This window comes from Hevea brasiliensis, chromosome 16 (assembly GCF_030052815.1).
Source record: "Hevea brasiliensis isolate MT/VB/25A 57/8 chromosome 16, ASM3005281v1, whole genome shotgun sequence".
Taxonomy (NCBI): Eukaryota; Viridiplantae; Streptophyta; class Magnoliopsida; order Malpighiales; family Euphorbiaceae; genus Hevea; species Hevea brasiliensis.
The window spans coordinates 32207119-32279207 of record NC_079508.1 but is presented as its reverse complement, the minus strand read 5'-3'; the positions used below and the strand labels follow the sequence as shown (position 1 = coordinate 32279207).

The window sequence follows — 72089 nt, the reverse complement described above, 5'->3', positions numbered from 1 at the left end:
ATTTAACAAAAACTGAACAAGTAGAGATTCTAATAAAATGCATCCTAGTGGAGTTAGGGAATTCAAGGGAAAATTAGATCATTTTCTTTCTTGCCAATTGTTCAGTTTAGAAGTCAGACCGTTGCACATTTATTTCACATTAGGATCATACGAGTCCTTAGCATGCTCGCAGACTAGTTTACACATGAGGAAAGGATATACATGTTTTTGACACGCGTAAATTGCATAAAATCAAATTCATGGGGAGACAGATGCTATTGAATGTCAATCAACACCCAAAAACGTAGAAGGGAAAATTCATCATTCTAAAGTAGTGGCTGACCAAGAGGTACCATCACTTGTATGCATTGAATGGTTAACCATATTAAAGGCAAAGTTGTTTCCTTATCATCTTTTTATATTTTTTTTAGTAAATTATTATAGGATCCAACGGTTTGTCAAAATTAACTACTTAGTTCCTATTTTTTTTTAAAAATAAATTAAAATATCTTCATATTTTGCGAAATCAAACTCTTTAATCCTTATGTTAGAGTTTTGTCAAAGAAATCATTAGTTAAGTTATTTTAGCCTTGGTCAGAATGACTAAGTAATATGAATAGTTAAAATTAAAGGACTAAATAGTATAAATATTTAAGGCTAAAACAAAGTTTTCTTTGATAAAAGGACTAAAGAGTTTGATTTTATTAAATATAGAGATGTTTTAACTGGGTTTTAAAAAAATAGGAACTAAGTAATTAATTTTAATAAAACACTGGAGCTTGACAATAATTTACAAAAAATACCCCACATTTCACGTTTTGACACATGAGGCATCGTGATTTATTTTTTGTCAATTTGACACCCTTTGTTTTACTTCATTAGCAAATGTGCTTCGAAATGCTAATTATCGTTAAATGACACTGACATGGCAAGCATGTGGCATTGATGTGGCAAACATGGCAAACATGGTGCTTACACAACACCCACGTGGCACTTATGTGGCAAACACATGACGCTGATGTGTCACCCATGTGTCGTCATGTCGACAATGTGTTCGTCATGTCAACATTATTTAATAATAACTAATGATTTGAATCACATCTGCTAATGGGAAAAAAAATAAGATATCAAATTGAAAAAAATTAAATCACAGTCCCTCATGTGTCAGAGAGGGAAACCACATAGTATATTTTTTTTTTGGTGCTTTTCCCAATAATTTACCATATATTTTCTACTTTTGATTACAAGGAGTGCATATGAGGAGAGGATCGTTCGTACTGCATCACTTGAAGCATCTCTTTGTAAGGTTTTGTTCTAAATTATAAAATTTTTGAATGAGAACAAAGATGATGAAGTTGTGAAAATCACCACTAAAATTAAAACACAAAATTTTAAGACGACACAAAATATATATATATATATATATATATATATATATATATATATATATATATATATATATATATATATATATATATATATTTTCTCAACAACATATTCATTAACAAAAGAAAAATTTACAACCACTAATTATTTTTCTAACCCTCAAACACTCACAAATAAAATGCCCTAATGACACATAACTTAATGCATAGCCATACTACACACTTCTTTGCGAATTACTGAACACTATTCTCACATCACTTGGTGGCCTCAAAAATTGCTCTCTCAACTTGTGGCCCTCCACTCAACAGCTCCTTTTCATTTAAATTATGGTCATTTGTCTCTTTCTATAGCAATTGGATAACAGTCCAATTTCAATTCACTAATTCCTATTACAAGACAAATTTGGTGTTGATTGAATTAAAATCTTCTCTCCTCTTTTTTTTTTAATTTATTAAACTTCCTAAATAAATTCTACCTAAATCTTACTAATTACATTTATCTTCAAATTCTAAATCTTTTTGGACTTGAAATTCCAATAATCTCCACCTTCAAGTCAAATGAAATTAGTCTTCACAAATTCTGTTAATATTAATTTTCACTTAGGTATTTCTTGCACTCTTAATTGTTGATATTGCCTTATACCTTAACTCGTATTCTTTAATCAATGTGCTTCCTTTCAATTTGTAAAGATTATTTGCGCCAAGCTTCTGATCCTCCATGATATCAAGAGCACTTTGGCTAACTCTCTTGATTCCACCATAAATGGAATTCCCATAGCCAAAAGAATTCAGCTTACCAAAAAAAAAAAAAAAAATCCTTTTGAAGTTAGGAACATACCTCACTTCATCGAACAATTTTATACAATCACCATATAACAAAAATCTTCAATTTACCAACACCTTTGATTTCCATCGTTTTGTCATTGGCTAGCTTCGCTTGATCTCCTTTCTTCTCTTCACTTACATCAAATCACTCATTCTTTGAGCAGTTATATAATGGGCAAGCAAAATCTATTAACCACACATTTTGCAATAAAAGCATTTGAATTTTCCTCATCATCATCCACATTCAAGACATCGTAGTCAATGTCTTCTTCATCACATGCAATTGCATCAATCCCTTCTTTTTCACGACTCTTTGTGAATATTTGAACTCTATAAGTTCTTCCTTCATCTTCTTACAAATGTATTGAATGTGGCCCCTTCTCATAAAAATAGTAATGGTCTACTCATGGTCTTGAGCTCAATCTACAATTTATTCTCTAATTATGTGACACCCCTTACCCGTCTACAGTATATCCGAGTAAGATATGTCATACGGTGTACCGGAACACTCTATTTTATCTCAATCATTTTTATTCTTCCTTAATTTATTTTTATCATAGTTTTGAATATAATTTATGAAATATAATTCATTTAAGTTATTTATTGAAATTATAATTTATTTGAGGTTCCGAAAATTTTATAGAAAATCCGGCAGAGTACCAGCTAAAAATGGAGAAAACAGTTCTTCGGAACCTGTGAAAAACACTTCCAATAATCATATCCAATCATTCTCAAACTCCAATATCAAAATCTCAATATTTTTCAATAACATTTCCATTTCTCAATCATTCATTTCTCGTGGTACTCATATATAAGCAATAAATAAATACTCAAATTTTCCATTCATAACCACAATTTTCACTATTTACATTAACATCAAAATACATTACATAAGTCTCAATTACACAAGAGAAAATAATAGTTAGTTACAAAATACCAAAATGAAATCTAGTGTCCTACCAATGCACTGAAGATGGTGAGGTGACACGGATACTATGCAAAGCTGCAGTAGGTCTCACCCAGTCTGTGGTCTACTGGGCTCTCGGTCAATATCTCCAGAACCTACGCGTGGCAAAAGCAACGCGCTAAGCAATAATGCTTAGTGGTGCCAATAATAAAATAAAAAGAAATAATAGAAAATAAATATGTAGTGAATGTATTGATGTCTCATTGTAAATAAATTTTTGTTGAGTATTTGTAGATTTACTTATTTTGTACTTGTTACATTCATTATTTCATTAAATTTATCCACTTTCATTTTTGGTTGCCCAAGTAACCTATACTGGACTGGACTGGATAAACGAGTAAACTGACACTGGGTATTAAGTACCTTGGGCCGTCACACCATCGGTCACATATGTATCTCCCGGTGTGCAACAGAACAGCTAATAAACTGTAATAACATCAGGCATAAGGCCAAATCTCAACACAATGTCAGAATGGCTAAAAGCCATGAAATCACAGAATGGCATACTGCTAATTGAACCCTATTGGCATGCCAAACTATCCAAACTAATCTTGTTAGGTATACTAGGGCATTTGACACTTTTGAGTTTTACAATTTTTGAATTTCAAGTTTTGGTGTTACTATTCACTTCATTAGTCAACCAAAATGTTGACTTTTGCATAGAAAATAGGTACATTGGTTTTAATACTCCCAACATACCACATTTTGTATTCAAAATTTGTTGGTATTGATTGTCAATACCATTTCTAAGTTTTACGTTAATGGGGCAGAATTTTCAGTTTTGATACCTTATTTTTACTATTCCATTAGTTACTGTTGCAATGGGAATTTGAAAAAATGATAAACATGAAAGTTGTTCCTTATTTTGTCTAGTTGAATTTTTTTTTTTGAATCACTCTATTTGGAGTTTTGTAGCTCAAGTTATGGTCCAAAAACCACAACTGGCCGGATTGGAATTTTTCTGGACTGACCATATCTACAGTGCAATGAACAGTGACTGCAACTCCCTTGTTGGATAGGTTCTGGTCATAATTTGGGATGGGTTCCTTCATAAAAGTTGTTGGTCTATATCTTAGCTTATTTCTGGTGAAATTTCAGGTCAATTGGGCCATTCTACACTGAGTTATGGCCAAATGAACAATCACTGTTCATTTGGTCATTCTGCAGAGACAGATTGCAGGACACCCAGATTGGGGCAAGTTTTTGGTCCACTTGGTTTGGTCTTATGGGCATGGTTTCTTCACCAAAATTGTGCCATTATGTGTCTAGTTTCATGTCCAATTGGCCAAACACCAATTGAACCTCTACAATTTAAGTTATAGTAGTCCAAACAGGCTGGACTCAGATCCAAACCTGCAGGTCACCATGGGCAGGCCACCCATACACAAATCCCAAGCTACAACTCACTTCATTTCCTCCTCCCACATATTCAAATGGTCACTAATTGATCATTACAAGGTTAATAAACCATCACATGAGAAAACCCTAGAATTGTTCAAGTGTCCAATTTTTCTAGTTCCATATATACATTTCACTTGCACTTAAATGTTTAAACACTCATCTCATGTCAAGGCAGCTCACATACCATTTTGTTTCAAGGAAATTCATGAAATCCTTAACATCCCTAAGCTGCAGAAATTGTATAGATAAATACACATAAATTATATTATGTTTTTATGACAATTTCCACTTGACTCATGCCCTTAAACATGAATTAAGCAAGAAAAGGAGGAGATTGGACACTAACCTTGTGAGCAGAATTTTTCCACTCAAAATTCCTTCACTTTCTTTGGCTTTCTTGGCAGCCAAACACTTGCTCAAGATGTAGAGACAAATTTTATAGAAGTGGACTTAGGGTTTTAAGTGAGATTTGGGTGGGTTATAAAGCTTTGGTAAGCTTTCTATGGTGGAATGGGTATGGAGTTTGAGAGCTATGGGTGAGTTTTGTGAAGGTGATGGCTGCTGGATTTTTATGAGCTTTTGCTGTATTCTTATCCATATTTTATTAGTTAATTTAAGTGTTGATTAAATATGATTGGTGGGTAAGTGTTTAATGACATCATATGATGTCATAATTGGTATTTTCTTCCTTTTTTTTTTTCTTCTCTTCTCTACTCATTTTCAATTTAATTTTTAGCAATATTTATTCATATTTTATGTTATAATAATTATTTACTTAACTGGATAAGTCGACCAAAAATTATCTCTGAATACGAAATGGCCAAAATGCCCTCCGTTTGGCTTAACTGGCCAAAATTGTCTGTACCGATTGAAAAATTTTTTCTAAATATTTTCTTGACATTCTAATGCCATAGGAACCTCAATAACCCTTCTCTGGAGTTCCAAAAATTATTTTATGAATTTTTTCCCAGGTCTAGGGCTCCTAGTTGCGAGAACCGCAACTTCCTACTAGATTACCCATCGCTTGGGCACCGGCTCATTTAACTTGGTTGTATTTTATTTCTAAAATTTATTTCTAAATTTTTCTTATTAATATTTGAGTTAATTATGGTTCCTCACTTTAGTTTAAATATTTTTCCGGACGTTCTAGCTGTCCGGACCGACACTGGTCACCGGAACAGTAGAATGTACAGAGTTGCTACCAGGAGGGTGTTACAACTTACCTCCTATTAGTAGTATGCCCTAGAGCATAACTAGTAATTTGTATCTTGTAAATTTTAATTCCTCTTTAATGGCATATTTCTTTTCTTTTAATTTAAATTGTTTAAATTTAATTGAAAATATCTTTTAACAGCTTGTTAGATGTTCCATTCTTAAGGTGTTTAAAATATGAGTGACGGAATAATCTAGTACAAGTGTTATAAATTTTAGTTCACAGTAAAGGATATCTCATTGGGTATGATTTATCCGTATAGACTGTCACCTATGTTTGTTTCCATAGATTAGTATGAGATATTAATAAAATGAATTGGTGAGTTTCACAACATATAATAAATATGGTGAGCACTTATGAGATAGGTAGGCTGAACCAGTGACATTAAGATAATATGTATATGGAGTTTACTCTTGTCGATACATAATCATCTGGATCATAATAGTTCATATAATCTCTTGACCTAAGATAACATGGTTATCTTGTGTATAGGTGGTTTGAGTTTGATACCGTTTACATATTTGTACAAGGTATGAGTATACAGATGTGTGTTGACTGCAACTAGTTATACATAAAGATAGGTATTTAGTCAAAATGGAATCCGTTGCCCTAAGTAAATAGGGATAAAATCCTATGCTATTTTAATTATTCTTGATGAATAAAGTTTCTGACTAGGACAGATAGGCTTATTTAAAAGGGTATTTCTGATTATAAAGTCATATTAATCAATAATTTAAATTAATATGAGGACATATGATTCTAAGCAATTAGAGTTTAACATAAATCATGACCCTAGCTAGAATTAGGATTTTGTAATGAAGATATTTTAGTACATGGTATTTATGATCAAGGTTCATGAGTTAAGTATAAATTAATTCATCACTAGTTGAGTAGTCATGATACACTATGCTAGTTGCCAAAAATGATTTGTGAGAACTAGAAGTGGTAAGGGAATTTCACTCTAAGTGTGGAGCTCCAATGATATTAAAGAGTAAATATTATTCTCATTGTCAATTAGTAATGAACCTAAAAAGTTACACACAATAAAAATGACATGACCAAAGAATAATTAATTTGATTAATTAATTAAATAGTTTAATTAATTAATTTAATTAAATTTTTTTAGTTTGCAATTAGATTGCAAAGTCTCTAGCATGACTTAAAAACTAAATTCATTAATAGAAGTATTCAAGTGAATATTTAAAGTGTCTAAATACAAACTTGATTAATTAATTTATAAGGTAAGAGATTTTAATTTGGTTAAAATGTCTTAAGAAGTCATATATCTTTAAAAATTAATGGTTAATTAGTATTTTTCATAATACTAATTAATTAATGTTTTAATTCCCTTATTGATGCTAACTTGACAAGTAGCCAAATCAAAATTAGAAAACACATCTAATTAGTAAATTAGATATAGACACTTGTAAAATAGGTAATTATTAGTAGTCAACCACTAATTGACCTTAAGGGGAATTAAATATCTCTAATGGTTAGAGATTAGTAGATAACTTTTGAAGATTAAAAGTTAATCTCTTCTTCTTCTACTTTTCTCTTTCAAACCAAGCTTTCCCATCCTTTTCTTTATGTTTGATTTAAGAAGAATTTGAAGTTGTTACTCTTGAATTAAAGTTAGAGAAATTATTTCTCTATACTTCCATAAATATAAAACCAAGAAAAACCTTAAATTTCATCTTTGTGCAAGCTTGGTCAAGACAAAAAGAGGAAGCATAAAGGAGTTTTGGGTGAAAATTGATGCTTTGGTCATCTTATTCGTATGGACGGACTAGAAGATCAATTCTTAGTGATCTAAGCTTCCCATATTAGGTGTTGAATGTGATTCTACGTCTATACAGGCAAAATCCTTAATTTTATCTTAATAATTTTAAGGTTTAAGTTTTTCAATAGCAAATGGGTTTTTTAGCACTTGAGTTACAAGTGTTGCAACCTAAAATATGCATTTTTGCAATCGTATAAAGAATTTACATGTTGTATTAAACATTAGGGTTTAATATTTTAAAATTACTAGGTTTACACCCTTAGTGCTGTTTTTCTTTCACCTCCATGTGGATTGTTTCTACCATGACTAGTACTAGTAATAAAAGCTCCACCCTCATTGCTAATGCTTGGCTTTTTGAACTTCTCATCATCCAAGATTACTATAGTAAACTCGTTCACCCTTAATATCTCCTTCCTAACTATTAGGTTGTAACTAAACTTTTATAAAATTATGGGGGAGAGGTTAGAAGCAAAAGAGTTTTATCTTCCTCATTTACCTTCACAACAATAGTAGTCAATTAGGTAATTAATTTATTGAAGGTATTAAGGTGATCTCTCACATAAGTTCATTCCTCCATTTTGAGTTGGTACAACTCCTTCAAATACGGACAGTTTGTGAGTAACTTTGACATGCACAGGCTCTACAATTTTTTTCACAAAGCAATTAGCGAACTTTCTTTCAAAATATTGTACTTCACATGAAAGGTTAACATTAATTGAATCGTACTCATTGTCCTTTGTTGAATTTCCTCTCAATCATTATCCTTGATGGTCGCTAGTTGCTTCTTGTTCAAAGCCTTGAGTAATATTTATTGCACAAGAACATCCTTCACCATGCTTTGCCACAAAATGAAATTGTGTTTCCTATCGAATGGTTCCCTCTCAAACTTTGTGCTTACTATTTTCGACATCTCAAGCAATGATTCTAATACCAATTATTGTGAAAATCACCTACACAAATTAAAGAAGATAAAATTTTAAGATAATTCAGCGTAACAATAAATCCACTAACAAGAAAAATAATACACAATCACTAATTATTTTTCTAACCCTTAAACACTCATAAATACGAGACCTCAACCACACACAGCTTAATACACGGCCACACTGCAAACGCCCATGTGATTTACTGAACATTACTCACGCCGCCTTTTTTTATGACCTAAAAAACTGTTGTTATTAACTTTTGGCCTTCCACTTAACAACTCCCTCTAATTTAAATTATTGCTATTTGTCTCTTTTTATGGCAATTGGACAAAAGCCCAACTTCAACTCACTAATTCCTATTCCAAGACAAATTTGGTCTTGACCGAATCAAAAACTTCCTCTCCTCTTTTTTTTTTTTATTTATTTAATTAAACTTCCTAAAATCTTCCCAACTAGATTTAACTTCAAATCCTAATTCTATTTGGACTCGGAATTCCAACAGATGCTTCCCTCATATCTAAGAATGTAATCTATTTTCCTTATGAAATTACTGTCCCATGGTCAGTTCTTCATTTTCTCCTCTCCTTGTGATGCGCACTGGTCTTGGTTATATGACATTACTTAGCATGTATGTTGTGTTGTTGAAATCCATTTTTCGATCTTCTTTCTAAAAGTATGTAAACTTCATGTCCTTTTACCCATTTTAATTTTATTGATATTCCATAAAGTAAAAGTGTTTGGTTATGATACATTGTGTTAGTATGTGGGCAATGTTGTGCTCATACAGTTGCTAATAAGTTTGGGAAATTTTGATATTATGATTTTACCATTTCGTTGGTTTGTAAAATCTTTGAACATGTGAAACTACATATAGCTTGAATTGTATTTTTAGGAAAGTGAAACATATTTATAGCCATCAAAGTTTTTCATAGTTGACAATAAGAAATTGTTGTGTAAGGAAAAGTAATCAATGCTTGGTTTGAGAAAAAAATTAATTTCTATCAAATGAGGTTGGCGATTGCTGATGCAATGCTACCAAGTTTTTTTTTTCTTTGCTAATAAACCCATATCAAACCATCTAGTATAATATGTATCTTTGCTTATTCATTGGAACTTTAACATATTTATTATTATAGCCTGTCAGGGCCATATCTATACTAAAACATTAGAACTAGTGGCTTTTGGCATTATTTTTAGCATAATGCTTTGTGCTCAATGTTTTCATAGATTTGCCCTTAGCATGCAAATTTGTCAGATTTGCTGCACGACTTTATTCATAGTTTTTTTTTTTTTTACCCTTTGCATGCGCTAGGAAAAATGTATCATTCATAAATATATATATATATATATATATATACATATATATTGCATGCTTTATAACAAATCTAGAAGTGAAAGTGCAATATAACATTTGAGCATTAAGTCAATAATTTGAACAAAACTATCAACATTCAGACTATTAGTGACACGGACGGTGAAAATGATCACCGTCATCTCTCATCAGCATCATCCCTACCCCATCCCCTGTATTTCTCTACATACAACTCCTTCCTCGTATTAGATATTTTTAGAAGGCCCTTCCACCAATTTCAACACCATTCACCAGACTGCCACTCCCTCTCCCTAATTATTTTAATGCATGTCTCATGGCTATTTTTTTTTATAGAAATTGCCCAAAAACACCAATTTGATATGTTAGGAAACTTTTTAACTATCAAAATGGCTAAATATACCCAAAAAAATTATAGGTTGACATCTTTACAATCCATTTCTTTAAATTCTTCATGTTAAAAAAATAAATTTACAATGATAATAGACATATACTTTTAAAAATTATAGGGGGCACACTCTTACGAATCAGCTATAAGTTTTTTTTAGAAAATATGTTACCATTTAGAAAATTTTTTTCCACAAAATGCATTGCCTCACCAACTCACCTTATTTGCCATCCAATGAAAATGATCTTTTAAAAAAATTACCAATGATATGGTTTAAAAAAAAAAAAAAAGCAGCGTAATTTTAAAATAACTAAGAAATCTGACTTGAGATACTGGCGTAATTTTAGAAAAGAAATTTTTTTTTTTTTTTTTTTTTTTGCATTTTGGCAATCTAATCCCACTGTTTAAATCTGGGCAAAAATAGCTAAATTCTTAAAAGCTATTTAAAATTTATTCAATTTTCATTAATCAAATTTTGAACTCCATTTTTCAATTTGTTTACAGCTACCACTGAAAATCCAATATTAGCACATTCATCAAGTCTTCCAAAATTTTATTTTTAATAACCACTGAGCATCAAATAATAATGATATTTGGTGGTGATAAAGAGAAAGGGTGTGCAACTAAAACCATATAATTTGATCAAATGACTAACAATTTTGATACACCATGAATATCAAAATGAAATTTGGAAGTAGTTGGCGGTATTAATAAGGTTGAATTAGTCATAAAATAAAGTGGATATGTCAAAAAAATTAGATAAAATTACAAGTTCTCAAAATTTCAAAAAACTTGATAAAATTTCGCGCATTTTGTAATTTTGACCGACTCTGCCAAAATTATAATGATTGGATAAAATTGCCAAAATGTTATAAGGTTTGGCTTTTTGGGTCAATAGCCCTGGGAGATCTTACCCAACGGTCAATCTCAATAAACATGAGGATTACAACATTTAATTCTCCTAAGATAAGAATAATGTCATCATAGTTATTAAGGTGTAATGGGCACTAAAGCATCAAAGGTCTTGGAACTTAGGTGTAAGGTGCAAGATACAAGCCTAAGTGAGGTGAGACATAAAAATACAAAATGCAAACCTGAGTGAGGTAAGACATAAAAATACAAAATGCAAGCCTGAGTGAGGTGAAACATAAAAATACCAAAATTCATCAAAAATAAATTATATAATAAAGGCCAATTAGATGAAAAATGTCAAACATTTACATTAATTCACGTTTATATTCGTAACTTGTAATTTTTGACAAAATATCCAAACCTTTGACATTTACCACAATTCTATCTAATGACTCAAATTAATTTTGGTCAAAAGTGAAATATACCACATAAGCTAAATCAAACCATGGGTTCATTTGATTCCAACCCAACCTAACCTAAACTTAATTACTTTGAAACCCTAAACCTAGAACTAACTTCTTTAAAGCAATTGATGGGTTTTCCACTAGAGGTTCAACTTCCCTTCTTCTCTATAGTCTAGATGATTGGGTTGTGGGTGATTATGCCCTTTTCTTCATGGTAGCACAAAATTTGTTTGGTCTAGTGTGATTGCTGGGCATTTTTGCCCTCACCATGGCTAGGGTTTTGATGAATGCAGGTAAAATTGGAGGCAGAAAACAAAATGTAGTGGAAATATAGGAGAAATTTTTGCTATGAATTTGATGGTGAGAGGGCAAATGGCAAGAAAAGGAAAAACTTGATTCTTTGATGGTGAGAGGTTGGAAAGGGAAGTCGTGCGAGGGTTAATGGAAAGTGAAAATGAAAACTAAAAGAAAACACGTGTTGGATATAAGGGAAATTCAAAATTCTTCAAGTAATGTCATTACACAATGGTGTAAACTAAAACAGATATTTACATGATTGTACAAAAACATATTACAACACAAAAGCAGATGCAATTCACGACTAATGTAAATTAAAAGCAACACTTACACAAGTCATGCAATGGCATTTTTCACCATAACACCTAAAACAGCTTGACAAAATTTTAAGCATGGAATTACGCAGCTTGTGTAAAATTAACACGGCTTGCGTAAAGACAATGTATCCAGAAAACATATACCAGCAAGCACATAAGCAGTGTAAAGAACAATGAAGCACAAAAATGGAACAGTGGTCATTACACTACCATAAACACCACCGTGTAACTTCTTGTGTAATGACACCAAGAGAAATTTTGTCATATGAACAGTAGTTCCTACAGAATTTGAAAGTCTCAATTGTACACACTTCAATAACAGTTAAAACACATCACATTACATTCTAAACAGTACCAACACATGTCCCATTCAATTTCACCAGCATTCAAAGTTTTGATGAGCAAAAAGCGTCCAATTAGCTGAAGAAGATGATGGAATGGCTTTAGAGAAGGTGGTTATGGGTTTAGGGATTTGCATCTCACGTTCCAATGGTTTTAAAATTGATGTTGGGTTTAGGGTTTCAAAGTAATTGAGTTTAGGTTAGGTGTGTTGGGATCAAATGAATCCATGATTTGATTTAACTTATGTGATGTTTTTAATTAAGGGTTTGTTTAGCAATATTAGCTATTTTAGTAGCCATTAATTGTTCTAGTAGTTATCAACTATTTTACTAGCTATTAGCTGTTAGTGGTTAGTTGTTTATATAGTGATTTAAAAGAAAAGTATTCGATAAAAATAGTTGTTAGATTAGCTATTAAATGTAGAAACAGTAATATCATTTTTTTAACCCTAATCAAAACACTCCATCAACCTCTAAAAACTAGAAAAGGTAACGTTTCATGAATCATTCTCTCAACCTCTAAACACTAGTATAAACAGTATGTCAACGAATAGTATAAATAAGAGAAGTAGTGTTTTGACTTGAGTCGAAACACTAAAAGTTACCTTAAAGCTATTGCCAAACAAGGCAAGAAAAAATGGAGAGAAATGCCACATATTAGCTAATGTGGCAGATTTCATTTTTAGTCAAAATTAATTTGAGCCATTAGATAGAATTGTGATAAATGTTAAAGGTTTAGATATTTCATCCAAAATTAAAAGTTATGGATATAAATACAAGTTAACGTAAATTTTTAGCATTTTTCGTCCAATTGGCCTATAATAAATCCATAAAAAATAAGCACCATAAATTAACTACATATAAATATATATATATATATATATATATAATATGTTATTTATTTCATTACTTATTTTTACTTTATTGCATTACCACGTTTGTCAATTAAACTACACGAGTAAAATTTATCATTGAAATATATTATATTAATTTTATTTTTAATCAAATATAATATTAAAATAGTATTTGAATTTTCTATTGTATTATGAGTTTAATTGAACTCCGCCTAAGTAGTTTGCGCTTAGCCAGTCTCAAGCCCGGATAAAGGAGGAGGGTTGCGGTAGGTGACAATCAGCGTAAAAATTTCGTCACACCCTATAATATGGATTCAAATTATATAAACGTTGAGGCGTCCTCTACTAACGACGCGCTACATCGGAGCCCGGATGTAGTGAGAAATATACAAGGGTGTAGGACGTTCACCGAAAGCGACGCGCCATGCCGACGCCCGAGTGTGGTGTTAAGTGAGCAAGGGTTCCCACATCATGGACGGGTGTGGGTAAAGAAGTTAGTCCATAGGATAGATAGTAGAATAAATAATGGAACAGAACACAAGATATACATAAAAAACAATAGAAGATATCACAGAAGGAGACCAATTAGGAAGGAGCAGGATAGGAGGAGGATCAGGGTTGGTACTTGGAATGTTGGATCACTTACAGGAAAATTAATGGAGCTTGTGGATAACTTGAAAAGGAGAAGGGTGAATATTGCTTGCATTCAGGAGACTAAATGGGTAGGAGAGAAAAGTAAGGAAGTGGGTAATTCAGGGTACAAACTGTGATTTACCGGAAAGGAGAGAAACAAGAACGGAGTGGGCATAATCATAGACAGGACATTGAAAGACGCAGTAATAGCTGTGAAAAGAGTAAGAGATAGAATTATACCAGTAAAGCTAGTACTAGAAGGAGAAACAATAAATATAGTTAGTGCTTATGTCCCACAAATAGGACTAGACAGTGAGAGTAAACAAAGGTTTTGGGAAGATATGGATGATTTAATGCAAAAGCATACCGAATGAAGAGAATGTTTTCATTGGTGGAGATTTGAAGAGGCATGTAGGAAGTGATAGACAAGATTATGAGAATGTTCATGGCGGTTTTGATTTTGGCAGTCGAAATGAGGAGGGAAAAAGCATCCCGGATTTTGCTATGGCATACGACCTAATACTAGCAAATATCTACTTTATAAAAAGAGTCACATTTAGTGACTTTCAAAAGTAGGCAACATAGAAGCCAAATCGACTTCCTCTCAACTAGGAAGATAAATAGAGCTCTATGCAAGGATTGCAAGGTCATTCTAGGGGAGGCTTTAACAAGTTAACATCGGTTGGTGGTCTTGAATGTCAAGTTTAAGAACAATTCAAGTAAGGTCAGAAGAAATAGTGTAGCTCGAACAAAGTGGTAGGAGTTCAAAGTGGTAGGAGTTCAAAGGAGTAAAGCAAGTGAAGTTCAAAAATGAGTTTCTCAAGTCCGAAGTATGGAAGCTAGATATGGAGGCCAATGATATGTGGATACAGATGGCATCAAAGATTAGACAAGTAGCTAGACAAGTACTTGAAGAGTCTAAAGGACAGGGACCACTCTCAAAAAAGAGATGATGGTGGAATGAGGAAGTACAAAAGACAGTGAAGAGAAAAAGGGAATGGTATAAGAAATTACCTAAATGAGATAATAATAAGGCATATGAACAGTACAAGATAGCAAAGAAAGAGGCAAAAAAGGCAGTTAGTCAAGCAAGAGCACAGGCCTTTGAAAAGTTATATGAAAAACTTGGAACTAAAGAAGGGGAGAAAGATATTTATAGATTAGTAAGGAGGAGAGAAAGGAAATGTCAAGATCTCAATCGACTCTCAAAAAAGAGATGATGGTGGAATGAGGAAGTACAAAAGACAGTGAAGAGAAAAAGGGAATGGTATAAGAAATTACCTAAATGAGATAATAATAAGGCATATGAACAGTACAAGATAGCAAAGAAAGAGGCAAAAAAGGCAGTTAATCAAGCAAGAGCACAGGCCTTTGAAAAGTTATATGAAAAACTTGGAACTAAAGAAGGGGAGAAAGATATTTATAGATTAGTAAGGAGGAGAGAAAGGAAATGTCAAGATCTCAATCAAGTTAGGTGCATTAAGGATAAAGAAGAAAAAGTGTTGGTGAAAGATGAGGACATTAAAGAAAGATGGAGAAATTATTTTAATGATCTCTTTAATAATAGTCAAAATGGTAATAGCGTGAGTATAGATTATAGAACAATAGAAAAGAATATGAATTATACTAGAAGGATTAGATCTTTAGAAGTAAAGGAAACACTTAAGAGAATGAAAGTGGGTAAAGCCTTTGGACCCGATGAAATACCAATTGAAGTGTGGAAGTATTTGGGAGATATGGAAGTGCCATGGTTAACTAAATTATTTAATAAGATTCTAAACTCAAAGAAAATGCCTGATGAATGAAGGAAGAGTATTTTAGTACCTATTTTTAAAAATAAGGGAGATATACAGAGTTGCTCAAACTACAGGGGAATTAAACTCATGAGCCATACTATGAAGTTGTGGGAGAGAGTTGTGGAGCATCGAATACGTCATGATACTTCTATCTCTCTTAATCAATTTGGTTTCATGCCCGGTCGTTCAACTATGGAAGCGATCTTTCTCATTAGAAGCTTGATGGAGAAATATAGAGATGTGAAGAAAGATCTACACATAGTTTTTATTGATTTGGAAAAGGCTTATGATAGTGTTCCAAGAGATGTCTTATGGAATGTATTAGAACAAAAGAGGGTATCTATTAAGTACATACAAGTATTGAAAGATATGTATGAAGGAGCAAATACTATTGTGCGCACAGTGGGAGGGGACACAAGAGATTTTCCGATCTCAATTGGATTACACCAAGGATCAGCCATAAGCCCTTACCTTTTTACATTAGTTTTAGATGAACTGACGAAACATATACAAGAGAGTATTCCTTGGTGCATGATGTTTGCGGATGATATTGTTCTGATAGATGAGACACGAGAAGGAGTCAATAGAAAGCTGAAACTTTGGAGAAGTACTCTAGAGTCAAAGGGTTTTAAGTTAAGTAGAACGAAGACAGAATACATGTACTGCAAGTTCAGTGAAGGCCAAACTAGTGATAGGGAATGAGTTAGTTTGAATGGAGTGATACTGCCCCAAAGTAATCACTTTAAATATCTAGGCTCAGTCCTTCAAGTAGATGGGGGATGTGAGGAGGATATTAGTCATAGGATTAAAGCCGGATGATTGAAGTGGAGACGTGCCACGGGAGTTTTATGTGATCGTAAGATTCCCAATAAATTGAAAGGAAAATTTTACCATACAGCCATACGACTGGCTATGTTATATGGTAGTAAGTGTTAGGCACTGAAAGAGTCATATGCATCTAAGATAAGAGTTGCAGAGATGAGAATGTTAAGGTGGATGAGTGGCCATACTAGACTAGATAAAGTCCGTAATGAGAGTATTAGAAAAAAGGTAAGAGTGGTGCCAATTGAAGATAAGTTGAGAGAAGGGAAATTGAGGTGGTTTGGTCATCTGAAGCATAGACATACGGAGGCTCCAGTTAGACAAGTAGAGCACATTAGAGAATAGAAAGGAAAAAAGGGATAGACCTAAATTGACTTGGAGGAGAGTAATACAACATGACCTAGAAGCATTACACATTTCTGAGGATTTAACCCAAAATCGTTCATAGTGGAGAAAGCGTATCCATATAGCCGACCCCAAATTTTTGGGATAAAGGCTTAGTTGAATTGAGTTAAGTATTATGACTTTAATTGATATTACATAATTAATTTAATAACACCTTACTAAACATAACTTAAAACAATTTAAATTGAATTCTATAAATTTATCACAAATAACTATGAATTCAATATAAAGATAATTTATTTTAACTTAGAACCTGTTTGGTTTAACCGTTGGATGCAACTGATAGCTGTTAACTGGTAGCTATTACAGTTAGCCGATAGCTAGTAGCTGATAATATCTAATTTATGTTTAGTTGTTACTGTTAATATGTAAAATATCATATAATTTATTTTATTATTGAAATAAATATAAAATTATAAATTTATGATATTATATTATTTATTTTATTATTAAAATAAATATATAATTATTAATTTAATATATTATATTATTTATTATATTATTAAAATAAAAATATAATTATTGATTTATTTTATCATATTATTTATTTTATTATTGAAATAAGAAAATAAGAAAATTCTTTAAAAAAAAGAAAAAATTAAATAATTTTAAAAAGGTAAAGTAATTTTATTGTTGATAAAAGAAATAAAATCTTATAATTTTAAGTTTTTAGAAAAAAAAAAATATATATATATATATATATTTTTTTTTCATAATAAATAAGTATTTTATATTTTATGTTATTAATAAAAAAATATATTAACAAAACTGCAATACGCTAATTAAGGTGTTAAGTTTATAAATGAAAAAAATAAAGACATAATATATATGATATTAATTTTCAAGTTACATGAAAAATAATAATATGGTCTAAATAAAAAATCAAATCAAATCAGCTATCTGCTGATAGGAAACAACTCTATTTTTAGAGTTGATACAAACTGCAACTGATGGATATCATATCAGTTACCTATCAGCTCAATTGTTTTTAAGATTGCCAAATTCTTCGGTTAACCTATTTAAATCTCTATCAATTATCAGTTGTACTCAAAAGGTGAACCAAACACCCCATCAGCCCATTTTAATAATATTAGTACACAGCAGTGCCACACCAATAAAAGACATCCACCTTAATTAGCACTTAATAGCCTACACTTCATCGAGTAGGAGGCCACCAGGTACCTTTTCAATTTCTTCTTCTTTCTATTTAGTGGTTGTCTATGATAGGTGGGACTGACCTTGCTACTCACTAGGGTGGGACTGGCACCGCCTTTATGAGGTCGCCAACCTTAACAGGTTTAAGGCAAGGTCTTCCTTACACGATGTGCCTCTCACCTCAAGTGCCCCTTTCATAACTATGTGTAACACCACAACTGAACTGATCCAAATAATTTTCACGTCCTAAATCACCTAGTGCAAAATGATTAACCCAAATTATTTAACAATAGCAACTTAGGTTATATATATTCTTTTATCTTTTCATCCCACAACAATGTGGCATTGCTGCTCCAAAGCCAAGCGATGGCTTCCCACATGCTAATCCCAAGCCAAGCGATGACTTGGGACATCACACTATGTCTAGCATAAGCCAAACAGGACGGAGTCCATAAGGTTCACCTACTCCTGACATGGAAAAATCCACGAAATCTCCAACATTATAATTGCTAAATTTGTCACTTCAAAATATAAAAAGAATGAGAAGTATTCAAATCTCCTGATAAAAAATGATAATAAGATATCAATCAGGATTTCAAATGTACATGATCACAAAAAGAAAGCTCCACCTATCCCAGGCATAAACAGGTACAAATGTGAACGTAAAAATCAATGAGAGAGGACTGGAAGCCAAAAAAAAAAAAAAAAACTACTATTCTAATTCTATACTTCAATTCACTGGCAAAATGTGATTATTTGTGCTTTTAATATTCAATATTCAAATATTCATCAAGTCATATACTGACTTAACCATTGGAGGCTCCATGCTAGAGCCCTCCGACAACAACCTTCTAATTGTCTTAAAGGAATTTCAACATCATCATGCTTCCTAGGAGCCTCCATCTTTAAACATTTTCCAAAAGGAAACTGAGCTTATTTTTCAAATGACATGTGCAATCTCCACATGGCAAGATCAAGGGACCCAAAAAATTGAGACATATCAACCAATAAGAAAAATTCTCAGACCTCATCTGTCTATATAATGAGAATGATCATTAGAGTTTCAAATCAAGTAGTATTTATCATAATTTTAGATAAAATTTACCTGTTTTTATTTCAGGTGTTATCATTGTATTGGGTCAGTGTATACCATTTAGGAGAGGGCTTTTGCCACTGATAATGTAGGATACATGGTCAACTGATTTCAATAATATCTGGGCAGAAAATAAGAAAAGCATACGCTTCATCTATCAGTGTAAAATTCCATAATTAATGGTTCTCTTGCTATTGCTGGTGAAGCAAAATTCAGGATGAATGATGAGCTGTGAATGGTTCCACTCATCATTGAGTGAAGATGGGTTATCATTTTCAGTAGGCATCGAGTTTTGTCCCTTTTACTTCAATCACTTGTTTGTGGTAGTTGGATTAATGGATTTGCATTTGTTGCAGGTTCTCTTGATTTGTTTCTTGAATGATAAAACAAAAAATTGTATAAGTAAAAGTTTACCATTTTCACTAGCATTCCACCATCACTTGTTCACCAAGAAATAAATCTAATTAAAAAGTAAATTCCCATGGTTCAGGGGTATTTGACAATGTTTAAGAAGGAAATGTATCTCCATAGTTGTTGAGTCAACTGTTCTCCCTCCACTTCCTGGTTAGACTTAAAGCCTAACCATTGGGCAAGATGGGCAGGTTCAGGTTGTCTCTGGTGCATACGCCAGACTAAGGTATATAAATAATGGTGAATTAGCATTCTTGTTGTTTCTGTTGGGTGGATCACAATGAGTAAAATGTAGCAAGGTAATGCATCAAATGCAAAGGGAAGTGGACGTGGATGAAGGCTATAAGATGACACACCATTGGCAGCACAAAGCAGTCCTGGAGAGTGAAATTTTAAATTTACCTTGGATTCAATCTTCTGCATAAATTCATTTAAAATTTCGATTCAACTGTTCCATTAATTAGCATTCATTTACTATTTTGCTGGCTCACTCCTTTTCCACAAATCTTGTTTGCTTTCTCTACCACAGGATTTAAGACAATTATATCAATTCTAAACCAAAATTATTGCAATTACAAGCAGCAACCAAGTCAAAAAGTGTCCAATTAATAAGAAATCCAACAAAATATTTTTGGTTGATTGGGCTATTCGAAAGAGCTGATGCATTTGGAAGAAAAAAAAAAGTAATTATGTGGCCACAACAAACAAATAGTTGTAACAGGACGGATGTAATTCAGCATTGATAAACTCAGTTCTAATCAAGAACAGTGTAAAAAAAAATCCGCTTTACCAAGAACAACATATGTTACCTTGTTAAGCTAATAGGTAACAATCTTGAACTCCCCACTGACCCCACTATGGACCAAGCACATTTCACTGCAAACATTAGAATCAATAAGTTGAGTTAGAATCAATAAGTTGAATGATGCTCACCCTCACCACAAAGGTATGAACGATACACCAGATTCACTGCAAGAGAAGATAAGCCATGCTGAAATACATTCCCCCCAGACACCTTGATGTGCCAACCAGTTTGTCATGAAGTTTTCTCAAGAATGATGCACCAGTTCGATTTATCAAAAAATCGATCAATTACTACTGCATTTTTCATGCCAGTTACTAACCTGCAAAAATTATATAAAACAAGCATACAAGAGAATTAATTCATCACATAAATCCAAAAAGGGGATAACAAGTACTGTTGCAGGCCTAAAACATGGCAATTTCTTACTATATTAATCTTCTTCCCCCCTCTTTAACAATCAAGTAGTAATACTTTTAAAATAGCTTATCATTAGTCCTATTTGATAATCAACACCATACTATCAGTCAATGCTAAAAACGCTCCATTTTCTTTTTGATCTAAAACTTTTTAAAAATTACAAGCTTTTCGTTTCTTTTCTTTTACTTTGCAATTTTCAACTGTTCTTTAAAATTTTAAGTTGCATAACTTGAAATATTTAATATATTACTTAAATTTGCTAGGTTAAATTTATCATATTTTAAAATAATCCAACAAAGAACAATCTGAAATATATCATACAATGAATTTTTCTTAAAATTATCTAAGTTTATTCTATCTTAAATATTGTAAGTTGAAACTTAAATAACAATTGGATCCCAAAGATAATTTACAAAAAAAAGCTATTATAACATTTTGATTTCTTGGTTGAGGAGAAAAAAATTAAAAGAAATTCTATTGTTGCTTGTTGAAATGAAATTTATCTTTTATAAGATTTTGGTTGAATTTATTTATTTATTTATTTGAAGAGGGGAAAAAGAGAGAGAGAAAAATATAATTTTTTAAAATTTTCAGGACTGAAATGAAAAAAAAAAAAAATGAAGTATCTTCAGCACATGCCATTGACTAGCAGAATCAGTGGTTAACTTATTGAACAGGACTACGGTTAACAATTTAGGGCCTGTCTGGCATTGCTGTTAAAACTACTGTTGATAAAATCATTTTTTAAAATATATTAGTTAGAGAATGTTAAAAAATAATTAAAAATTAAATTTGATCAGTTTTAGTAATAAAAATACTAAAATAACAAACAGTTTTTTCCAAACTGCTTTTCTCAGCATTTAAAATGGTGCGTTTATTCAGAAAAGCGGTTTCAGACTCCGAAACTCAATGCCAAACAGGGCTTTAAAGATATTAGAACTTCATCGTAATTTGAGACTTGACTGTAAAAAAAGAAAAGTTTTAGTACTACGGACATAGTTATCCCAACCCCAAATACTAATAACTAAAGGAAGGATTTTAAACAAAAAGCATGACAGTTGCATAATCAACTTAAAGCAACAGGGGATAATAACACAGGATATTAATTCGAATGGCTTGAAAATTAGATGCAGCAATGAAGGAAGAACATCAACAATGAAGAAAATATGTTCAGAGCATCTACAAGAAGATATCACATAGCTGCTTATAATGGAACATGCATTACCTTTCAAGTTCACCTTCACTGAAAACATGGTAGTATCTGTTGTACACTACAGCACCCTTTATATCATCTTTTTTGGCCAGACCACTTGCAAGAGCACAAGCAGATGCACCACTAACTTCTGCACGATGATATGGCAAATGCCAAGGGACAAAATATTCCTGTTGATTTTTGTTAGTTCTCTCATCTTCAGAAACCAGGAATTCATTTTCAGTTGAAGAAGCTATATGCATAGTTTTCCTCAACTCCTCATCTGCATTATACCTGTTATCTTTTACATGCTCTTTAGAATTGTTGTTTTCCTCTGTTTCTGGGATGCTTTCCAAAGTGATGCAAGAAGGGCTTCGAACCCGAGGACTACCCGGTCCTATCCACTCTTCTACATACTTTTCCGTAAGAGGAGTCCACTTAGCAACCAATGATCCATCTTCCTGCTCTACAGCCCAAACAGTTATTAGTACCAAACCACCCTTTTTCACAACTCGGACTAATTCTTCAATTGCCTTCTTCCTCCTATTCTCTGTACTTAGGTGATGTAACACAGCTATGGAAATTGCAGCATCACCAAACCCAGTTCTGTAAGGAAGATTAATTGCATCCCCAACCAGAACTTCATGTCCTCTATCTGCACAAATTTTGATAAGGGGTGCACTAATATCACATCCTATATAAAAGCAATCAGGATTTAATCCCAAATACTTGCCATTTCCACATCCTGCATCCAATATTAAAGACCCAGAAGGCAAGGAATTCAAGAAGGTTGCAACTTTCGGCCATTTGGCATACCTGGTGGAACTAAAATGGGGTGCAATAGCATCATAAACACGATGAACATACTTCTTTTCAATTTCAGGGGTGGACTGCACAGTTGAGGAAGATGAACATGTCTTTTGTTCAGCCACTGAAACAGATTCTCCATTAAATGAAAGAGTACACAAGCCAGAAGATTCTGTCACCTTCACTTTGACTTCTCTCATAGTTTTGAAGATTCCAGAATGAAAGACACTACCACTCTCAAGAATAGGTAGAACTACGGACTCCCAGTTTGTTCTACTGGATCTACTCGCCCTTGTCACATTAATCATCAGCTTGAAGCATACATTCTAGCGAGTAATGATCCTGTGCTAGGCCAAAAATTTAACAAGGAGGATTCAATATAGGCGAAGCTTAGAGAACGCTTGTAACGGCACGTGAACAGCACTGACCAAATCAACGAGAGAGAGATAGAGAAAGAGAGAGAGAGAACCATACTAGTTATGAGGCCAACTACAGAGTCGATCGCTGATCGAGCGTGAGCGAATCAGAGAGAAATGGAGCCGGTCGAGGGAGAGCGCGCGGAGGAGGAGGCACTAGGGAGCGGCTGTGGCTGTTGCTGAAAGTGAGAAAGGAATGAGATAGGTTTGCTTCAACCCTAGGTGCAAAACGGCGCAGTTTGATTAAAACTACATCGTTTTCTTGACCCTTTATTTCAATTGAGATCTCGGAGAGCCTTAAAAAATGTTGTTTTAGTGTTTTTTTTTTCAAAGAAAAATTATTGTAAAGAATTTTTTTTTTTTAATTTGTAACAATAAAAAAAAAATGGGGATGGGGCTTGGCATATAACAGTGGATTTCCACTGTCACTGCCAATTTAAAAAAAAAAAAATTTTAAACAAAATCGAGAGGAGGAACCCCCCCCAAATTTCTCTCATCTCCTCTCCTCCCCTCTCTTCTTCTTCTTTTCTTCTTCGGTGAAAGGATGGCAACCTCCCAAGTGGCTCCCCACCTGGCCGGCAACCTCCCAAGCTGCGGCGGTAGCCCGGAATCCGGCCAATAGAGGAGAGAGAGAGAGAGAGTGAGAGAAAAAAAAAATGGTCCCAAACTTTGAATACTCGTATCCGGCGATCCCGACGTCCGATTGGAGTGATTTCAACGGTTATGGACTCCTAAGAGCGATCCCTTTCAGATGAGACTAGTCTCGCCGGATTTGGTGGCCGTTTCCAGCGTCGGCGAGGAGAGAGAAAATCGGCTTTCTTTAACTTTTCAACGAGATTTCTGACGATCTGACCGTTGGATTGACGATCCAAGACCACCTATGGACTGAGGGAGAGGAGAGGAACATGATAGTATGATTAGATCCGGCAAATGTCACTGGCGACCAGCGGCTGGCCACCGTGCGCAGTGGTTCCGACGGTGGCTCTGGTGGGCTTTGGAGATGACTCAACTTCTAGAGGCTTTCTCATAAATTTTTGGAATTTTTGAGATACAGATAAACTTCGGGTAAGATTATTTTCATTATTTCTCTGTTTGTGGAGCATAAACATAGTGTTTCTTAAACAGGAAAAATTAGAAAAAAATTCTAATAAAAATATATGATGAAAGTAAAATTATTTGGAGATACTTTATGGTGTTTATTGAATTTTTGAGTGATTGTTGAATATTTTTGAAAAATATAGATGTAATTTTAGTTAGATTTTTAGCATATGGGCATATAAGATTATTTAAAGTTATGATATTTAAATTTTATATGATTGGTTGAAGCTTGAGGATGGAGGTTTAAATATGTGAATATTAAATTGGCTTGAATTAAGAATATGTTAGCTGTTGAAAACTTATGGAATTGAGTAATATTCTTGAATAAAATATTCATGAATAAAATATTCATGGGTGATTAAAAAATTACAATTCATTTTGCAATAGTCTTATAATATTATTAAGGACCGCGGGGTGAAATTTTAGAATTTTTAGAGCTTGTTTGAGTGGATTTTTGCAAAATGTCAATTATAGGGACTAAAACGTAATTTTTAAGATTTTGAGTATTGCTTGGTTTGGAGGGCCCAGGAGGGGCCATATAATGATGATGAGATATTAGTTGAATTTAGAAGTGTTATTTGAGCCTTTTTGCAGGTTGGGTAGGTCCCAGGTATAAGGGAAACTCTGCCAGATTTCCGACATGAATTAGGCTGTCTGTTGCCTCTGTAGAGTTTTATCTTAACATAGTACTAATAAATTTATAATTTAATTATTAGGTGATCGAGATCAGCAATTTTTCTGCATCCAGTAGCCACAATAGTCATCGGTGTACTGTGAGTAAAATATTAATTTTAATTGTAATTTCGATATTATTATATGTTCAAGCATGCCCATGCATCACTTATATGTATATATCTATGTAGTTAAACTCTAGGCACGTTTTATGTTGCATTCACAACTATTAAAGTGTCATGGATGTTGTTGTGGTAATTTGGAGCAGTGTGCGTGCGTTGGCGTGCGTGTGATGTGGTGTTGGCTATGGATAGGACGGGTAGACACGGCTTGAGATCTTCGTTGGGACCCGGTCCTTCAGGGTAGACACGGCTTGAGTTCTTCGCTGGGACCCCGATTTGGTTTATTAAGCGAAAATCCGGCTTGAGTTTTTCGCTGGCACAGGTTGGATTAAAGAGAGCTGTATAGGGGATCAGCTCCCATATATATTATGATTTGACATTACTGGGTGTGTGAGTGCTCCAAATTACCTTTTTACTGTTATGACATGAAAATATTGATGATATTGCATTTCACTCTACAGGGTGCATTAGCTTTAGATAGTTATAGAGATTATGGTTAAAATTGATATTTTACTCTCTGAGTCAAACGCTCACTCCTGTTCACCTATTTTTCCAAGCTATAAGAGGAGTTATTTTACAGAGCAACCTATTTTCTTCCTTGCAGGTTTAACGTCGATTATTTAATTATTTTACTATCTTTTCTAAATTTAAAATCTAAAACTCCGCATGTGTTAATAATAGTGTGGACCTTGTTAGAAATCGTGTTAATTTAAATTTTTGAGATTAACAAATGAAGATTTGTATGATATTTAAACAGTTTATAAATGAGGTAACATGGTTGAGCTGGGCTCCCCTAATTTTAGTTTCTGAAAATTTCTGGGCTAAGTTGGCCCGAAATAAAATTATAACATTTTAATTTAAATTATTTTTCTATGCATATTGGGCCTAAATTGTGTGCTTGGTTATGGGTTGAGGAATAGTTAGGCTTACTACGGGCCTTGGGGGCTTTAAGCTGGCCCAGGTCCTAGTGCCGGTCCGGCCCATAGGTTGGGTCGTGACAAAATTAAATTCAATTCAACCAAAGATTATGAACCAGAGCTTCAACGATAAAAGGAGGTGTCACTCCACCCCACTCTCCCAAATCTAACACAGAACGAGTCGCTCTAGTAAAGAGGTAAGCAACCACATTCACAGATTAACGAACAAACTTAAAAGAAATATAACATATATCTGCGAATAAGCTTAAAAGAAACAAAACCTATCTTTGAAAAGAGATACAATAAAAACAATTACATCAAAATAAGAAATAGAATCAAAAGGATGATTGAAAGTGATAACAGAGAATAGTGCATCAAACTCTAGCATAATTGCAGGCTAACCATTTACCTTGACCCAACTCAAAGCTTCCCTTATGCCCATGATCTCTACTAGTTTAGGAGAAGATTGACCCAACAAATGCACAAACCTCGCAGTTAATAGAACACTATTATCATCTCTAGCAACCATACCAATCCCAAAATAATTAGACCCAACATTTGTGGCAGCATCCACATTTACTTTAATAAAGCTAGTAGCTAGCCTCTGCTATTTCTCTTGTGTTGTAGAGGAGGGAGTTGATGATTCCACAAATTGATACCTAGCTTCTACCTATTCACTATAAAATTTGGAGGCAAACTAAATCAATTGAGAGGGAGATTGTTGTTGCTCCTTCCATATCACATTATTCCTATTCGACCAGAAAGCCCAACAAATTACCAATAATAAATTTAATTTATCAGTAGGCAAACGAGACAAAACCATATCCAACCAGCAAAAAAAAAAACATAAATATAGAGCTAAGAAATAAACCAATAAAAGAAAGAACCCAACATTCCCTTACAAATGGACATAAAACCAATAAGTGAAAAATTGATTCATCAACACCCAAGCAAATAATACAGATGAGAGGGACATCTACCTATTTAAGCCAAAGAAAATCAGCAGTAGTAACTTTTGGAGGAACCTTCATGGCCCATAATTTTTTGTAAATCAGATGATATGGCATAGGTCTGAACTGAGCACCATAAACCCAAGCCTTGTATGCACTCTTGACAGAATATTAGCCTTTAGAATCATAACACCAAATGAATTCATCGGAGACATATTGAGAGCTCAATGGGATGCTAAGAATTAAGGTCTTATCTCAAACATTAAAATGAGCACTAACCAGACTATGGTTCCATTGTGGTATGGAAAGCTCAATTAAATCAGACACTAAATTAACTCCCCTCCTCTCTATTGATACTGTAGGCACATGAGGATGCATATTATCTGGCAACCAAGGGTCTAGCCAAAACATTTATATTGTCAGCCCTGACCAATCTCTCCACTTACAACCCTACTTAGTGAAACCATGAGTTGCCATAATGTTGTGCCAAGTGAAGCTTGGGTTATTCCCCAACTAAGCGTCCAAGAAAGAGCATCGTGGAAAATATCTATCTTTCAAAACACGAGCAACTAAAGGAGATGGGCACTTAATTAAATTCCAACACTATTTCCCTAGAATCGACAAGTTAAATTGATGAAGTTGTTTGAAACCCAACCCTCATTAAGTTTATGCTTATAAAAAGCACACCAAGATAACCAGTGGACACCACGACCCAAACTTGCTCCATTCTTCCACCAAAATGCATTCATTAAAGCCTCAATCTCAGAACACATAGTTATAGGCAATAAAAAAACACTTATTACATAGTTTGGCATAACCTGGATAATCGTCTTTAATAATATCTCATTACCAACTCTGGAATGTAATTTCTTTATGCTAAATTTGAAGCTTCTACCAAACATGATTTTTAATATACCTAAAAATTTTCTTCTTGTTCCTTCTTATATTGGATGGAAGGCCCAGATAAGTGCCTAAGTTATCAGATTCTTGTACATGTAAAGCATTACAAATAAATCTGTTGATATTTGAGGAAACATTAGAGCTTAAAAAAATACAAATTTTGATAAGTTTATGGACTAATCGGAGGCTTTAGCATACAAATCAAGAACATCCTAAAACACTGAGACCTCATCATCTGACACTTTAAAGAAAAGGAGGCTATCATAAGCAAAAAATAGGTGCAAGATGGTGGGAGCCCCACAAGTGACTATTCACCCATGTAATAACCCCAAACTTTCATTTTTTTTCTCAACAAGGGTAAAAATCCTTTAGTACAAAGGATAAAAAGGTATGGGGACAACAGGCAGCCATGAAGCAAACCCCTACTAGGGACAATTGGATCAAATTCTTCCCCATTATGATTGACAATATAATGCACAGTGGTAACACAAAGCATAACCAACTAAATCCATCGATGATCAAAACTAAATATGCATATCATATCCTCCAAAAAAACCACTTTATCCGATCATAAGCTTTCAAAATATCTATCTTTAATTTTACATAACCCAATTTTTCTTGCATCTTCTATCTTAAATAGTGTAAAGTTTTGAAAGCAATCAAAATATTGTTAATGATGGATCTTCTTGGTATATAAGCACTCTGTATCTGGGACACAATTTGAGGAAGAATAAGCTTCACCTAGTTTGCTAACACTTTGGATACAAATTTATAAAGGACATTACACAAGGAGAATGGCCTCAAATCACCTATCACTTTCGTATGCTTCTTTTTAGGAATAACACTATAGAGGTATCATTCAGCCCCTCAGGAAAGAAACAGCCACTTAAAAAAGAAAGACATGCTTGGGATACATAATTCCCCACTATATCTCATAATTTTTGGTAGAAGCCTGGATTCATGCCATCAGGTCCTGAGGATTTATACCGATGCATACTAAAAACTATTGATTTAATTTCTTTGACTGTGAATAGGGATAGCAGGGATTGATTCTACACCAGAGTAACCACCAACTCAACACAATCAAGGACAACTGAAGATTGGATAGCTTGAGCAGAAAATAAAGATAAAAAATAAGTCACCATGTGACCTCCACTCGAAGTATCATACCACACCCCTGCATCATCATGCAATCGAACCACTCTATTCCTTCGACATCTAACATTTACCATATTTTGAAAGTATCTGGTGTTGGAATCACCCTCACACAACCATAACTACTTTGATCATTGTTTCCAATATAATTCTCATTGGGCAAGATGTTATGATATTGGTGAGAAGCAGCCAAAAAAGCTTGAGCATCATTTGGGTTATTAGATTAACAAAGAGACCGGATTTTGCCCTTACAATCTGCTAACATATCTTTGAACCTTGACTTTAATTCCTTATCCCACTGAACTGTAATCAATGTTGTTAATGGTGTTCGAGGTGCCACGTGAGGTGAGGCACCACTCTACTGCCTCACCCAACACCGCCTGGCCAGTTTTCAATGAAACAATGCCCCACAGTTCAAAGGTGAAAGGCGAGGCACCAAAGAGGTAATGCCTTGGTGAAGAAATAGCTATTTTTTTTTAAATTGTATTTAAATTAAATGTAACCCTACTTGTGGCTCTTTCACTCAAAAAAAAAAGAAAAAGCTAGCTTCCAAAAGAAGTCAACGACTCCTCTCTCTCTCTCTCTGTGTGTCTCTCTCTCACAAGTATGACTCTCTTTTCTTCTTCTTCTTCTTCTTTCCTCTCCTTCTTCTTGTTCTTTCCTCTCCTTCTTATCTAAAACAGCAACGACAATTTGCCTTACACACCTTTTTTTTTTTTTTTTTTCTTTTTCTCTCCTCCTTCTTCTCTCTTTTTTGAATGGGTATTATGAATTTGTTGTTATTTAGTGGTTTAATTTAAATTGGTATTGTTTATTTGTTGTTAATTTGTTTAATTTTTTTTTATTCTTATTAATTGGTTAATATATTTTTGTTTAATTTATATGGGTATTGTTAATTAGTTGTTATTTAATTGTTAAATTTATATGGGTATTGTTAATTTATTGTTATTTAGTTGTATAATTTATATGGGTAATGTTAATTTGTTGTTAATTTGTTTAATTTAGTTTTTATTCTTGTTAATTGGTTAATATATTGTTGTTTAATTTGTATGGATATTATTAATTTATTGTTATTTAGTTGTTTAATTTATAATGGTAGTGTTAATTTGTTGTCTATTCTTGTTAATTAGTTAATTTATTATTGTTTAATTCATACGGGAATTGTTATTTAGTTGTTTAATTTATTTGGGTATTGTTAATTTATTTACTTATACTTTTTATTCTTGTTAATTTATCGTTACTTTTACTTTTTTTTTCTTCTTAATTAGTTGTTAATTCATACTTCCTTACCCATTTATAGTGTTTTATTGCTTATTTATTTATTTATTTATTTATTGTTAGATCATAGATGGGTGATAAGTGTAATACAATTAGATCTTCTACTGGCAGTAGAAGAACAGACCCAAGATAGGCACGTGGGATTCAAGTTAATGAAAATAATATCAATGATGTTCAATGCATTTACTGCATGAAAGTTTATAAAAGGGGAGTTAATATAATCAAGCAACACCTTACTGGAAGTTACAAAAATGTGGTTTGGTGTGCAAAATGTCCATAAGAAGTGAGGAGTCAAATTCTGGAATTCATTAGTAAAAAAAAAAAAAAAAAAAAAAGAGCAAAAATCAGTTATGAATATGGAAAGACCGCTTGAATTTGAGGATTTTGAAATACTAGGAACTGATGAAAATGAGGAAGAGGATGATGTGGTGCAAGAAATTGGTGGTGGAAAACGAAGGGAAATAATTCATGATCGTAGTACTAGTGCTTCAAAAAAACCAAAAGTTTCACAACCACAATGTAATACAGGGCCTATTGATACTTATTTTTCCCCTAAATAGACTGTTATGAGAAAAGGTATGAGGCAAACTACTATTAATGAAAATAATCCAGTAAGAAGGAGTTAAGGGAGCGTGCTTGTGTTGCTATAACACGATGGATGTATGATGTGAAAATAACTTTTAATGCTGTAAATTATGATAGTTTTAGGGAAGTGATTCGAGCAATCAGAAATTATGAAAGGAAAATAAAACCTCCAAGTTATCATGAGGTTAGAGTTCGATTACTGAATAAGGAAGTGTAGACCACAAATGATCTTTTTGAGTCTCATAAAAAAGAATGAGCAAATTATGCATGTTCACTGATGTGTGATGGATGGGCGGATAGAAAGGGGAGAACCTTGATTAATTTCTTTATTAATAGCCCAAAGGGAAGCATGTTTATTAAATCAAATTGATGCAAGTGATAAATCAAAGACAACTGCATTATTGATTAGTTTGATTGAGAATGAAGTGATCGCAATTGGTCCTGAAAAAGTGGCTCAAGTGGTTACAGATAATGCATTGAATAATATTGCAGTATGTAAAGTTTTTTCTAATATTTTATATTAATTAAATATAATTAAAAAGAAAAATTTATTTATTTATTTATTTTTATTATTAATGAAATGAATTATCTAATTGTTTATGCTAGAGAGAATGTTGGAAGCAAATTTTCCCCATATATACTAGACTTCATGTGCAACACATTATATAGATTTGATGTTAGAAGATATTTTTAAGATAAGGATTTTTAAAGAACATTTCGCAAAGCTGTTGAGCTTACTAGTTTCATATATGACTCTTCAGAAGTTCTGAATATCTGGAATCATGTTGTATATATGCTCTTAAGGTTTTTGGTCCTCTTGTTCGCATGCTTCGACTAGTTGATAATTAAAAAAAAAAACCATCCATGGGATATATTTATGAAGCCATGGATAGGGCTAAAGAAACCATTGCAAACTCACTTAATGCAATAGAAAGAAATACAAGAATATTTTTGAGATTATTGATGCAAGATGGTCAGTTAAATTGCATCATCCTTTGCATGCCATTGGATACTTCTTGAACCCTGAATTTTTTTATACAAACAAGATGAGAATTAAGAGTGATGAAGAAGTGAATTCTGACTTACTTTCATGCATTCATAGAATGTAACAAGATTCAGCAAAAGTGGACATGATTATTGATGAAATTAAGAAGTACAAGGTAGCTACAGGGACCTTTGGTTATCCTTCAGCTATTAGAGGAAGAACAACCAAATCTTCAGGTTATTAATGTAAATTCTTATTAATTTGAGTTTGGCAACCATTGGTTCAATATTTTAATAGTTTCTTGGTGGAAAACATATGGTTCTTCAACTCCAAACTTGTAAAACTTTACTGTAAAGGTTCTGAGTCTCACATGTAATGCAAGTGGCTATGAGAGAAATTGGAGTGTATTTAAGCATGTAAGTAAAAAAAAGAAATTTATTAAATACCATATTGTTACTTTGTTATATTATTTTGAACCTTTGATTTTCAAGTTTAACTTATTTGTTATTGTAAAATTAATGATAGCTTTATAGTAAGAAAAGAAATCAGCTATTTCAAGAATGCTTAGACAATTTGGTTTATGTGAAGTACAATAGAGCATTGTTATATCAACACAACTTTGGGGATATCACCATGCCAATTGATTTGGCCAATATTGATGAAAGTAATGAGTGGTTGCTTGGTGAATTAGAAAAAGGAGATGGGGATGATGATGATGAAACTCTTATTTTTATGGATGATGTGTTGACTTAGGAGATGTTGGTAAGGCAGCTGGAGTTTTTGAATCTCGTTATGAATTGAGATCGGTTACAAGATCAACACCAGTTGAAACTCCATCATTTTGAATGTCTCATTCAATGAGAGTTGCATTCTCTTCACAAGTTGATAATGATGAAGAGGAAGAAGAATTTGTGATGGAGGCTATTGAAAGTGAAGATGATTTTGGAAATTTTGATGATGAGTAGTTTTAGTTATAAGTATTTTTACACATATGTTGCATTTGGATTGTTATAACTTATGACTTATTTCTATTTATTAAAATTTGAACTTCTAGAATTTACATATTCTATTCAATGATTCAACAACTCTTATTATTATTAGTATTATTACTTATGCTGTGAACTTAAATTTTATAACCTCAACTTTTATCTTGATTACTTAAATTGGAAATGCAGGTATGCATTATTTCTTCTTTTTTTTTTTTATTACATCTCTTGTTATTATTTGTATTATTGCTTATGCTATGAATTTTAACCTTATAGCCTTACTTTTATCTTCTACTTAAGCTGGAAATGCACGTACGCATAATTTAATTTCACTTATCTCACATGTAGACGTAATGCAAAAAATATATTTTTTTTCTTTTTAATATGTTTTTGTTTGGCAAACTAGTTAAAAGTATGAATTTTTATGTTACACACACACACACACACACACACACACATATATAAAATTTAGGCAATTTAGACTATAGCGTCTTGTTTCAAAAGGCCCTCGCCTCTCGCCTAAGGCCATAGGGTTCCCTGTCGCCTTAGTGTCGCCTTTCACATTGATAACACTGATTATAATACCTGCCATTTTTCGATGTTAGAATATTTGTCCTTCATGGAATATTCTTGTGAAAATTAAAACTTCACTAATAAGGAAATAGTGGTAAGATATGATGATCTATGTATATGTATATGTGTTTAAGGTGGTGCATATGGTTGTGTATAGGTGCATATAGGTCTTAGAGGGGACCCAAGTTTGTGTTTGAGAGGAAGTGAGAACTCAAGTCTCTTTTTTGTATAGCAAGACTTTCGTTAGCTAAAAGCATGGCTTTCGACAGTCGAAAATCCCTCGCCAATGAAAGTATAAAAATAAAAAGGGACCAAGGTTTGTTTTCTCTCCTTTTTCTCTCAACTGCTAGAGCATTCAAGGAGGTTTTTGAAGAGATTTCCTTTACATTTTCAAAATTTTAAAGTGGATTCTTTCATTTAAAAGATTAGGGGAGCAGATTTAAGTTTTGGGTCTTTGGTTCTCTCACCTCTAAGCTCCAAGAAAAGAGGTAACTTTCTTTTCTTCTTGAACTAATAGAAAGATCCAAGCATGTTGAAGAGGAATTCAGTTTTCATAACTTTAATTTCATGTGAAGTTATGCTTAAGATGAGATTTGGGAAGTTTATGGATGTTAGGATTAGGGTTTTGTGATTTTATGTTGAAATTTCATGTTTTATTGTTAATTTAGTCATTTTGAAGTGTTATGGGCCTTAAATAGTTAGTTTACCTTAATGGATTTGAGGGAATCCTTATTTATGTTATGTTAGTTTTTAGGGAAAACCTAGGTTTTGTGTTTTTGGATGATGTATGCTGGAATTTAGTGCATTTTCAAGTTGTTTTAGGCCCTAGATACATGTTTATATGTTTGCTTTGAGTTTTGAAACCTTAAAGTGAGTTTAAGTGTTGATGGGAGAAGGATTCTGCAGGCTTTCAACTTGGGAATTTTATAAATTCTCTGGTTTGGTTGTCAAAAGCCATAGTTTCAATAGTCAAAGCATGGAGTTTCTTGGGAAATTTTGGAAAATTTCCAAGTTTGGTAGCCAAAGTTCAAGACTTCGGCAGCTGTAGTTGGTACTAAACTAAAAGGCCATTTGAAGCCTAAGACTTTGGCAGCTGAACCAGGCCTATTCTTCCTTTTCTTTCAAGGTTCCAAAATATGATTTTGTGGTTTTCAAGGGCCTAGAACAATATGTTTATTATGTTATAGAGTTTTAAAACCCTGTATAACTCGTTAGGGCCCGATGTTGTAGGATCAAACTTGAGAAACTCAAAAAGTTAAGGATTCAGAGATAGCTATAGTTCAAGTTAGGTGGTTTATAGGCTACAAGAGGTGAGTAACTCTAACATTAATTAATGTGAACTCTTGAAATCTAATTTATGATCATCCTCATGTATCATGTCATTATTAGTTGGGGTGTATGTATCTAGAACATGAATATTTTGCATTTTGGCATACTTATTGTTGGTGCATGATGGATATTGGATGACTTATTGGTTCCCCCTATGTTATGTACTATGATATGTTCATGTTATGATCATGCATGATCTGTGGTTGTAAGACCAGGTGAGACCTAACAAGCCCCTAGCACACTACTTTTAAGGGAAAATCTTAAGGAGCCTCTGTATGAGCCGGGCACATTAGATCTATTTAAGAAAAAGTTCTACAAAGCTTCTATATGAGCTAGGCACATTGGATCCGGGGAATCATTACTGATAAGTCCATCCTATGTGCATTGTTTATAATGTCAAAATCCATGTGAATGTTGCACTGCATATGGATGAAATGAATGTGATAGTTAAATAATATTGGTCAGTTTACTCACTAAGCTTTTAAAAGCTTACCCTTTTTTCCCTTGCCCCCAGATGTAGGTCTACTAGAATAGATGGATCTCTTAGAGAGAGAGCAACATGGGCAGCTGTAGATTTCCTTTAATGTATATTGTGTATTTAGATGCACATGTAAATTATAAACAGATAGTTACTGCTCTAATACTCAAGATTTTGATTAATGTTTTATCTTAAGGATGATGGATGTATAAAATCTAAGCTCACTCTTTTTTGAGTACGTATGTTGAACCAATTACACTTTAGTGATTTTTTATGTATATAAAGGTTCAAAATTTGAACCAAATTTATGTTATAAATGTTTAAGTATGAACCAAAAACTAAAGTTTAATGGTTTGGAGTATGCTTAGATCATGAGATACAAGAATATGTGTATGTTTAATAGGTTTTTAAGCTTGCTACAGGTTTGGTAGCCTTAAGCTAACCTGATCCTTAGTACTGGTAATAGCCCCGGGTTGGGTCATTACAAAGTTGGTATCAGAGTACTAGGTTAGATGAGTGGACCTAGATGCTAACTAGCACAATTAGGAAAATACATGTTTAGTAGGGTTGAGACACTGTATGCTACATGTTGTATGTATGCTACGCTTGATTATATGTTTTGTGATCATGTGACTCCACATGAACTTGATGTGGTCAACACATCTTGTTTTCTTTCCAAAAATATAAGGTTTAAGACGGTTCGCTAAATTGATCAGTGCCCCACTCGAGAATGAGGATATTAGAGCATTACCCATTAACCTTGTGGCCAGGGAGGGAGCAAGCAGAAGTGGAAGGGAAGAATCTTTGAGGGGTCCTAAAAGGTCTTTCGAGGTCAGTAGAGAAACCTCTAATGCACCCAGTGTTACTAGTATGCCCTAGAGCATATCATTTAGTATGTATCTTGTACATGTTTTTTTTTAATAAAAGGCATTTTCACTTTTTCATGTACATAATATATTTATGTGTAATAGAAAAGGTCCATTGATATTTTGTTAGAAATTCTATTCTTAAGTTGTTAAGAATACGAGTGACAGTATTTCTAGTACAAAGTATCATAAATAGATTCACAATTGAGGATACTTCATAATAAGGACATGACTTATCCAGAAAGATTGTATTCATTTTTGTTCCCAAGTTATTTATATGAGATATAAATAAGATGGAATGGTGAGTCTCATGCCATATAACAAACATGATAGGCACTTATACATGATAAGTAGGCCGAACCAGTGACATTTATGACAAGCACATGGAGTTTACTCTTGTCAATGTATTGTCATAAATCATATCAGTATATATAATCTTTAGACCTAAGATAGCATAGTTATCTTGTATATAGGTAGTTTGAGTTTGATACTGCTTTCATACTTGCACTGTGTATGGGTATATGGGCATGTGTTGTCTCCTACTAGTTATGTATGGAGGTAGGTGTTGATCAAGATGTAATATGTTCCTCTAAGTAAATAGGGATAAAATCCTATGTTCATTTAATTGTTTTTGATGTTTCAAGTTCCTGGCCAGGACAGATAGATTTAATCAGAAAAGAGTTTCTGATGAGAAAAATCTTTTAATCAAGAACTGGAATTAAAAGAGAACATAATATTCATAGTAAATGGGGTTTGACATAAACCATGATTCCAGCTCGAATTGGGATTTTATAACAGAGAGATTCTAATGCATGGTAACATATGATTATAGGTTCATTTAAGGTAAACCTTATTACTAATTGGGTGGCCATGGCATGCTATGCTAGCTGTTAACCATGGTCTATGAGGTGCATAAAATGATTTAGAGAAATCATTTATGGTAAGAAAGAGTTCTGATGATATTAGGAGTTGATATCATGTCTCATTGCCAATTAGTGATGAACCTAGTAAGTCACACACATACACAAGTAATCACCAAATTAAATATGATTTAATTAATTAATTAAAGAGTTTAATTGATTAATTAAATAGGTTTGGCTTACAATTAGATTGCAAAGTCCCTAGCATGGCTTGAAACCAAATCTAGGTTATTGGATGTATAGTATAAGTTAAATTTATATTTAAAGTGTTTAAATATGAATTTAATTAATGAGAAATTAATTAATAGAGATTAATTAATTAATTTATATTTGATATAAATTGATTAGAAGAAGAGAATAATTATTTTGGGTTAAGAACTCAAAATTAAGACATAGGGGTATTTTGGTCATTTCACAGGGTGACATGTGGCACCATGAGATGGTGACACATGGCACTACACATAAGCTTGCCAAATGTCTTTTAATCATATAAGATGATTAAAGTCAAGATTAAATATAGGTTTGACACTTGGCATAATGTGATTGGGTCAAGTAAACCTAGAACTAATCAAAAGGTGACATGTGGCAAGGGTTTTAAGTGGTGACCTAGCTATATAAGTATAAGGATGAAAGAACAAAAATAGAAGCAGCCACTTACTCCTTGGTTCCGCCACCTAAAGAACACTCTTTCTCTCTTCTTCTTCATCTCTCATCAATTCAAAGAGATTAGCAAACAATCTATTGAATTAAAAATACTAGAAATCATTTTTAGTGTCCTGTTTACATCTGTAATCTCTCAAAAGGCAAAACTTGATTTTCTAATTCATAGAAAAAGCTTTAGAAGCTGTTCAAGGACTGCCATAAGCAATCTTGGTGTGGATAAGCCAGAGGAATAACATCTGATGTCCTAAATACGCATCCGAAAGGTGTCAAACACACTGCAGTGCATCAAAAGGTTAGTGCACTTGTTCTTGATCTAATCTAGGGTTCTAATAATTAATCTGATTAATTCTAAAATCTTAAATGACAAATGTAGATCCAAAAATATATTAAAAGAGTTTTAATATACTATTTATCATTGAAATCAAATAGATAAAAATGAATCTTGTATGATGCATGTGACCCTAGATGAAAAATTTTGAATTTCAATAATCTAAACTTGTGATTTTCATGCTTCCGCTCCTTCACCCAAAATATCTATAGATGCTCGAAGGAGTTCTCATAGATTTTTCTAATAGCATGAGAATCCTGAGTCTGTAGGCATGGGAAGAGTGGGAGAAGATAGTTTTGTGGAGGGAAGAGATGAGTAAGAGTTTATGCCTCCTTCATAGCTAGGACTAGAGTATGGATTTAGGTATTAATATCCTCAACAAGGAAGTTTTGGAAACCTTGGGTTCATGGACTATCCCCAATATCCTCCTTTCATGCCCTACCCATCTTACTTCCCACTATTCAACCCATATCCTATGTATACTCCCCAACAATACCCCTATACATGGAGGGTGTCACAGGAGAGCATGCACCACCACCACCACCACCTTAGCCCCAATAGTTCCTACATAAGATACTGAGACAAGTGGTAGAGGTAAGGCAAATATGATGAACTACTTAAAGCTAGATGCACCTAAATACAAGGAAGGAGATGATCCTTTCAAATATGTTAAGATGGTCAAAATGATAGCCAATGAGTTAGGTGCCAGTAATAGTAGAGCCATTCAGATGGTTGGCTTTACCTTGAAATGTGAAAAAGTAAGGGATGGTACAAGGCCTATGATGCTGACAAGGTTTATAGTATGACCTAATCTCAGTTTGTGGTGAAATTTACCAATTAGGCTTTTCCAAAGAGTTATAAGGAGTTAAAGGTGGTAGAGTTTGAATAGTTGAGACAGACAACTAGTATGAGTGTGGATGAGTACACATATAAGTTTGTGGAACTTCTGCAGTATGTGGGGCAGAAGTATGATATTGATTAGAAAAAAGGCCAAAAGGTACACTTAGAGGCTACACTCTAGATATTCTTCATTGATTTTGGCGGCAGAAACCCATAGCTTCTACTCAATAATAGATGCTGTAAGAAAGATATAAGTGGGAATTATCATTAAAGGGAGTTTAGATTTAAAGAGTACAAAGGTGAAATAATTCGCAATTCCAAAGGCTACTGATGTAGGGAGGTTTAATCACTTGACCAAGACTATTTCCTTATCTAGGACTAAGAAGGAAAAAGGAAGGAAGTTTGGCAAAAAACAAAAGAAGAATAAGTTCTAGAGTAGAATCAAGCCAAGCCTCAGGATGGGAAACGAATCCAGTTTAGGTTCTAATACTTCTGGTTGTGTTAGATGTAGGAAGCTTCATCGAGGACCTTGAAGGTTTGGAAACCTCACAGTGTTACCGATGTAGTCAAGAGGGGCACATATCAAGGGAGTGTCCCAATATGGAAAGGTGGCTTCTCAATAAGCAGGGTCGGGCAGTGTGGCCCAACTATCAGTGAGATAGACTTCTGTGGGTTCTTTATTAGGAAGGGGACAAGGTAGAGGATGAGGTTCTTCATCCTCCACAGAAGGTTCACAAGGAAGGGGTATAACACCCCTATTGGCATAGCCTGGATATTTCACTGTTTCGGTGACCGATATTTTTCCGGACAATTAAGAGGATTAGAACCACATCTAAGACACCTAGATAAGCCCTGAACACAAATAATTAGTAATTGCCAAATCGTTAAGTATAAATAAGAAAAACATAATACAAAAAGTTAAATGAGCCGGGAGTCACAGCGATGGGTGACCTTCTCGAGAATGACTACGAGGTCAGTCTAAACTGAAATTTCGAATCGTAAAATGTGACGCCGTGGTCCTTAGGACCATTGTGAACACAGTGGAAAAGAGAAAATCATAAAAAGAATTGTTAAGCAGGTCAAATAATTAGGTCAGGGATCCGGAAGAAATATTGAATTACTTACAAACCGGATCGAACCGGCCAGGGGCAATTTGGTCAATTCACTCCTAGAGCTGACACTTGACCTAACTGTCCAATAAAATTTGAGAAAAGAAAATTTTGAGATCAAGAATTAAATTAAAGAACTAATGAAAAAAAGAAAAAAAAAGAAAAGAAAAAGTTTATTACATCACCTTCACCTCACAATTATGACATCATAAGTCAAAAATTTATTTTCCCACCATATTTGACTAACTCAATTACACAAAATTAACCATAAAAGACCTAAAAATTAAAAAAGAAAATAACACTTTCTCTTACCTCAAGTTTCGGCAGCCATCACTCCCATAGCTCTACTATTATTCTTCCTCCATGAAAGCTTGAGCTTGTAAACTCCCACTTAACCCTACCTTGCCCCAAATTCTTCTATATAAACTTATTAGATCAATTTGAGAAAGAGATTGAAGAAGGAAAGAAAGGGAATAAGGGAGTGAAGTTGAAGAATTGAAATTCAAGCGTAGGTAAGCAATTTACTTTGGAAATTTTGGTTTCTTATTTTTGTGTTTAGCTAAATTAACTTAGATTTTCACTTAAAGATCAAAGAAAAAAATTGTTGGGGGACTTTTAGTGAATTCAGCCAGCTAGGGTTAAAGTTTGATAGGAATGAAATTGATGGTTTTGAATGGTTATTTGAGGTGAATTAGGTGTGTAGAACATGAATACACACTTTAAATAGCATTGGATTGAACTTTGTGTGTAGCTAGGGTTTTGAACATGTGAAAAATTGAAGAAAAATTTGAGAATTGGCCAAATGATGTTATTGACCTTATTTGAGTTGAGAAATGGTCAATTGTGACCATTTGTGGTGTGTATAAATTGTTGGAAACAAGTTTAAATTCGGATTGGTGAGGGTCAATCTATAGGCAGCTTGACCTAGGTCCCTTTCAGGGACCAAAACTGAAAATTTACCAACCCAATTAGTGTGAGGTCAATTGGGAATGAAACTAGACATAAAATGACACATTTTTCATTTAGGTATCATGCCTAGAAAGTGACCATAACTTAGTGAACAATTAGGCCAAATCCGGAATTAGTAAACTAACCTGTACAAAAATGACCAAATAAATAGTAATTACGTAAATGACCATAACTTGGCCTAGAAAGGTCTAAATGACCTGAATTTTTACCAGTAGAAAGCTGAGATATAGCCCTACAACTTTCATGAAGAAAATAAACCCAAAATTTGACCATAAGGTATCCAAAAACTCACTTGCAGTCAACCCATAAAAACTATCATTAACCAGTAAATGCCCAGAATTATGGGTAACACCTAATCCGGCCAGCCATGTTCAAATGGCTATAAATTGGGCTACTAAACTCCAAATGGAATGATTCAAAAAGGAAAATAAATTTAAGACAATAAGAAACAACTTATGTGAAGAAAACTTATCAAATTATCGCAGCAACATGACCAATGAAACAGTGCAAAACTGAACACCAAAACTGAAAATTTGAAATTTGTGCCTAAGAGACTTGAAGTTTGAGGAAACAACCAAAACTAACAAATTAGGTAACCAAAATGTGATATGTGGGTGAAATTAAAATTCCCATACCTATTAAGCATTAAAAAGTCAACAAATTGACTTGAATAGTGTCACGAATGGTAACCCCGAAATATAAATTTTAATGAACATTAGGTTTAGCATATTAAAGTTAGATATAAATAGATTTAAAATTATTTTTGGACTTATGATAAATTATGATACTAAAACACTATGAAATTGTGTGTTTCAGTAAAAAAAATACCGGGAAGGAACCCGAAGCATCGAGTCAAGGCTAAGAGGCGACTCATATAAGGTTTGTGCATAATATAAACATTCTTTAAAATTCCTTTGCAAAGTGTATGAAATGATTTGTGGTTTATTTATATTGCAAAATAATGATTGAAATGTATACTATGCTTTTGATCTAAATTGTTAGAAATTTAATGATATGCGATTTAATTGTCGGTAAATGTTTGATATATTGATAAGATAGTTTTGAAACCACAGTGTCATGATCATATATTTGAATGTCTCACTAGCATGACTAGTGGGAGAAATTAGTTTCGAATTTTGATTCCTTCTCTGGCTGAAGTGTTGAGGTGTATGCCAGTAGAAGAAGAAATTTGAATGGATACCCATATATTTGAGCTAGCTAGCCTTGTGATTTCTCATAAGCCTCCAGCTATTGAGATGAATATGTTTCAAATGGCATGATATAATTGTGTGTTTTTATGAAATTCGTTTTGAGACTTCCAAAATGAAATTGTTTGGACTAAAAGTTATAAATCATGTTTTGCATATGTCTTTCATTTTCAGCAATGTGTTTGAATAAGTATGATTTGAATTATGTATAAATGTTATTTTAAATATGTTGTGCACCACTGAGTCATAGTACTCAGCGATGACTGTTATTGCTATCGTAAATATAGAGACTAGAGGAGCAGCAGAGTAAGCTGCTGTGGATATTGGAGCTACACCCCTGAAGTTCTGTCGGGTATATTTTATACCCTGATTGTAATATTTATTTTGAGTTATGTAAATGTATGTACATGTATAAACTGGTCATGAGCAGTTGTACAAAGTTTATATTAGTTTGGATTTTCTAATGTAAATTTTGGATTGATGAATGTAAATTGTTTTAACTTTAATGAAATATGAATGAAATTATTTAGTATTATTTTTGATAATATTTGAATTGGAAATTATTGATTTGAATTTTGGAGTTTGAGAAATGATGTTGAAGTTTGTTGTGGTAGTTGTTGAGTTGATGAAATAAATTATTGGAAGTGTTTTTATAGATTTGTGAAGAACTGTTTTCTTAAAATACAGACAGCACTCTGTCGAAATTTTTCCAAAATTTGTGTAAAAATAAAAATGGACAAAAATTTTAGCTAACTTTTAAACTTATATTAAATGTAAGAAAATGCTCACCACTTCCAAAAAGTAAGAAAAAAGTTTTTAAAATCCCTTGTAGGGTACTTAATGAGTTATCGGTAAGTAAAGTTTGGTAGTTCATTAGGTATTCTATGGGATCATATTATGCCTTACAGAGGAGTAAGGTGTGACAAGGGGTTTGATAGCACTGACTTGGATCTTTACTATAACACAATAGGAAGCCTATACCTCCAACACTGTGGTATCAAGTAGCCTTTATGTAGGAAGTTTTTATGTGCATGTTTTGATTGATCTGGGTGCACCACACTCTTTTGTTCACTCTAATATAGTCCTAAGAGTAGGATTAGTAATCTTAAGTTTAGAATGTTCATTGGTTATTAATGGACCAAAGTGTGACCCTTTGGTGATAGAGATGATCTGTTATTCTTGTCTAATAATGGTTAAAGACAGATGTTTTTCCAACTGACCTAGTAATCTAGAATTGATAGATTTTGATGTCATTCTAGGAATGGATTAGCTCTCAGCTAATTATGCTTCCTTAAATTGTAGGAATAAAGTAGTAAGGTTTAGAGGACAGGATAAGTCAGAGGTAGTCTTCCAAGGAGATCAGGTAGCACCTACAAAGGGTATGATCTTAGCCATGCAAGATAGAAAGATGCTTCAGAAGGGTTGTAAAGGGTTTTTAGCACATGTTAAGGAGGCTGTTGAGAACAAAGGTGGATCAAGAACAGCTCCTATGATAAGAAAATTTCCAAATGTTTTCTAAAGGGGCTACCTGGGTTACCGCTGGAGAGGGAGTTAGATTTTGAAATTGATCTAGTGCCTGGTACTAGCCTATTGTCGACACCATATTTTGGCCGATCCCCCGAAATTAATAAACTTTGAAGCCGATCCCCAACACAGTCCCCTTTACCAACCAACCACACTTCCGATCTCCCCTTAAAAAGAATTTAATTAATACCAAGTCTCCAGGTCATTTAAAGCCTCACTGATCCCTCAATCCAATTCTCGAGTCCCCTGATCATTTAATCATATTTCTGATATTTCTTGTCAAATAAGATTGAACCAACATAAGGCCTTCGTACCACCAGTCTTATTGCCGATCTCTCATTTAAAAAAAATTTGAGAATGATAAAGGTTTCGACTCGGTTTAAAGATGATCCCGATCTTAAGTGTTCAAAGCCAAATTTCTAATTTTAATTAAGTCCCGTTTCGTAACTGATCTCATGCATATTGTGTTTTCCGATCTCCTATACTTAGATTAATAATCACTTTCAGTTGTCATTCTAATATGTTCAAACAATCAAGTGCTTACGCAATTTAGAAATTTTCCGATCACAATCAATCATTGAACAAAAGGGGAACTTTCATTTCATTTCATTTCAAAATTTATACAAGTCATTGGTGAGGATCGCTCACTGAACTACATGTTGTTCATTTTCTCTCTCACCTTCAGCCTCCCCTTCGCTATCCTCACCTTCGTCCTCGGGAGCCAGGTTGGCCATCCAGGAGAAGTCCTCCTCAGGATAACGCTTCTTAAGCTCAGCCAGGAGATCTCTATGAGCATTCACATAAGCGCCGGCCACTCCGGTCACCATTTCTTCTTCTTTCGCCTTGAGCTCCTCAGCAAGATGAGCGAGTTGAGCAGCTTCATCAACTCGGAACGCCTGAACTCCCTCGAGAACACGATCTCGCTCGGCCAGAACATGAGCTTGCTCGGCCAGCTTGTCCTCATAGAACTTCATTCGTCCCTCAATTTGAGATATGTAGTCCTGAGCGGACGAAAGTTGGGATCGGAGAGAAGACATCTCATGACTCATCCTCTCGACTTCCTTACCCAGGCGATGAGCCTTCTCCCGGACCATGTGCTGGTTCACCAAAAACTCAACGTTCAGGCTCATAGATCTGGTCAAGATATCATCAAGGTTATCCGGAGACAACCTATCCCGATCTTCTCGAAGACAGATGGAAGACGCCAAGACCTTGGCGAAACCAGGGTTCTCTCGAACCGTGCGGTTTTTCTCCAACGAGTGGATCAGCACTTGGGTACCACGAGAAAGGGACCTTACAGGAGGTTGGGAAGGACCCCCTTCCACACTCGGAGCGACTGGAGGAGGTGGAGGCGGCTCTTCTTGGCGAGGAGGAGATCGGACCACTTCTATGACCGGAGGCCCAGAAGGTTGAGACGAGCCTTCCTGTATTTCCCCGGGCTCATGACCAGGTGTTTGAAGCAGCTCGAAACGCTTCATCTCCCGTACCTTCCGGGAGATCTCTCTCTTCCGCTTCCGGCTCTCCTTAGAGGCTTCGCCGCTTGCCATACCTGCACAAAGAAGAGGTCAGTGAGATCGTAAAGGTCTAAAGATCTGAGATATAGAAAATACCGATGCCGAGATCAGAGAGCTGAAGCCCGTGATCTTGACCGGTGACCAGCTGCATAGTCCAATGGTGTAGCTCGGTCGTCACTGCATCCAAACAAGAGAACTTTTCTCTGGACGCCTGCTCCTTTAACTCCATTACCATTGCACCCTCTTCCCTATTTAGGGTGATGTGCTTCATAAGCAAGGGACCCTGATGCAGCCAGCTCCTAGGGAAGCCCTCAAAAGCGTTCGGAATTTTGCACCTCAAGATGAAGAAGCGGTTCTTCCAATTCTTCAAGGAGGAAGGTAGATTTAAACTAAAAGAAAGATCAAAACCCTTACCGGAGCTTGATCGGTGTCGGAGGAACTTGAGAAAACGAGAGAATTTGGAAGTTGTTCACGAGAGACTGAAAATTACATAAAGAAGCAACTGGCTAACCCCACCCCTATTTATACTCGTCCGAGCATTTAATGCTCACGATGTTCCAGGTAGTGCATCGGATAGCGGGACTAGCCAGCTGTTCTGACACGTCTCACGAATATTCCGGAGATTCCATAATGAGATCGGTTAACTATAGAGCAGCAGATTAAGGTGTTTTGAATTACGGATCGGATAAGTGTCATTCAAACTAAGAGTCGGATCGGATAAATACTTCAGAGATTGGAAAATAATCAATGCAATAATAATAAAATAACAGTTGTCAAAATAAATTTTATTTCCAAAAAGATCTGATTACATCATTTGGGCGATCTCTGGAGATCGGATTACAGTAAAGGTCTAATTACATCATTTGGGCGATCTCTATAGATCGGATTACATTAAAGGTCTGATTACATCATAAGGGCGATCTTTAGAGACCGGCGGAACATCCTATCTAAAAGGCCTATGATAAAGCCTAGTCTCGTGGCTGAGTCAAGAGATGTGTTTGACCAGGAGACCGGCTGGGGGGACTATGACTCTCATGAGAATGAGAGAGGTCGTCATCAAAGTTACCGCTCGAAACCGAGCCGATGTCGGAACACCCAGTGTGAAGAGGAGCCAGATGAATGCCAAAGAGTAGTCACCAGTGTTGAGGGGAATATTAGCAGTCTTCTCGCCTGAAACCAGTTCGCCAATTATATCGGGCGAATGATTTGAGATCGGCACGATCGAGGTCCTTGATCCAGATCGGTTAATTAGTCCAGTTCTCTCACTGTAATCAGATAAGGTCGTCATGATTTTTTGGTCACCGGGATCGTAAATTTTCAGGCAAGGAATAAAGAGGACAACCGGAAAAAGATTAAAAGCGGTCATTTTGTTCGGAATTGTTGCCGGAACAGCTAGAACAAGGAAAATGAGGAGAATAGGGGAGAAAGTCAAGTGAGGTAGGGCTTCCTGGTTGAAGGTATATATATAGGAAAATTTGAGCATTTATTGCAAGCAGAAAACGAAGCGGATGCCTCGAGAATTGAGGGAAATAAATGCTTTGACTGGACCGAACCCAATAAAAAGGAAGACTGGTGTGGTAAAGATTGGTAGAAGGGAGACCAGCATGAAAGATCGGAAGAGTGCGTCTCAGGAGAGATCGGAAGAGAGGAACCCGGTATGAGAGATCGGAAAAGGATCACGTTAAAAAGACCGGAAAGGAGGGGAGGTCGGAAGACAAAGAGAATAAGACAGCTCTTGCCGATTATCGTCATAACCAGAGCTGAGGTAGTTAAAGCGTCGCAGGTGAAATCTCAACCGCACGCCCCAGAATCACCCGTATCATTGACATGTGCCAGAGTACGTCAGGACAGCGCTGTACATCCTAATCTCCACCGTTGATCTTACTTGTAAGGACGAGCTCGAAGCCCTCGGATCGAAGAAGAAAACGACAAGATCAACACCTTTCACTCCTAGCCCTTGGATTGCTCTCGACAAGAAATTTTGGGCCGTCAGATTAGAAGAAAGAAAAGGACAAATATTCCGAAAGGGATCCCAGCCGTCCGTTCTGATTCTCTTTAATTCCCGAGCCCTTAGATCATGTCCTTCAAAATCTTAACCCTCCATCTTCCCCAAAACAGATCCTGACCCTTAATGGGGAGCACCCGGTTCCTATAAATACCGGCATGAAAAAAACTGTTCGAGGAGGACAAAAGAAAAAGGGCAGTGACTATAGTGGAAGAACTCTGAAAATTAATTCAGTTCGTTACTCTGCTTTTTTTAGAGTTCATAAGAAAAACTTTTGAAACCAGTTTTCTAAAGTGTTTTCTTGTAAAAGGGATTCTTGAATACTGAAACTCTCTATTTTCAGTTCGTTCATTATCCTGTGGTGCTCTCATTTTCAGCTCTTTGTTTTATTTAGTTTCACTCCCATTGTCCAGGCTCAACCTTATTTAAACCTGGGTATTATTTTGACCCGATTGCATTTTAGTGAAGCATCCTTCGTTTCAAGGTGGACCTTAACCTTCCGGTTATCAAACTGCAGTTCAATTAAGCTTTGTGATTCAATACTTAGTTTAATAGATTTGGCTCCCTACAGGTGAGTGCTCGTATTGCCATTTTATTAAGTGCTCGTTTTCATTCTTTTGCATTTCCTTTGTTCTTTTATGTATGTAGTTTTTTTTTTAAAAAAAGTTTATATTGCGCTAAAGAATACCAAAAGGTTACTCTCGGGTTTACTCCTTTGTTGATCAGTCCATTCTTTTCATTAATCTTTGTTATTTTTGAATGCAAGTCTTCTAGTCTCGAGTAATGTATAAGGGGTCGGGTAAAATATAGGTAATCGTATCTTAAGGGTCTCTTTAAAAATAATAAAAGGTCTAAACAATGAGTCGGGAAAATAGTAAGGCCGAATCACTAGAATAATGCAAAAGATAATTGAGTAAAACAACACAAGGCAGAGTAAAACCGAACTTTAAGATAGATAAATGGGATAGATCGGGTATCAAAAGGTACTGGTAAAGTGATCACATGGGAAGGTCGAAAAATTCGGTTTGGTATCTCTTGACTGGATACAAGGTACCAATGAATTACAAGAAGCCTTATTCCGAGCCCCTACATCATTAAATGCCAAAACCCTTAGTTCTAGGATTTTGTGACGGTAGTTGTAATCAAGTTTCAAGAGATCGGAAAAGTCCTTATCCGATCCCTATTAAAATAAAGGAGATCGGAGGAGAGTTCTTATTCGATTTCCACTTAAAAATTTTTAATAAATACTTAAAAGGAGATCGGAGGAGAGTTCTTATCCGGTTTCCACTTAAAAATTTTAATAAATATTTAAAAGGAGATCGGAGGAGAGTTCTTATCCGATTTCCACTTAAAATTTTTTAATAAATACTTAAAAGGAGATCGGAGGAGAGTTCTTATCCGATTTCCACTTAAAAAATTTTAATAAATACTTAAAAGGAGATCGGAGGAGAGTTCTTATCCGGTTTCCACTTAAAAATTTTAATAAATATTTAAAAGAGATTGGAGGAGAGTTCTTATCCGGTTTCCCCTTAAAAATTTTTAATAAATATTTAAAAAGGAGATCGGAGGAGAGTTCTTATCCGATTCTCAAGCTTAAAAATTTTTTTAATAAACATTTAAAAAAGAGATCGGAGGAGAGTTCTTATCTGATTCTCAAGCTTAAAAATTTTAATAAATATTTAAAGGAGATCGGAGGAGAGTTCTTATCCGATTCCCAAATTAAATTTCAACAAATACGTAAGATGATTCCCCCTGAAATAAAATTAATACGAAACCGCAACTCACTAAGGTCGTCTCATTTACTTATGTATCTGGGTAACCCGGATTAGTGAAAAATCAAACATTTCTTTCGGTCAAAAGGATTAACATTTCCATTCAAACCCTCCTAACTATGAAGAACGTGAAGTTAAATCTGCTTACCCTCGTTGAGGGACGAGGTGGGGTGCCTAACACCTTCCCCACCCGTTCATGGACCTTTAACCTAGAATCTCTGTTTTTGAAGTGGTTTTATTCTAACTTACTTTCACAAATGGTTTTCTTTAATTTCCCTCAAAATTAAAGTGGCGACTCCTCACTTTTCCCACTTCGGTGAGTATTCGTCCAGGCGACCGCAAAACACGTTGCGACACCTATATCTATCCCTCTCTACAAGATGGCTCTTGTAAAGTTTAAGGAATTAAAGGAATAGCTGTAGGATTTAGTAGATAAGGGGTTCATCAAACTGAGTATCTCTCCATGGGTGCTCTTGTGTTGTTTGTGAAGAAAAAATATGGATATTTGAGGTTGTGCGTTGATTATAGATAGTTAAATAAAGTGACTACAAAGATTAAGTATCCTTTGCCCCATATTGATGACTTGTTTGGTTAATTAGCTAAAACTAGTTATTTTTTAAAGATAGACTTGAGGTTCAGATATCACCAGTTGAGGATTAAGGAGATAGACATTCCAAAGATTGCTTTTCAGACTAGATACAAACATTATGAGTTTCTTGTGCTGCCATTTGGGTTAACTAATGCCCCAGCTATATTCATAGATCTCATGAATAGGGTGTTTAGGCCTTATCTAGATCACTTTGTGATTGTCTTTATTGATGACATATTATGTACTCCAAAAGTCCCAAAAAGCATTTATAACATCTAAGAATGGTTCTTCAAACGCTGAGGGAGCATCAGTTGTATGCTAAGTTCTGTAAGTGTGAGTTATGGCTAAAGAGTATATCCTTTTTCGGACACGTAGTGTCAGAGAATGAAATAGAAGTAGATCCCAAGAAGGTTAAAGTTGTGGTAGATTGGCTGAAGCCAACTAAAGTGACTGAGATCAAGAGTTTTGTAGGTTTAGCTAGCTACCATAAGAGATTTATACCTAATTTCTCTAAGATAATTACTCCAATGACTAGGTTAACTCAGAAGAATAAGAAGTTTAAATGGAGTGATCTATGTGAGGAGAGCTTACAGAAGCTTAAGGAATGTCTCATTTCAGCACCAGTGCTAGCTTTGCCTATGGGCAATGAAGATTTCAAAGTTTATTACAATGCCTTCAGAGTGGGTTTGGGATGTGTTCTTATGTAGAATGGTAAAGTAATAGCTTTTGCTTCAAAATAGTTGAAGAAGCATGAAGCTTATTAACCCACTTATAACTTAGAAATGGCGGCCATAGTCTTTGCTCTAAAGATATAGAGGCACTATCTTTATGGGGCTAAATGTGAAATCTTCACAGACCATAAGAGTCTCTTATATATTTTTAAGCAAAAAGAGCTAAATCTTAAACAAAGGAGATGGGTAGAACTACTCAGTAATTATGATTGTATAATCCAGTACCATCCGAGAAAAGCAAATGTTGTTACAGATGTCCTCAACCAGAAATCATTTAGCAGTTTGGCTCATATATCCATAAAAAGGAGACTTATCTTGAAGGAGCTGCACTCACTGATTAAAGAAGGGTTACAGCTAGAGTTATCAGCTAAGGGTACCTAGATAGCTCAGATGAAGGTGACACCAATGTACCTAAGGCAAATAGCAGAGAAACAACATGAAGACCTTAAGTTGGTAAAGATAGCAGAAGTGATACAGAAAGGTAAGATAAATGAGTTTCATTTTGATGGGAAGGGAGTGTTGAGGTGTGGTTATAGGTTATGTGTACTCAATGATAATGGACTCATGGGAGACATTATGAGAGAGGCTCATTATGCTAGGTATAGTGAACATACTGGCACCACCAAAATGTATAAAGATTTAAAAAAAATGTATTAGTGGCCTTTCATGAAGAAGGAGATTGCACAGTTTGTGTCTACTTGTGAGGCCTGTCAGAGAGTGAAGGTGGAGCATCAGAAGCCAGCAGGAATGCTTAGCCACTATCCATTCTAGAGTGAAAATGAGAAAATGTGGCCATGGACTTTATTGTGGGGTTACTAGAAGCCTCCAACAGATATGACTCAACGTGGGTTATAGTGGACAGGTTGACCAAGACTAATCACTTCGTTCTTGTTAAAGTTAACTATTCTATGGATAAATTGGCTCAGGTGTACGTGGCAGAGATAATACTATCGCATGGAGGCCCAGTTACAATAATCTCTGAGAGAGGACCATAATTCACATCAAGGTTTTGGTACTTTCTTCAAAATGAGTTAGGCACTAGGTTAGACTTTAGCACGCCTTTTTATCATCAGACAGATGGACAGTAAAAAAGAACCATATAGACCTGGGAGGATATATTAAAAATGTGTGTACTTGACTTTAGAGGATCATGGAAAAAGTACATTCTATTTGAATTCGCATACAACAGCAGCTATCACTCTCACATCAGAATGGCACCATATGAAGCTCTGTATGGAAGAAAGTGTGGGTCTCTTATTTGTTTGAAAGAAGTAAGTGAAAGAGCCTTAGCAGGAATAGAGTTGGGGGAAATCACCAATCAAGCCATGCCTTTAATTAGGGTAAGGTTAAAGACAGTAGCTAATTGATAAAAGAGCTATACAGATCTCCATAAAAGAGATGTGGTTTTCTAAGAAAGGGATATGGTGCTTTTAGAGGCATCTCTGATGAAGGGTGTCATCTAGTTTAGGAGGATAAGTTAGCCTTGCCACTAGAAATGGAGAGGATCCATCCAGTCTTCCATGTTTCTATGTTGCAAAAGTTTGTATCAGATCCAAACAATGTTATAAGTGAACCAGACATGGAAATTTCAAAAGATCTTTCTTATGTTGAATAACCTGTCTGGATTATAGATACGCAGATAAGGAAGCTAAGGAGTAAGGAGATACTTATGGTCAAAGTGTTGTGGAATTACCATAATATGGAAGAATGTATGTGAGAAACTCATAACTCTATGCTACAATAATATCCCCACATTTTCTAAGTATGTTATGTTATGTTATGTTACGTTACGTTATATTTGTTATGTGTTTTATTTTAACATTCAAGGACAAATGTTTTAAAGAGAGGGAGAATGAAATACCCATTATTTTTTAATGTCGGAATATCTATCATTGACAGAATATTCTTATGAAAATTAAAACTTCACTGACAAGGGAATGGTGGTAGGATATGATGATCTATGTCGGACCTTATCCCTCGTAAGGCATGACATGTTCCCATAGCATATCTAATGAATTACAGAACTGTACCTACTGATAACCCATTAAATATATTACAAGGGATTTTAAACAAAACATAGCATTTTATTTTATTTTTATATTGCGGAAAACTGCATTGTAGTGGTTAAAACTTTAGCAAACCCAAAATTTTTAACCTGTAGAAATCATGGCATGAGTCAAGTAAGAGATTTTCTTTAATCCATTTTACAAGCATAATAAAAACTCATTTACATTTCAAGTAAATATTCATTGGAAATAATAATACACTAAATACTACAAAAGTTATATTTCCATAAGTCTCAAAATAAAATTTCAAATATTTACAATCCTAAATGCTTTAACATTTTAATGCTTTTTAGTACAAACTGCTCAATGTCCGTATATCCATGCATATAGCTACAAAATACATCAAAAGGAAAATTTAGGGGTATACCTACTATATATACCCACAGTTAATACAAAATGCTGCTTCCAAGTCTCTCAATCGGCAGCCTTCTCCTTTCCCTTACCTGCGATAGCATTATTAGTAGTATGCCCTAGAGCATATCATCTTGTATGTATCTTATACATATTTTATTATTGAAATGCAATTACACTTTTCTGTTTACATAATCAATTTATGTGTAATTGAAAAGGTCCATTGATATTTTGTTAGAAATTCTATTCTTAAGTTGTTAAGAATATGAGTGACAAGATTTCTAGTGCAAAATATCATAAATTGGTTCACAATCGAGGATACTTCACAAAGGACATGACTTATCTAGAAAGATTGTAATCATGTTTGTTCCCAAAGTATTAAAATAAGATATTAATAAGTTGGAGTGGTGAGTCTCATGCCACATAACAAACATGATAGGGGCTTATATATGATAAGTAGGTCGAATCAGTGACACTTATGACAATCACTTGGAGTTTACTCTTGTCAATACATTGTCATAAATCATATCAGTGCATATAATCTTTGGACCTGAGATAACACAATTATCTTATATATAGGTGGTTTGAATTTGATACTGCTTTCATACTCATACTGTGTGTGGGTATATGGGCATGTGTTGGCTCCTACTAGTTATATATGGAGATAGGTGTTGATCAAGATGGGATCCGTTACCCTAAGTAAATAAGGATAAAATCCTATATTCATTGTCACATCTTACCCCTCTGTAAGGCATAACATGATCCCGTAGAATACCTAATGAACTACTGAACTTCACCTACCGATAACTTGTTAAGTACCCTACAAGGAATTTTAAAATTATTTTCTTATACAAGGAATTTTAAAATTATTTTCTTACTTTTTATAAGTGGTGAGCATTTTCTAATAGGTATTAAAACATTTAATTAGAGTTTGAAAACTAGTTAAGATTTTTATCTCATTTTATTTTTCCACAAATTTTATAAAAATTTCGATGGAGTGCCATCTATATTTTGAGAAAACAGTTTTTGAAATACCTATAAAAAGCACTTCCAATGATGTGTCTCATCAACTTCCTCAATTCCACATCCATCCCAATCAATTTCAACATCATTTCTCAAATTCCAAAATTCAACATCATCAAAATACTAGTAAGTAATATCATTCAATTTAAAACAAAATACTTTCACTCATATTTCATTAAAGATAAAATAATTTACATACTTCATTCCAAAAATTTATATTAGAAAAATCCAAACTAATATTATTACAAACTTTATACAACTGCTCATGACCATTTTCTATATTTACATATATTTACATACATCAAAATAATTTTTACAATCAGGGTATAAAATATACTCGATAAAACTTCAGGGAAGGTGACTCCACAATCCTCAGCAGCTCACTCTGCTGCTCCTCTAGTCTCTATATCTACGACAGCAATAACAACCATCGCTGAGTACTAGGACTCAGTGGTGCACAACATACTAAAATAATCTTTGTGCAGAATTTAAATCATATTTATTCAAAAATTAAACTGAACATGAGATATAAATTCAAAACATGATTTATAATATTTTAATCTAAACAATTTCATTTTGAAAGCCTCAAAACAAATTTTATAAAAACACATAGTTATATCATGCCATTCGAAACATATTAATCTCAATAGCCAGAGGCTTATGAGAAGTCACATCACAAGGCTAGCTTGCTCAAATATATGGGAACCTATTCTTTTTCTTCTTCTACTGGCACACACCTCAACACTTCAGCCAGAGAAGGAATCAAAATTCGAAACTGATTTTTCCCACTAGTCGTGCTAGTGAGTATTCAAATATGTAGTCATAACACTGTGGTTTCAAAACTATCTTAACAATTTACTAAACATTTATTACCATTTCAAACACAAACAATTAATCTTTCAATGATTTAAATCAAAAGAATAATAAACATTTCAATCCAATTGTGTCACAATTTAATATCTCAATCCATTAAAAATAATTTGCAAAAGAAAATTTACAGAAATTCTATGTTGTGCACAAACCTTATACGAGTTACCTCTTAGCCTTGACTTGATGCCTCTAGTTCTTTCACGGTATTCCTTTCCACTGAAACACACAGTTTCACAGTGTTTCAGTATCACAATTTATCATAACTCTAAAAATAAATTCAAATCTACTTATACCTAGCTTTAATATGCTAAACTTGACCTTCTTAAAATTTGTATTTCGGGGTTACTATTCATGACACTATTCAAGTCAATTTGTTGACTTTCTAATGCTTAATAGGTATGAAAATTCTAATTTCACCCACATACCACATTTTGGTTACCTAATTTGTTTGTTTTGGTTGTTTACTCAAATTTTAAGTCTTTTTAGGCAAATTTGCAAATTTTCAGTTTTGGTGTCCTATTTTGCACTGTTTCATTGGTCATGTTACTGTTAGAATTTGGCTATGTTTTCTTCATAGAAATTGTTCCTTATTGTCTTAACTTTATTCTCCTTCTTAAATCACTCCAATTGGAGTTTTGTAGATCAAGTTATAGCCATTTGAACATGGTTGTCGGATTAGACTTGACCCAGATTTTCTGGGCACCAACTTGGTTTTGGCAATTTTAGGTCACCATATTTAGGTGGCTAAATGACTTAGTTAAGGGCATAATTTGGACTTGTGTTCTTCATTAAAGTTGTAGGTCTATATCTCAGCTTTCTACTGGTAAAATTTCAGGTCATTGAGACCTTCCTAGCCTAAGTTATGGGCAAATGAATTTGGTCATTTTGTACAGGGTAGAATACCTATTTCTGGGTTTGGTCAATTTGTTCACTAGGTTTTAGTCACTTTCCAGGCATGATTCCTAAATAAAAAATGTGTCATTTTGTGTCTAGTTTCATTCCCAATTTCCCTCACACCAATTGGGTTGGTAAATTTTTATTTTTGGTCCTTGAAAGGGACCTTGGTCATACTGCCTATAGGATTTCCATAACCAATCCGAATTTTCATTTGGTTCCAACACTTCCAACACACCACAATTGGTCATACATGACCATTTTTTTAGCTCAAACAAGGTCAAACACATCATTTGAATAATTTTCTAAGTTTTGTCTTCCAAAACCCTAGGTCCAAACCCTAACTCACTTGATTTGTTACATTTAATTAGTTCCAAGCATACAAATACCATTTCTCAACTCATTCAAGCTCTCTAACATGTTTAATTTAATCAAACTCATGCATTCCTAACTCAAACCCTAGCTGGCCGAAATTTCATATAGTCCTTCAAAGATGTTTTCATTTCATTTTAAGTATATTTCTAGGTTTATCTAACTATAAATACAATTTATTCAACTAGAAATTCAAGTTTAGCTTACTAATCTTGGTGTAGCTTTCCAATCTTCACTTCCTTCAATTTTTTTCTTCTTTCTTTCTCCTTTAATCTTCTTTTCTAGTTGCCTAAACAAAGTTTAGTTAAGGTAATTAAATTTTCTATGGTGGGATTTTGTTTTCTTCAAGCTCACAAATAAGCTTCCATGGAGATTTTGAGAGGGAGAGAAGAGAGAGAGAGGTCACGGCAATTTGAAGAAGACAACCCTTTTTTTTTCTTTTTCTTTTATAAATTTTTTTCCCTTTAGTAAGACCAAGAATTATCCAAAAAATTAAAATTTTAATTATAAGATTTATTGCATCATGCATGATGTAATCACTTTTTCACTTTTTCTTTTTCCTCTTTTTTTTTCATTTATTTTTCTTTAGTTCTTCAATTTAATTCCTGACTCCGAAATTTTTTTTTCTTTGATTTTATTTGACAGTTAGGTCAGGAGTCAGCTCTAAGGGTCAATTGACTAAATTGCCCATCGCCGGTTCGACCCGGTTTGCAAATAATTCAATATTTCTTCTGGATCCTTGACCTAATTATTTGACCGGCTTAACAATTCTTTTTCATGGTTTTCTCTTTTTCACTGTGTTCACAATAATCCTAAGGACCACGGTGTCACATTTTACAATTCGAAATTCGAGTTTAAATTGATCTCGCAGTCCTTCCCAAGAAGGTCACCCATCGCTGTGACTCTCAGCTCATTTAACCTCTTATATTCTGTTTTTCTTATTTATACTTAACTAATTGATAATTACTAGTTATTTGTGCTCAAGGCTTGTCTAGTTGCCTTAGACATGGTTCTAATCTCCTTAATTATCCGGACCAGCACTTGTCACCGGAATAGTGAAATATACCAGGCTATGCAAATAGGGGTGTTATATTCATTTAATTATTCTTGATTATTCAAGTTCCTGGCCAGGACAGATAGACTTAGTTCGGAAAAGAGTTTCTGACAAGAAAGTTTGATTAATCAAGAATTAGAATTAAAAAAGAACATAATATTTAAAGCATATGGAGTTTGGCATTAACCATGACTCTAGCTAGAATTTGGATTTTGTAACGGAAAGATTTATTTTGTGCATCGTAATATATGATTAAAGGTTCATTTAAGGTATTTCTTATTATTGATTGGGTGGCCAAGGCATGCTATTCTAGGTGTCAACTGTGGTCTACGAGATACATATAATGATTTAGAGAAATTATTTACAGTAAGAAATAGTTCTAATGATATTAAGAGTTAATATCATTTCTCATTGCCAATTAGTAATGAGCCTAGTAAGTCACACATTTACACAAGCAATTCACCAAGTGTATTATGATTTAATTGATTAATTAAAGAGTTTAATTAATTAATTAATTAAATAGGTTTGGTTTGCGATAAGATTGCAAAGTCCCTAGCATGTCTCTGTTACAAAATAAATCTCTCTGTTACAAAATCCCAATTTGAGCTGGAGTCATGGTTTATGTCAAACCTCATTTGTTATAAATATTATGTTCTCTTTTAATTCCAGTTCTTGATTAATTAGATTTTCTTGTCAGAAACTCTTTTCTGACTAAATCTGTCTGTCCTAGAAAGGAACTTGAAACATCAAGAACAATTAAATGAACATAGGATTTTATCCCTATTTACTTAGGGTAATAGATTCCATCTTGATCAACACCTATCTCTATATATAACTAGTAGGAGCCAACACATGCCCATATACCCAAACACAGTACAAGTATGAAAGCAGTATCAAACTCAAACCACTTATATACAAGATAACTGTGTTATCTCAGGTCTAAAGATTATATGCACTGATATGATATATGACAATGTATTGAAAAGAGTATACTCCGTGTGCTTGTCATATGCATCACTGGTTCGACCTACTTATCATGTATAAGTGCCTATCATCTTTGTTATGTGGCATGAAACTCACCACTCCATCTTATTTATATCTCATATAAATACCTCGGGAACAAACATGATTACAATATTTCTGGATAAGTCATGTTCTGTGTGAAGTATCCTCGATTGTGAACCAATTTATGATACTTTGTACTAGAAATACTGTCACTTATATTCTTAACAACATAAGAATAGAATTTCTAATAAAATATCAATGGACCTTTTTTATTACACATAAATATGTTATGTAAACGGAAAAGTGAAATTGCCTTTTATTAATAAAATATGTACAAGATACATACTAATGATATGCTGTAGGGTATACTACTAACAGAATAATCATTGATAGATAATATATGTCTAAGATGGTTGTTCTACTAGCTTTTTGCCTGCCCGTTGGCCATTGTGCCTGATTTAATTTCTGGCTTTATGCCTGCCCACTGACCTTGTGCCTGACATGACAGATGTATATATGTTAGACATACGAATGTTTAACTAGTATACTCTCATGTATCATGTCTTTATAGTTTGTCATAGGTTACTTGAGAATAGATATGTATAATACACTTTAAGTTTAATAAATACATGAAGAAATTACTAATATGGGTATAATAAGATTGAATATGTAATATATGAATAAAAAGATCCCGATAAATTGTTTGTTCCCAAAGTTTCATAAATATGTAATTAATTTAAAAAATTTAGTAAATTTTATACGGAATAATTATTTCTATTATTAGTTATTTTTATTTCAATTATTGCACTATTGAGCAGAAATGCTTAATGCGATTGATTGTTTTCTCACGTAGGTACAGGAGACTACCACTAGCAGTTACAGCAGCAGTAGTAGACTCTAGCTAGGATCTTGATCAGATCTGCTACAGTATCAATGTTACCTCAGTAGACCATTTTGGTAGGGCTCATGTGTAACACCCTCACTGTAGCAATTCTATACATTTTACTGTTCCGGTGACCGGTGTCGGTCCGGACAGCTAGAACGTCTGGAAAAAATAATTAGACTAAAGTGAGGAACCATAAATAACTCAAATATTGATAAGAAAAATTTAGTAAAAATTTTAGAAATAAAATACAACCAAGTTAAATGAGCCGGTGCCCTAGCGATGGGTAACCCAGCGGGAAGTTGCGGTTTTCGCAACTAGGAGCCCTAGACCTGGGGAAAAATTCATAAAATAATTTTTGGGACTCCAGAGAAGAGTCATTGAGGTTCCTATGGCATTAGAATGCCAAGAAAATATTTAGAAAAATTTTTCAATCGGTACAGACAATTTTGACCCGTTAAGCCAAACGGATGGCATTTTGGTCATTTCGCCTTCAGAGGTGATTTTTGGCCGACTTGTCCAGTTGAGTAAATAATTAATATGACATAAAATATGAATAAACATTACTAAAAATTGAATTGAAAATGAGTAGAGAAAAGAAGAAAAGAAAATGAAGGAAAATGCTTAATTATGACATATGATGATGTCATTTAAAAGCCCCCTCCAATCACCATTTGACAAACCAATAAAAAGAGATAAAAATGACTTAAAATGAGATAAAAAAACAAAGGAAACCAGCAGTTTCCTTCTTCATACGGGCTGGAATAAGAAAGAAAGAGAAAGAAAAAAAGAAAGAGACCTCCATTGAAGCTCTTGTCTCAAGCTTGATTCCCTTCACTCCCCACCATAAAATCCCTTCTTCTCTTCATTAAAACTTGTCCACTCATCTTGGGAAAGTGTTTGGCAGCCTAGAAAAGGAAAGAAAAAGAAGTTTGAGCTTGGGAAAATCTGCCCTACAAGAGGTTAGTGCACATATATACCTTAAACCCTTTATTTCTATGTTAGAAACTTGAAATAGGTAAGAATTTGTGAATTAAATGAACCAAATATATGTGTATGTCCACCATGAATTTCGGCAGCCCTAAGGAAGGAACAATGATGGAGTGTTTTTGATGGTTTTAATGGACTTAAAATGAATTAGAGATTATGTTTAAGGTGTATGTACACATATAGAATGAATGAAAGTGCTTAACTAGGTGTATGGGTGAATTGAAAGGGAAAATTAGGGTTTTGGGAGTGAAAAATTGGACTTGGCTTATGAAATGATTAATGGACATTCTAATGGTCAATTAGTGACCATTTGAGGCAAGTTAATTATAATTTGAAGTGAACTAATGCATGGAAAAGTGAATGAGTATGCTGCCTAGTGAGTGCAGCAGGGTGGCGAAGATTTCAGCCCACTTAGACAGCCATAACTTTGGCTGTGTAGGTCCAATGGTGTTTGGCCAATTGGACATGAAACTAGACTTATAATGGCACATTTTTGCTGAAGAAACCATGCCCAAAAGACCAAAGCAAGAGGACTAAAAGTTGGCCCCAATCCGGATACCTTGCACCTAGAAACTGCAAAATGACCAAATGAACAGTGGCCATAACTCACTGTAGAAATAGTCAATTGACCTGAAAGTTTTACAGCAACAAGTTAAGACATAGAAAAACAACTTTCATGAAGAAACCTACCCCAAATTATGATCAGAACTTAATCAAAATGGCAGTCACGATCCTTTGCTCATGGTACTGTAGATTTGGTAAATTCTGCAGAATTGAAATCCGGCCAGCTGTGGTTTTTGGACCATATCTGGAGCTACAAAACTCCAAATGGAGTGATTCAAAAAAGGAAATTCAACTAGACAAAATAAGGAACAACTTTCATGTTTACCATTTCCTCAAATTTCCACTGTAACAGTCCCTAATAGAACAGTAAACTTATGGTACAAAAACTAAAAATTCTGCCACTTAGTGTTAGGCTTAGAAATGGTAATGGTGGTGATCACTTCCAACAAGTTTTAAATGCAAAATGTGGTATTTTTGGAGTGTCAAAACCAATGTACCCATTTTCTATCCAAAAGTCAACATTTTTGTTGACCAATGAGGTGAATAGTGACACCAAAACTTGAAATTCAAATGTGAAATTAGAAATGCATTTAGGGGACTTTAAATTGCAATTGGCAATTAATACTAGCAAATGTAAAACTCAAAATGTGGGATCTTGGTGTAATTAGAATTAATATATCCATTAAGTATAAAAAAGTCAACATTTTGGTTGACTAGTAAGGTGAATAGTAATCAAAATGATTAGTAAATTAAGATGAAGACCTAGAACCAATTCTAAGCTTAAATGCTTAGAATTGTATGACAAATGTGGACTATGCATCTTAGTCAAAATTGTTAAAAAGAAATTAAGGCCATAAATTTGAAATCCATGAAATATTTATGGATTACTTGAAACATGAAAAATAAGTCACCTAATTGATATGAATAAATAGTTAGGGCTTATATGCCCATCACAAATGGAATTCATAAAATATTAATAACTCAACTTGAAATATAAAATTTGCAATTACATAAGTAGATTCTTGAATGTATAAATGAGAAAAGGAAAAATGTTTTGAATACAATGGTACATGTGAACCATTGTTTAGAATTGTGATTAATATGAATAACATAAAGAATGAATAAATGAACCATATTAATGTATGAATGAGACATTAGTTCTCATTATTGTAGAAAGGAGAAGTATTTTGAGTATAATGGTATAAAAAGGATAATTGATGTGAATTGTGATCATATAAATGATCAAATGAATGTATGAATTATAATTAAAATTTATTATGAAATAATGAAGTCATAAAACACAATATATTAATGTTTAATGATATTATGTGCCCTTGTATTGCCTAGACATGTGTGTCAGATTGGATAGTTTAGCATGCCAATAGGGTATTGTTTTAGCAGTACTGCGAAAGGCTTTATGCCTATATTCATGGCTTATTGCCCGTATTCATTGCTTTATGCCCGCATTCATGGAATTATGCCAACATTCATGGCTTCTACGCCCGATTATGTGTTATCATGGCTTTCTAGCCATACTGACTGCATACGTGGTTGACGTTCTGCGTCCCATGGTATGACGGCCCGAGGCACCAAGGTGTCCAGTGCCAACGACCCGTTATCCAATTTAGTCAGCCTGTCAGGTTACTTGGGCAGTGAAATTTATTGAGATAAGTTAAGAATATTAGCAATTTAAAATATTAGAAATTAAATAAAATAAATGAGTAAGATGACCTAAAATAAATTAGAATAGTTATTTATTAGAAAGAATCGAAATGAACTGGACAGATATTAAAATTTACTTATTATGAGATAATCTGAGACAACCTAGCAAGTATTGGGAAAATGCTAAAAGATTAGCAAAGAAAATTATAAAATAAATAAATATTGCAAATGAGACTTATATAATAATATAAGCATAAATTTATTATTTTCAGATCATTTTTTTTTCTTGTACATTATTACTGTACATTGGCGAAATAAACGCTTCCAAAGAAGACTAAATTAGGATAAAACATATTAAATTTTAGAAACCGCATGTGAAGTATAAATAGATCTTAATTATTTGAATGATGTTTTATTTCTATCTTTATTTGTATATTATTTCCTTGTTATATTATTGCACCACTAAGCAGCAATGCTTAGCGCGATGGAATTGTTTCCTCGCGCAGGTACTGAAGCTAGAACCCACTGGACGTTTGACTGGAAATTTTGAGAGTTCAGATCTGCAGAGTGTCAAAGGTTGTCACCTCCTCAGCAATGCATGTAGATAGGGCTCACATTAAGCATATCATGTATTTTGTGTATGTTAATTATTTCTTATATTGTAATATAAATTAGCAAATTGTAATTAATTTGTATATCATGTAAATTATGAAATTTTGTAATTATTTTGTAAATTATGTAAATTAAGGAAATTTGAAAATTTTACTTATGTGATTTGAGCATGAATGAGATTGTATGGATTCGAAGACAGATTTGAAATATATAGATAATGCATGGAAATGAATATGAAATTGAGATATATGAATGAGATGGTTATGAAAATAATTGATGAGATTTTATTTGTAAAATATTATTGAAATTTTCAAACAGATAAATAGTAAAATACGTCAACTGGTAATAAAATAGGGGAAACTCCGCTGGTTTCTCCGTCGAAAAATAATTAATATTAAAATATAATGAGATCAAATTATGAAAGGAATAAAGTAAGATAAGATAGGGTGCTCCGGCACCGAATGTAGCACACTTTGCTCGGCTATACTGCAGTCGGGTGAGGGGTGTTACATCATGTGTGTTTAGGTTTTTGCATTTTGGTTATTGTATATAAGTAAACTATATACATCATTTTGTGAATGTAAATTATTGTATACAAATTTTAAATGGATGTATGAAGTTTATATGAATGAAATCAAATTAATTTTCTTTAAATTTTATATGAGCTATGATATGATATAATACATGGAAATTGATATGAGCAACGAGATGATGTATGAGAATATAAAACAGATATAAAATGTTTTTAACAGGTAACAGTGGAATCCGCCATACACTGAATAAAATAAAAGAGACTCTGTCTGGGTCTCCATAAAAATGAAATGGAATAAAAAAAATTTCGACATGTAAGATAATATAATTAAATAGACATGAAATTAATATTGTACACGACAAGATAGGACAGGGTTCTCCGGCACCGAATGTAGCACAGCTTGCTCGACTACACTGTAGACGGGTGAGGGGTGTTACACTAATGCCCTTAAATCCATGCTTTCATGCCTTCAATTTGTATGAAAGCCACTATATTTGCCATTAGGATTGATTTTGAGGCTTAATTGTGTGATTGGATGAAGTTTGGGTTGATTTGAATTTGGTTAGGATAAAAAACCCTAAGAAATGTCATTCTGCCTCAATAAACACGGCATGTACCGTGTTTTGGATTTTTACACTGCCCAGGGCGTGTTTTCACGGCACACGGCTTTGTTATAGCATGCCCAAACGACATGGCCCATGTTCCATCTTGCGCCTCAACCTGTGTTGGGTAGCGTTTACACGGCCTAGCCCATATTCAAGTGCGCTTTAAGCCGTGTAATTGTTACACAGGTAATGTTTTTGGCACACCTCTGGCCGTATAATGGTTACACGGGCTGTGTTTTGCAATAAGGGCCTATTTGGCTTGTTTTTGGGTTTTTTTTATGCAATTTTTGTATAATTTTGGACCCAGAATTAAGCCTATACCTAATTAAATAGTTTAATTGGGATTTCCAATCACACAAATAATTTTGAAAATTGTTTTCATAAAATTAAATTTAGAAAAAGTTTCTAAATTTAAAGATTATTTGAATAAGATTCAAATTTAATTCTAATTGAATATATGATATTCAATTTAATTTTAACATGTATATTTTATTTAATTGTTAAATTTTAATATGCATGATGGATGATAATGGACAATAAAAGACCAATGTGATTGAATTTATTTCTTTTATTTTTCTTTGGGATGTAAAATAATTAATTTTATTTTAGTGGCATGTATCATAAATGTTGTGATAAGTTAGGATGTAATTTCATTTATTTAACGACTTTAAAGTCCATATTCTTGTATATTCACCTTGGTATGCCAAGGGTTACAATGTAATTGGATAGCAAGAAGAACAAGGAGGTCAAGAGCATTGGTAGGACCAGTGGGAGGAGATCAAGATCAAGATGTTGATTATGTACTCCTTCAGCAATTCTTGTAAAATGAATGAATGAAATACACCTAGGAATGCCCTAATTCAATTCTTGGTGGCTTAGAATTGAATCTCTTAGAAAGTCCATAATCATACCATATTATTTATTTATCCATGTATGCATGAGATGTGTATGAATGTATGCAAATATGTGATATATGCATGCCAACTGGATAATGTGCAAAGTCAGACCATAATAGTAATTAAGCCGACCACAAAATCTTCCAAACAAATGATTAAGTTGGTAATGGTATAATTGTAGTAATTATATCATGGCCCTCCATTGAGGCAATTATTTTAAGAAATTTTAAACACTTGCATTGTTACCTATGAAAAAACATGGGAATGATGCATTTGTTTAAGAGACTTTCTTAAGAATAATTGTTAAGCATAAGATGTTGTAAGTATGTAAATGCTTGATGGCCAATAATGGACGTGCTTGAGGTCATTAAAGTTATTTGCATTCTTATTAGCTTAATGGGATCAACTTAACTAATGTAAGATAAACCAATAATGGATGTGCCTGAGGTTTTGAGTATTAGGGGCTAAATAAATGATTGAACCTCACATGAGATGTGATGGACAAGGAGTTGCTCACTTATAGTTTATTGTGATTCCAATAATGGATGTGCTTGAGGGTGATTAATAAGACTATAAGAATTCAATAACCCATTGGAAATCCATCCAACTAGGATTTTCATTTTCTACTTTGGAAATGTAGGATTTGCCAATTTAGTTGGAGGACCAATTTGATTAAAAGACCATAATCATTTTGGTTAATTACTTGATATATTTACTAATTAATCTTGTTATTTTCTGCACTTTTTATTCTGATAAAAATGAGCACACAACAACCACCACCATCTAATATCCTCGCGGGCATACTTGATCATAATAGGTTGACAGAACCTAATCTTTCTGATTGGCTCAAAAATTTAAAACTTGTCCTGAATTTAGAGCATATTGGATATGTTCTAGATTCAAAATTCTTGGTCCCTTACCTCCAGGGGCCACTCCAGAGGAATTAGAAACTTTGGACAAGTGGAAGGAGCATAATATGAGAGTCAGATGTTATATGCTTGCGTCTATGACTAATGAGTTACAGAAGCAGCATGAAAACATGCAAAGTGCAAATGAGATCTTTCTTCACCTACAAGAGTTGTATGGTGAATATAGTAGGAATGCTAGGTATGAGATATCTAGATAGCCATTTCGATTGAGGATGTTAGAGGGACATAATGTAGGAGATCATGTCCACAAGATGATTCGCCCTATAGAGCAGTTGGAACATATTGATTTTCTCATGGATTTCCAACTGTAGATGGATTTGATCTTTCAGTCCCTACCAGAGTCATTTGGGAATTTTGTGACAAATTTTCATATGACTAAGCAAGAATGCACTCTAGTTGGCATGCTTAACATGCTGCTTATTACCCAAAAGAATATGCCGGTCAATAAAGGAAAAAAAGTGGCTTTGGTTGCATCTTCTTCTTCTATTGGAAAGTCCAAGAAGAAGAAGGGAAATAAGAAAAAGAAACCTCAAGTCCTTGGACCTTCCAAGAAAATAGCCAAACAGAAAGGCAAGACCAAAGCTGACAATGGCAAAGGAAAGTGTTTTCACTGCCAAAAGGATGGGTACTAGAAAAGGAACTGCCCAAAGTATCTTGCATCTCTGAAGGACAAGAAAGATAAACCTTCAGGAGGTATGTCTATATCTTGTTATTTAGATTTTGATGATGCTCATAGTTCATCTACAGCTTGGGTTTTAGAAACTGGTGCGAGTTCTCACATTTCTTTTGATATGCAGAAACTGGCAAGCGGTAGCAGCTTGTAAGCACAAGATGTTAGACTCCGGGTTGGCAATGGCTCAACTGTTGAAGCTTTAGCCATAGGATCTAAATCTTTGTACATATATGGACATGTTTTATATTTAAATAACATTTTATACGTACCTGATGCTTTTAAGAACATCATTTCTATATCTAGTTTGACTAGAAATGTTTATGAATTTCAGTTCACAAATGATATTTGAAATATTTATTTTGGAAATGAATATGTTGGCTTGTGTTATATGCATGATGGACTTTATTATTTGGATAATAATGATAAATACAAATTGAATGTAAGCAATCTAAATGAATGTAATGCCATAATGAAAGTCAATTCCAGTCTAAAACATCTTTGGCACTTAAGATTAGGTCACATTACAGAAGATATGATTACAAAGTTGGAGAAAATGGGGATTTTATCTTCATTAGGTTCTGAACCTACTCCAACTTATGAATCCTGCCTTTAAGGCAAAATGACTAGATCACCTTTTGTTGGACAAGGGTTAACAGCTGAAAAATATTTTGGAACTAATATAAGTGATGTATGAGGTCCATTTAAGGAAATGGATAGAGGTGGTTTTCATTACTTTATTACCTTTACTGATGATAAATCAAAGTTTGGATATTTGTATTTAATGAAATACAAACATAAATCCTTTGAAAAGTTCAAAGAATTAAAATTTGAAGTAGAAAATCAAATGGAAAAAAGTATTAAAACTCTTCAATCAGATCGTGGAGGTGAATACTTAAGTACTGAATTTGATGAATACTTGAAAGAGCATGACATTATTTCCTAGCTGACTCCTCCAGGAACGCCACAATTAAATGGTGTATCTGAAAGGAGAAATCGTACCCTATTAGATATAGCACGTAGCATGATGAGCTATACTAACATGCTAATCTGCTTTTGAGGATTTGCATTAGAATCGGCTTTGCATATTATGAATAATATTCCATCTAAATTGGTCTCTTCCACACCTTATGAGATATGGCATAAAAGGAAACAAAGTCTTAAGCATGTTAAGATTTGGAGTTGTCTAGCTTACATTAAGAAGCTAAAGACTGATAAATTGGAAACTAAATCAGAAAAGAGTCGATTTGTTGGATATCCAAAAGAAAGTTTTGGATACTATTTTTATTTGCCTACATCACAAAAGGTTGTGGTAAACAGAGATGTTATATTTCTTGAACAATAGTTTATTCAAGAAGGTGGCAAAGGAAGGCAAATAGAGTTAGAATTAGAGAATTCTAACCAACCAACAAATCAGATGGATATAGATCCATCTAGTCAACCTATGCCTATTAATGAAACATCTACAATAATTCCTCGCAGATCAACTAGAATGTCTCACCCACTAGAGAGATATAGTTTTCTTCATGAGGATAAATAAGAGTTGTTTGCTCATGAAGAAATAGATCATGGAGATGATCCTTTAACCTATGAAGAAGCTATATCAGATATAGATTCTTCTAAATGGATTGAAGCTATGAAATCCGAAATGGATTCCATATATAAGAATCAAGTTTGGGATATTGTTGATACACTTAAAGGTATTGTACTTATAGGTATTGTACTTATAGGTAATAAATGGGTTTTCAAGAGGAAAATTAGTTTTGATGGAAAGTTAGAGACCTATAAAGCAAGGCTGGTTGCGAAAGGGTTTCGCCAAAGACAAGGAATCGACTATGAGGAGACTTTCTCGCCTGTTGCCATGCTTAAATCTATAAGAATTTTATTAGCAATAGCTACATACTATGGTTATGAAATTTGGCAGATGCATTGAGAAAAACATTTTCATGGAACAACCTAGGGGTTTTGAATCCCAAGATCATTCCAAAGTATGCAAGCTAAAATGATCTATTTATGGGTTAAAACAAGCTTCGAGGAGTTGGAACATCCATTTTGATGAATCTATTAAATCATTTGGTTTTGTCAAAAATATGGATGAGCCATGTGTTTATAAGAAGATTAGTGGGAATGCTGTCACTTTCCTTGTCTTATATGTAGATGACATATTATTAATAGGCAATGACATAGGTATGTTAATAACTGTCAAGGTATGGTTGTCAAATACATTCTATATGAAAGACTTAGGGAAAGTAACCTACATTTTTGGAATTCACATTTATAGAGATAGAGTGAAAAGAATAATTGATTTATCCCAATTTCTATACTTGAAAAAGGTGTTAAAAAGGTTTAACATGGTTGATTCTAAGAGAGGATTATTACCAGTAAGACCTGGTATCCAAAAGAGGATTGTTACCAGTAAGACCTGGTATCCATCTTTCTAAGGAGAAAGAGATAAAATGGCTAGGATTCTATATGCTTCAATTACTGGAAGTTTAATGTATGCAATATTGTGTACTAGGCCGGATATCGCGTATGCTATTAGTTTGACTAACAGGTTTCAATCCAATCCAGGTTTGAAAAAGTGGATAGCTATCAAGAATATCCTTAAGTACTTGAGAAGAACTAAGGATTTATTCTTGATCTATGGAGATGGCGACCTACAATTAGATGGTTATACTTATTCTGATTTTCAATCAGATATTGATGATAGAAAGTCTATCTCTGGCTTTGTGTTCATTTGTAATGGAGGTGCAGTTAGTTGGAAGAGTTCCAAACATAGTAAAACTGCTGACTCCACTACAGAGGCTGAGTATATTGCTGCATTAGATGCTATAAAAGAAGCTGTTTGGATAAAAAAGTTCGTGACAGAACTTATAGTAGTTCCCTTCATTGAGTTAGCAGTTCCTCTATACTGTGACAACAATGGAGTAGTTATTTAGGCTAAGGAACCATGGTCTCACCAGAAATCTAAACACATAGAAAGGTGCAATCACATTATCAGAGAGATAGTTGGGCGAGGCGATGTAGCCATGTAGAAAATAGCATCAGCCGAAAATCTAGCTGATCCATTCACGAAGGCTATGTCACAAGCTCAGTTAGACCGACATATTGAGAAGATGGGTCTAAGATACTGTAATGAATGGCTTTAGTACTAGTGGGAGATTGTTAGTATTATGCCCTAAAGCATATCATTTTGTATGTATTTTGTACATATTTTTTTATTAAAAGGCAATTACACTTTTCTATTTACATAATCAATTTATGTGTAATTGAAAAGGTCCATTGATATTTTGTTAAAAATTTTATTCTTAAGTTGTTAAGAATATGAGTGACAGGATTTCTAGTACAAAGTATCATAAATTGGTTCATAATCGAGGATACTTCACAAAGGACATTACTTATCTAGAAAGATTGTAATCATGTTTGGTCCCAAAGTATTAAAATAAGATATTAATAAGTTGGAGTGGTGAGTCTCATGCCACATAATAAATATGATAAGTGCTTATATATGATAAGTAGGCTGAACCGGTGACACTTATGATAATCATGTGGAGTTTACTCTTGTCAATGTATTGTAATATTTCATATCAGTGCATATAATCTTTAGACCTGAGATAGTATAGTTATCTTGTATATAGGTGGTTTGAATTTGATACTGCTTTCATACACATACTGTGTGTGGGTATATGGGCATGTGTTGGCTCCTACTAGTTATATATGGAGATAGGTATTGATCAAGATAGGATCTGTTACCCTAAGTAAATAGGCATAAAATCCTATATTCATTTAATTATTTTTTATGATTCAAGTTCCTAGCCAAGATAGATAGACTTAGTTAGAAAAGAGTTTCTGATAAGAAAGTTTGATTAATCAAGAATTAGAATTAAAAGAGAACATAATATTCAAAGCATATGGAGTTTAACATTAATCATGACTCCAGCTAGAATTGAGATTTTGTAACGGAAAGATTTATTTTGTGCATGGTAACATATAATTAAAGGTTCATTTAAGGTATTCCTTATTACTGATTGGGTGGCCATGGCATGCTATGCTAGGTGTCAACCGTGGTGTATGAGATACCTATAATGATTTAGAGAAATTATTTACAGTAAGAAAGAGTTCTAATGATATTAAGAGTTAATATCATTTCTCATTGCCAATTAGTAAGGAGCCTAGTAAGTCACACATTTACACAAGCAATTCACCAAGTGTATTATGATTTAATTGATTAATTAAAGAGTTTAATTAATTAATTAAAGAGTTTAATTAATTAGTTAAATAGGTTTGGTTTGCAATAAGATTACAAAGTCCCTTGCATAACTTGAAACCAAATCTAGGTTATTCGATATATAATATAAATTAAATTTAATTATGAAATTAATTAATGGAGATTAATTAATTAATTGATTTATATATGATATAAATTAATTTGAAGAAGAGAAATAATAATTTTGGATTGAGAACTCAAGGATATACATAAGGGCAAATTGGTCTTTTCACATAATGACACGTGGCACCATGAGCTTGCCACTTGTCTTCCATTCATAAAAGATGATTAAATGAAGATTAAATCTAGCTTTGACAAGTGGCTTAATGTGATTAAGTCTTCCAAAAGTGAGATTTAATCCTAGCATGACATGTGGCAAGCATTTAAGTGAATTTGTCTTATGTATATAAATGAAGAAAGAAGAAGAAAAACTATCTTTGCCTTTCTCTTTCATGTTGGACGGTAACCATGGGAGTTCTTCTCTCCTCTTCAATTCTCAATTAATTCATGAAGAAAACTTTCATTTCATCTTGAATTAATTAACTAGAAAGTGTTTTTAGTGCACTACATTCATTAACCCTCACTAAAGCAAGCCTATCTCACTTTGATTGTTTGGCAAACAAGAAAACAGAGCTTAAGGGTAGCCATTAGTGAGTCTTGGTGAAGCTCTTGGTGGACAAGCTAGAGGGATAACATTTGGAGTCCTAGGACCACCCTAAGGAGTAAGATTGATTGATTCTACTCCTTAGAGCTTAGTCGAATTCAATCATTCTTTAAGCTAGGGTTTAAATGAATTAAAAGTTAATTCTCAATCTTAAATGGCAAATGAACTCTTAGTATGTGCCAAAAGTGTGTTTTGGTAGGCTAGAGGGCATTAGAAGTCACATAGGTCTCATAACTTATTTGAATGTTGCATGTAACCCTAGAATAAATTCTAAAATTCAATGCTCTAATGCTCTTAAATCCATGCTTCCATGCCTTCAAGCATAAATAAGCTCTAGCTGAGTATATCACTCAGTGGTGCACGACTAATGACTTTAAAACTTAAAATAAAGCACAACTTGTCAAAACATAATAAATCATATTTTCCATAATAATGAAAACATCACAATAGTTATAAATTCATAAGAACCATTTATTGAAATCACCTTTCAAATGAGAAATCATACTTCACAATCACAATTCACAAAGCATAAGTGTTGCCAACATCAACACACAATTTAGGCCATGACACGAAATTTCACGATCAATGCCGTATTGTACACCATGACAAAGAAAATCAACCTCACTAACCGTTATTAATGAGCGAAGGGCTAGCTAGCTAATGAGTACTCATATAGTCTCACCCCACTAACCGTTATTAATGGGGGATATAATCATAATTAAATATCAAACCCCAAGTAGTCGTTCCTATTAGGGAGTTCTGAAAGGGACTGTCATGGTAACTGTGATTTTAAAACAATTTTCAAAAGTTTCCCAATCAACAATCACATTTACAAATCGATAA

At 33.8% G+C, this 72089-nt stretch overlaps 2 protein-coding genes across 4 annotated transcripts; one reads left to right on the top strand and one right to left on the bottom strand.

The window, feature by feature from the left end:
- Window positions 1–19663: 19663 nt before the first annotated feature.
- LOC110667825 (tRNA (carboxymethyluridine(34)-5-O)-methyltransferase) lies at window positions 19664–23509 on the bottom strand. 3 transcript variants are annotated; one of them, XR_009144711.1, is made up of 3 exons: window positions 22082–23509; window positions 20444–20758; window positions 19664–20011 (listed from the first exon to the last, which is right to left on the bottom strand). XR_009144711.1 is itself a non-coding variant. In XM_021828801.2 (3 exons), the coding sequence occupies exons 2-3, from the start codon at window positions 23161–23163 to the stop codon at window positions 20671–20673; spliced, it is 1170 nt and encodes a 389-aa protein (XP_021684493.2). In that variant the 5' UTR covers window positions 23164–23197; window positions 23330–23509; the 3' UTR covers window positions 20215–20670. The 3 variants fall into 3 exon arrangements, 2 of the variants coding, with proteins under 2 accessions (XP_021684493.2, XP_021684486.2); XM_021828801.2 differs by lacking the exon at window positions 19664–20011 and having other exon boundaries at window positions 20215–20758; window positions 22082–23197; window positions 23330–23509; XM_021828794.2 differs by lacking the exon at window positions 19664–20011 and having other exon boundaries at window positions 20215–20758.
- Window positions 23510–49887: 26378 nt separating this feature from the next.
- Window positions 49888–50313, top strand: LOC110668221 (uncharacterized mitochondrial protein AtMg00860-like). The gene has a single exon (XM_021829376.2). It carries the CDS (start codon window positions 49888–49890, stop codon window positions 50311–50313), a length of 426 nt encoding a protein of 141 aa, XP_021685068.2.
- The last annotated feature ends 21776 nt before the right edge of the window (window positions 50314–72089 follow it).

Coding starts and splice junctions, on each gene's coding strand:
- LOC110667825 (XM_021828794.2), bottom strand. CDS start 23,163: ATGATTAATGTGACAAGGGCGAGTAGATCCAGTAGAACAAACTGGGAG. Junction 20,759..22,081: donor AGTGAAGGTGAACTTGAAAG/GTAATGCATGTT, acceptor TAATTTTTGCAG/GTTAGTAACTGGCATGAAAA.
- LOC110668221 (XM_021829376.2), top strand. CDS start 49,888: ATGGTTCTTCAAACGCTGAGGGAGCATCAGTTGTATGCTAAGTTCTGT.